General features: G+C 45.9%; 3 protein-coding genes across 8 annotated transcripts; all 3 read left to right on the top strand.

Annotated features, from left to right (window-relative positions):
* Positions 1-13,374: 13,374 nt before the first annotated feature.
* MAD2L2 (mitotic arrest deficient 2 like 2) lies at positions 13,375-30,960 on the top strand. Of its 6 annotated transcripts, none has more exons than XM_078615241.1 (10): positions 13,383-14,229; positions 14,968-15,046; positions 15,242-15,327; positions 19,523-19,641; positions 22,005-22,076; positions 22,209-22,309; positions 22,791-22,885; positions 23,758-23,831; positions 24,510-24,602; positions 28,375-30,960. In XM_078615241.1, exons 2-10 carry the CDS (start codon positions 14,973-14,975, stop codon positions 28,411-28,413), a joined length of 753 nt encoding a protein of 250 aa, XP_078471367.1. In that variant the 5' UTR covers positions 13,383-14,229; positions 14,968-14,972; the 3' UTR covers positions 28,414-30,960. The 6 variants fall into 6 exon arrangements, with proteins under 6 accessions (XP_078471365.1, XP_078471367.1, XP_078471369.1 ...); XM_078615243.1 differs by having other exon boundaries at positions 13,384-14,229; positions 15,245-15,327; XM_078615239.1 differs by lacking the exon at positions 14,968-15,046 and having other exon boundaries at positions 13,375-14,229.
* Positions 30,961-36,485: 5,525 nt separating this feature from the next.
* On the top strand, positions 36,486-46,146 carry LOC144733365 (calreticulin-like). The gene is made up of 9 exons (XM_078615238.1): positions 36,486-36,839; positions 38,294-38,395; positions 39,979-40,182; positions 41,063-41,157; positions 41,544-41,753; positions 42,309-42,422; positions 43,557-43,700; positions 44,121-44,213; positions 44,398-46,146. The coding sequence occupies exons 1-9, from the start codon at positions 36,743-36,745 to the stop codon at positions 44,605-44,607; spliced, it is 1,269 nt and encodes a 422-aa protein (XP_078471364.1). The 5' UTR covers positions 36,486-36,742; the 3' UTR covers positions 44,608-46,146.
* Positions 46,147-50,425: 4,279 nt separating this feature from the next.
* On the top strand, positions 50,426-63,219 carry LOC144733363 (glutaredoxin-1-like). Its single transcript, XM_078615236.1, has 3 exons — positions 50,426-50,913; positions 59,576-59,703; positions 61,035-63,219. The coding sequence occupies exons 1-2, from the start codon at positions 50,491-50,493 to the stop codon at positions 59,687-59,689; spliced, it is 537 nt and encodes a 178-aa protein (XP_078471362.1). The 5' UTR covers positions 50,426-50,490; the 3' UTR covers positions 59,690-59,703; positions 61,035-63,219.
* The last annotated feature ends 8,870 nt before the right edge of the window (positions 63,220-72,089 follow it).

Here is a 72,089-nt window from a genome sequence, read left to right as displayed (position 1 = left end):
CCATTTGGTAAATTGTATCCACATTTTCAATGTCAATAGAAAATGGGTTACGGAAAAGCTGTATGTCCTGTTCATGGAGATGAAGCTCTTTAAATCTAAAATGGAACTCTTTTTGCAATTTTTCCAGTGAATCCACACATGTTTTGTTTGGGAATGCAACCAATGGTTTTTCCGCTAACAGATTTTGAGTTGTGGGGAGATGGCAGAAGTTTTCCTCCGTCACTTGTTTGATGAGGAGGCCTAATTTTACTTCAAATGCTTTGACATGTGATTGCATATCACAGATGAGCTTCCCCTTTCCTTGAAGTTGCACATTGAAACTGTTGAGTAGCTCTGTTACATCTGTCAGAAAGGCAAGGTGCCATTTCCATTCTGCATCATTGAGCTCTGGTACTTCTTTGTTTTTTGAAAGCAGAAAATCTGTAATCTGTGGAAGTAAGTCATGTGGTACATAACATCTTCATAGTCAACATTTAGCTCAGACAGAAATTCCTGAAATTGTCTGTGGTTTAGTGCATGAGCTCTAATGAAGTTAACACAAGATAGCACAATTTTCATAACAGAGTCCCACTTCAGTGATTTACTACACAGCGCTTGTTGGTGGATGAGGCAGTGTATGGCTATTGGATGAGAATGGTTATGTTTGTCCATCTCTTGGTTAATGCGAGCAATTACTCCTTTCTTAGACCCCACCATGCTAGGAGCACCATCAGTTGTCACACTGGCTAGTTTAGCCCAGTTCAGCTCCAAACCATTCACAGTTTGGCAAACCTTTTCATAGATATCCTCTCCTGTAGTTGTTCCTTTGATGCTTTGCAGTGCAGCAAGCTCTTCTGTGACTTCGAAATAGTCATTCGTCCCACGAATAAAAATTAGAAGTTGTGCAGAATCACTAACATCATTGCTTTCGTCGAGTGCCAAGGAAAAATAGGAAAGTTTTTTTGCGGAGTTTTGTAAATGCTGATGCAAATTGTCTCCCATTTCTTCAATCCTCCGTGTAATTGTAGGTCCTGAAAGACTCACTGTACTAAATAAATCGGCCTTCTCTGGACACATCTCTTTGGCAACAGAAAGAAGGCATTCTTTAACAAATTCTCCCTCCACGAATGGTCTGCCAGTGCACGCTATTAGCTTGGCAACTTGAAAACTTGCTCGCAGTGATGAAATATTTAGCTGCTTCTGCTTCACAAAAGTATTTTGCTGAGTTGTTAATGTATTTTTCAGTTTTAATATTTTATCTTTTCTCACTTATCCGACCAAACAATCATATTTATCTTTATGTTGAGTTTCATAGTGTCGACGTAAATTGTATTCTTTGAACACAGACACTATATTCTGGCACTGTTCTTTGAATATCCTACACTCCGAGTCAATTTTTCTCTTTCTTGACATCATTGTTTCCTAGGGAGTCAAAATTGCTATTAGTAAAATACCAATATATATATACAGCGCTACAAAAACAATATACCAGCAATAACTTTGCCCACACAGAGACATACAGACTGCACTGCCCATCAATGCAGTCTGATTGGGGGAACTCCGCTTTTACCCCAGGCTCACACTGGTGCAGGTGCCATAAAAAAGTTAATTACACCTGCAGTTTTGTTCACAGATCGCAGTGCGATCTGCGAACTCGCATAGGAATCTGATCGCATGGGGGAGAAGACCCATGCGATCCGATTCCACTGCAGGAAAAAAGAAGGCACATGTGCCTTTTTTCTTCCGAATCTAATGCAAGTTCAGCCATACAAGCATATGGCTGAACTCGCACTGCTCAGAGATCGCAACAGTATGAACCGGGGCTTACACAACATACAACATATAACCTCATACAACTGAATAGCAATCAGAATATAAATGCACTTACTGTCATTTAAATTGGGTTTCCTACTCCTCGGCCTCCAGAGATCAGAGATCACTCTGTTATTACCCCTCTATCATTTACTCAGCGGTGCGTGTGCTGGGGATCTACATCCCCAGCACACAGGAATATCACTGGGAGTGGAGCCGAGGGGCAAGTGAGGGAGCTGAGGGAGGGAGAGCCAGTCAAGTGCAGCCAGGGGAGGGCTGGCAGCCTTAGGCCTGGGGGGCAAGTCCAGTCAATTGGCCCATTGAAGCATACACCAGCGCAGCCCAATGAGTGCCCACCACCGCAGCTCAATCAGTTATCACCAGTGCAGCCAAATCAGTGCTCGCCACCGCAGCCCAATCAGTGCCCACCACCGCAGCCCAATGAGTGCTCACCAGCGCAGCCCAATTAGTGCTCACCAGCGCAGCCCAATTAGTGCTCACAAGCGCAGCCCAATTAGTGACCATGGGCCGGATAAATGTCCTCGGCGGGCCGCATGTGGCCCGCGGGCCGTAGTTTGAGGACCCCTGCTCTAAATTAATGTTGATTCTAAATGTGGAGGGAAAAACCAGAGGACCCCGAGAAACATGCACGCAACCATGGGGGGAGAGAGAGAAAGATAGTGAAACGCAAACTCCAAATAGAGGCGTCAGAGTCGGGATCAAACCCACGATCTCCTGCATTCGATGCGACTTGCAATCCAGAGGACACTGGTTCGATCTGCTGGCGAAAACAATGGACAGGTTTCTGAAATTTCATCCCCACCCCTGCCACTGCATCATGTCAGTAAGTAGCAGTGGCAGAGCAGGTTGGGGTGGTAGTTGTAGTGCTGCTTCGTTGTTTCTCGCGTGCAGTTCGTGAGCAAACAGCAGCTTCGCGTAAACACCATTCCGCGCACTGCCTCTGATTACACAACCCCATTCCAACACAACGTTTCGTCAATTTAACACGTCGGCTTTCACGACCAATAGCATCCATAAATCTGGCTGTCCGCCTGATGATGCGAGTTGTAATTACTGGCAAAACGTCAAGACTCGAATTGTAAATGTTGTGGATCCGTTCTCCAACACACCGGTGTGCTGTACTAGTGTAGTGACATACGACATCACTGTCTGGACTGTTGTTTTGTGTTCTTGTTAATTCCCCTCTTTTCATGCGTTCTCCTTTCCCTTTTCTCCCCCCCCCTCAGAATGTGTACATATTTTATATGCGGTATTTATTATCAGTCGCCGGTTATATATTGATGTTCCTTGTTGGGAAGCACATCTTTAAAAAAATTAACAGTTGCGTTACAGCCAGAACGGCTGTGTGTTACACAGGGGGGGGGGGGGGGGGGGGGTGTAGTGACATACGACGTCACTACTGTCGGGACTGTACGAGCGTAGGGACATACGACGTCACTATTGTGTTGGCTCAATATGGGGGCTGTATGCAGGTGTCACAGGGGTCGTGTCAGGCCGTGACACTCTGCGTGAACCCAACAGGACACATGACCCCAGGGGGGAGCTTGGGGGGTCACGTGGTTGGGGGCCCAGACCTTCTCGAAGGATCGAGAAGGGGGGCGTGGCCTGGGCTGTTCAACCCCGGAATGAAGACGCCATCAACGGTCTTGGAAGTCTCCGACCTTCGTCTGTGACCAGACAGCCCATCACCGGCCCTGGTCACGCTGTGTAGTATTCCCCGAGTGTTAGTGATGTTCCAGTTGGTTGTTATGCGTTAAGTGTCGCCTCCAAGTTGAGTGTGCGTCTCAAATCGAACCCATTACACTAGTGTAGTAAACGCGAGACACTATTTGGAGGTACTCTCTCTATTTCCGGCCTTCACAGCCTTCCGGGGTAACTCCATACTGGGACAGGACAGCCAGCATGCTGCCAGACCCAAGGCTTGCAGAGTGGCAAAGATCGCGCCGCCGACGACGACCACACGACCAGTTTCATTCCCCACCGCAACAGCCTCGACTGAGTCGGAGCTCGCCTTATATACTGAACAGCGTGGCCAGGCTCCGCCCCCCCCGCACACCTCTGGATCCCCCAGATTGCTCCGTGCCTTGCCCACAGGTGCAACTCGTAGAACGCGCTGTTACCCCTAATTCTATTGTCTACTAATCTCCCAGCGGCACGCGCTCCAGTGACTCATTATACGGCACTACACTAGTAACGAATTGGCATGTTCTGTTTACGTGACAAACCTTACTAATTGGCTGTGTCGGTTGCTGGCGGGTTTAACGACACATTTGTATTTACGCAATCTAACCCATAAGGCCTATATTATGGAAAATGTTTTGTATACCGCACGGCACAGTGCTGCGTTAAAGGACCATTTCAAAAGGCATATAAGGGCTACTTCCCACGTTATGTGGCAGAGCAAGCCGATACCGCAACCGACAGAGAACGGATATATCAATCATGAGCGATTTAAAATTATAACCGCGAAAAATATATATTTTTTTACATGGTACGGTATACATAACATCATGGATTTGTGTCCAAAAACGCTCACGTGATGGCAATTATGGTGGCTCGCCTATAGACCACTCTTCACTACTCGTGCGCCTAGCGCTAACGTGACTTTATTATTTGAAAGCCAACAAAACTACCCCTGTTGTTGAGCCCGAGTGGACACGTTTCTTGTCTGTCTGTAGTGGTGGCAGTCGTTGTGGTCACGAGACCCCTCTGACTGTTGCGCAAGACGGGCACGTGTGCGCGTGCGTGTTGTGTGCGTGCGTTGTTTGTTCCAAGTGCCGATTCCACCATTTCCTTTTATGTGCGCGGTGGCAAGTTCTGGAGCCATTTCGTGTCGATGGGTGTTTTTTGTACTTGGATATTCAAGCTCCCCCTAGTTCCTCTTTCAAGATGAGACGTGTGATTTTTTTCCTTTTTCACATTTTTCATGTGCCAGCCTCTGTCGCATTATAGGCAGCACTTCTGCGGGGGAAACACAAGTCACAAGTTCTGGAAAATCTTCATTTTTTGAGATGGACTGAAATGCTTAAAATGTCTTCCTTTGATGTTGAGGCAGTGAGGAGAGACTCCCAAGTAGAAGCGCAGAAACTAAACTCAGATATTTTTTTTAACTAGATAAGGCCCACTGAGCTATATAGCTTTTTTTCAGAAGCGACCTGGCCACAAATCATAGCTCAATGAATGCTTATTATGTGGAAATGTATAGCGGCCAAATACTCTAAACACAAATGAACCCACGACTTCCTGTATACCAGGCGAGGTAGTTAACATCTCGCCACTGTGGCGCTGCTCGAGCAAGTCATGTTGCATGTCCGATTCGCTGTGGACCGAGGTATAGGCGGTTATGTGAAAAGGTCGGATATGTGAACATCTGTAGGAAATTACAGTTTCATCGTGCACAAATGCTGCACTATGTATGGGCACTCAATTGGATAAGGCGGATATGTGACGGTCGGATATGCGACACTGTCCTGTACTGTGAAAATGCAACAATATACTGTTCTACTTAAGTAAACAATACAGTACCCTAAATATATGTACCACACGTAGCCAACCGTGCTAATCGGAGGTGCGAATGTTCATATCATTCAACAACATTTAAGATTTTATTAATAGCCCATACCCTACAGCCTTCTTTATTAAATTCCTCAATGATTTCATGTTAATGTCTATGTCATCAGCAAAGCTCACACGGTAAATATCCTCCCTATTTTGTTCACGCCTCTTACCTATCCGGTCTAACATAGACATGAGCAAAAAACACAATGTCACGGACGAGTTCACGAAAACAACCGAAGATAACTCTTCGGAGGGACGTGGCAGGCAGAGCATCGTACACGCTTGAGAGCGTAGTTCATTGAAGTGACGAAACGCCTGAAGGGAAGCTCACTTGTGGATGAAATGACAACTCGACATTGAGATGACAAAAAACTCGATAGAGTCAGTTCTTCTTTAACACCATGTGTTGTTTTCATAACGATAATTGGATATAACGCGATGAATGTATGAGGGAATACGTGGATGCGAATTTGATATAACGCGATCGAGTGAACTGAACTATGTCGCGCGAGTAAGGATAAGTCGTTGTATGGCTGCCCAGGCATAGCATCACACATGGCATTGGGATGCTGCTGGATGCTTCTAGATGCTACTCATGCACCTCAGTCGTTGTTCAGGAGGCAGGGCAGATCGGAAAGAGATGCACAGAGAGAGAAAGACACAGAGAGTCGGAAATAACAGCTGACCTGACTCCCCCCCCCCTTCTCTCTCCCCCCTACTGCCGAGGCCTATATAACCTCGTGCCACGGCAGATCTCTCGCCTACTTCAGCAGTTTTATCTTGCTGTGGTTGTCCCACCTGATGACGATTGCTTGTGTTGCGATCGAAACGTCGTGATCTATTATTTTATTTCTACCTACGTGACTTTACCGAAAGAACCAAAGAGTATGGATTCCTGCAGTCACGAAAGCTTCAAATCAAGATTAAAGGAGAACATATTGTACTGGTTTGGAAATCAAGGCCAATCCTGGGAGTTGTGGGAGCAAGGCCAAAGGGCAGTTGCTGGGTGAGATAAATAAATGAAGTCGGAGACAAAAACGTGATTGGACTTTGGATGGACTTGTTCATGCCATATGTGGAATGTTCACTCCTGGCTCCGGCTCCCAGTAAACTTGGGCACTGGCCCACGACTCTTTGAGCATTGATTGGGAAACTGATTGTTGCATTGTTTGCAGTCACCGGCATCCACCCGTCGGAGGTTGGTGGTGATGAAATCGGCTCGTTCGCTGGTGCTGAGATGGATTGTCGCATTGCGAGACCGTGTGAGAGAGGTGGTGACCGGCTTGGGAGAAACCTTAAGGCTGAGTCGTGGAAGATATCATGGTTGCTAATGATAGTGGCAATAATAATGGTGTTGGCACATAAAGTTCAAAAGTAGCAATCGACCTTAGCAGTGGCGCTTGCTGGATATTATCAAACTACCACAACACCCTGGTTGGCTGTGTGGCACTTATTGGTAGAATTGGGGTTGATGGATTTCTAAGGGATGGGAGTATTTGGCATTGTCACGTGTCCCGGTTTTCTCAGGATCGTCCTCTTGTGGAGGTAGCTGCCATCCTGCGATATCTGTAGGCCTTGCCAGGACATTAAATGTCTCTGTAACGCCATGAACACACGGTGTACTTACCTGCACCAGGGGACATACGTCAGTAGGGGGTGATATGTGGGCCACCGAGGTTCCCCAGACCCCAAGAGGGGGGCTGGGGGAATATTCTAGGATCCCCTGGAACACTCTGGAAGGGAGGCGTGGTCAGGGGCGGAGAGACCCTAGGAGGTGTATAAAAGCCTGACCCCTGAACGGTCGTCCTCAAGCCGAAGACAGAAGAATGGGCTTAGAATAGGACCCTGGGACTCTCAGACCCGCTGTCCTTCTAAGGGCCGGGACTGAGATGGGATAGTGGTCGGACACTGGGTACCCCCAGACCCGACGTCCTTGTAAGGGCCGGGACTGAGTGGGCCAGTGGCCAGGACCCGAGGACCTTGGCTGGGTCGGGTCAGGATAGCCTCCCCTAGGGCCCCCCTAGCCGGAGGGCTGAGTGTAGAGTGGGCTCCAGTGTGAGGAGGCACGATAGCCCGGAGGCCATACCTCCCCAGGTAGCAGGTGTAAGGGGTCGTTGCCCTTCATAGTAGGGACCTTGCGTTGAGTTTATTTGTTAAATAAACTATTGCCTGAAGTACCGGCTTTCCCTCGTCTTTGGGCTCACTACATCTCTATTTTTGTCAAGTTGCACACCAACGCACCAAATAAATACAAGGCACACACTGTACGCGTGGTTTACCCCCCCCCCCATCCTCGTATTGTGGGTACAGTCCTTCGTCTCCGGATAAGTCCCGGCAACCCGAGCACGAGCCTGGAGTAGGTGGATTACTGGAGGATGGGAGTAATGTATACCCATCTTCTCGCCGGGAGTTGGTATGCATGTCCTATGCCGATGTTCACTCCCCGTGTGTTTGTGAGTACGCCTCAAGGTGCACATAGCCTGGCACAAGCGTCGTGGTGACGTCACCGCCACTTAGTGGCGAATGGCGGTTGCTGTTTGTCACAAAAGCGGTGACGCGGAGGAGTATGAGGTCAGCTTGCAGCGTGGATCCACGCAAGAGCGTGAAAGCAAACGGCATGTGTGGGTCGTAAATAATGAAATAAATGCTCCCATGAAACTAGGTGAAAGGTTGCCCTATATGGCATGTGCTTTGTATGCTGTTCAAATACTTTTAAAGATTTTTTTTAATAGGGTGTTAAACCCTTGGGCTCCGGTCACTGGGGGGTTGTTGAGGGTGAGGTCTGGTTTACCCCGAGTGGTTGTTATAATATGGCATCTCCCGGCTTGCCACGTTGGTTTTATTTTTGGAGGGGATATATTCGTATGTTTAAGTCTGGGGAATGCTCCAAGTTGCAAGGAGTGTTGTTGCGCAACAACAAAGGTTTTGAATCGGTAAACACCGAAGAGCCCGAGGTCAGTGCCGGATTAATCTAATGCGGGGCCTGTAGCATATGTTTGTAAGGGGCACTAAATAAAAAAAACACATACATATTAAAACACTAATTTCTAACTTGCACAGTAAAGTAATTGTATTTTTTCGTTTTGCTATACAGCCAGATAATACGACAAATCGCTAACCTTAAACACTCAGTCTTTCATAAAAGTTTAAGGCAGTATAGTACTATAGTAATAGAGCAAGTGCAGAATCAATGAACCGGAATTGATAGCTTGAAAGCATTTAGCGCGGGGCCCTTGAAAGTGCGGGGCCCTTGAAAGTGCGGGGCCCTTGAAAGTGCGGGGCCCTTGAAAGTGCGGGGCCCTTGAAGTGCGGGGCCCGTAGCATATGTAGCTACTTGTGCTATTAGGATAATCCGGCACTGCCCGAGGTGCATAATATAAATATGTGAGTTAAAGGCGCAGCCTTGCAATTGCTCGCTCGCACCGCTGCTGATAGCAGCAGGGACTCCGCTGGCGGAGAGCCCAACCCAGCCAGACGTCTTGGAAGAGGTGGAAGTGCCCACACTTTATCCCAACACACGCAGTGCACGCAGGGATTAATTTCTCACTCGATCATTTTCCGGAATGCTGCTAAGCTGGGCTTGGCGTAAGGATTATTGGTGTAAGGCACTACCACTAGAGTGCAAGGAACAACGATCCATAATAATCCTAGTACTGTCCAAAATAACATTCGGTGACCCTAAACTCTATCCACACATGTTGGTTGTTGTTGTTGCACATTACCATGCCACATCACCGCAGAAGCGTGAGGACAATATAAGACGGCATGAACGTAGCATGCCAAAGTAACCCGTGGAACGTCGGTTTTGCACTGTTCATCACTGTGTGTACCCCCCCCCCCATTTCAGGAACCTTGGTTGACATTTGAACTGCCACGATGGGAAGATCAGACCCAGCGACCGCTGGATTACAAATTGGGCAACTTTCTTCGTGTGTGTTGTGGACAGAATCCAAACCCTGTGGTGTGAAAATGGATACGGTACACGCACGGCAGATATGATATCACATACTGCCATTTATTGGATGCAACAAGTTTGGACACGTGCCGGCTGAAAGGTCATGGAATGGCAGCTGTGCCAAACTATACCGAGATATAAATGTCTCCTCGTGAGTGGTAAACTGAAATCAAGAGCTGCAGCCTTACAGGACGTGTGTTTTTTTGCGGCCGATTAAAATACAGGCAGTCCCCGAGTTACGATGGTCCGACTTACGATATTTTTTGACTTACGATGGGATCGTCGTAACGCATCTCCATCGCAAGTAGAGGACTACCTGCATATCCTCAGGGCCGGAGTGCTGTCACAGTGGTCAGCAAGAACACTGCGCTAAGACCCCGGGAACCTGAGTTCTCATTCAGTTCCTGGCCACGGCTGACATCAGGGGCGAGTGGTCGGTAAGTGAACAGACTTTGACTCACCATACTTCAGTGTGAAGTATGTTCAACCCCCCCCCCATCAATGAATGACAGTATATAATAATGAGCAAAGGTCTGTAGATGTATAAGTCCTGTATTAACATTTTACACTAAAATACTCTTTCCTCATTGATATCAAAGATTTGATTTCCCTCAATAAATGACTGACACTGGAAGTCTTACAAAACACCGTGCTTGTGATCTCATGACTTGCACCTTCAGACTGTTTTCGTGCCAACATTGGGCAACTTGCTGCCACGACTTTCAAGTTTACTGGCCGACGGAGGTTGCGGCCAAATTATTTGACAAAGAAGAGGGCACGCACATTGACAGAAATTGCACGCTGCGCTGTAAACCTGCAGCTCGCCAACGACGCATCACAGCCACAAAACACCGGGCACCAATCCACGAGATGCGTGCGTTGCCTCCGTTAAAGAGAGAGAATAACCCAGATGGTGATGGACGCGTGTGTTGCGCCCGAAACGTCGTGATTTATTTTATTTTCCACCTACGAAACTTTACCGAAAGAACCAAAGAGTATGGATTCTCGCAGTCACGAAAGCTTCAAATCAAGATTAATAACCCAGATGGTTAAGGTCACAGTGTAATCAGGCACGTGCTAAATCCTTCCTCCTTAAGGCTTCGTCACACAATGTACAGTGCTCCTGCTCGCAACTTTGTCCGATGGTAACCTCCAAAACAATGAACGCGAATAACCCCGCCACTGGGCCAAACCACTCCGCCCAAACGCAGCAAATCTTTGCACGCAACTGGCTGCTGCTGCGTTTAATCTCAAGTATATATGTGTTGCCGTGCGGTGACGTCCGGAGATGAATGATGAGGAGGTAGGAAGGGGTGGGGGGCCCACCGTACGTAGCCAACCGATGAGCACAGCCGGGCTACGTACGGTGCGAAAGAAGTCCAACGTTATTTTATCTCCGATGCTGTCCGCACAAAATCTCTGGAAAACTCTTGCGGTGGTGGTGGTATGAGGAAAGGCTGCCCGAAGGCCATCACTCAATTGTTGCAATGAAATTTTTTTGAGCTGACAACTAGGAATTCAGAAGGGGAGCTTAAGCCTTAAGAGGGGTGGGTGGGGGGGGGTCTAGCCCCCTCCAGCCCCACCAGAACTTATGAGGACACTTCCCCTCCGGCTGTCACGAAAGTCAAATGGTCAAGTCCCAGTATATTGTAACCCAACGTTGTACTATTTTAATATCTACTACGAGCAATTTGATTTATTTTGCGACGCACAAGAGATTCAGAAAAAAAAATGAAGGAATCGGAAGACTCGGGTCACCGGGTTCGTAGCGAGCACTGCAGCTAACCACAATAACCACCGCTCTTCCCCAGACATGTGGCTCACGTGGTCACCACAAAACTACCGGGCCACCTGGCATTTAGCATTGTAGGCATCGGTCCAATTTATATGGCATTTACTCCTTATATGTTGCCATATTCCGATTTGTACAGCTTGGACTGCATTACTGTACTGTATATGTAAAATTACGTGAAAATGTACCGGATTAGGAAATTCATATCTGCGTGTAATCACCCTCCCACAGTTAAACCGCCGATTAGCACGATTGGCTACGTACAGCGCGAAAGAAGTTCATACAAACCTTGTCAGGCAGGCATGGCTGACATGCTGTATCCCCTAAGGGGTCTGGGGCCATCAATTTAGTGGGCACGCAAAAATCTGTCAAAACTTGACCCCTCCCCCCCTCCCTGTATGCACGCGCACTTTTTACCAGAGGTGTGGACTCGAGTCATGTGACTTGGACTCGAGTCAGACTCGAGTCATGAATTTGATGACTTGCGACTCGACTTGGACTTGCATAACAATGACTTTGTCCCACCTATGAGATGTGGACTCGAGTCATGTGACTTGGACTCGAGTCAGACTCGAGTCATGAATTTGATGACTTGCGACTCGACTTGGACTTGCATAACAATGACTTTGTCCCACCTCTGCTTTTTACACCCCCTCCCCACCTGCGTACGTTCGCCTAACCCCCCCCCCCCCCGAATCCTATAGAACGGCCGATATTTAATCCACGCAGAAACGAGCAAGGATTAATCATATTAACGTGTTTAAGCAAACAGACAGTCCACCGCCGGCTGCATTAAAGGATTACGTTGCGTACCTTGGCCACTTATTTTGCTGAGCTGCGTGATAGCTGCAGTCAGGGGCACAAACGTGACACCTCTCCCACAGTCCCACTTCTCCCGTCAGGATTTGTTGTCTCACAGCTGAAGAAACTGAACTGTGGCTCATTTGAAGGCCAATGTAGACAAATTATTATCGAGGCTTCATCCCCCTCCCGTTCCCTATGCGTACGTACATTGTCAGTAGACCCCCCATACGCAAGCGTACGCATTTGGGTTAACCCCCCTCCCTCCTCCATGCGTACGTACTAAATGGATGGCCCCTAAACAGCGTGTGCTGCAGGGGATACAGAACGTGCTGCGATGTCGTACTGAATATTTCCATTGCTGTAAACGAGGGATGAGCATCACCCCAATGCTCATTTGAGCAATAAATACTTTGACTTTGACATGTGATTTGAGTGATGGGATCCGATTTCATCCAATGCAGAATTTGGGGCCTAGAATGAGAGCAGATAAAAATAAACAGTCCATTAACCACCCGAAGGTACAAGACGACCCTTAAAATAGCGGCTATAAGAGCCATCAATCAATGGACAGAGCATTCGTGCCTTCAGATAAACTACACGCACATACTACCGTGTGCAATTTTTCATTTTTAGCACTCGAAGGGGATTGATTCGATTGGTGGTGCTCTGGAAGTGGCACAATGGTTTGCATATACTGTACTGTTACAAGTGGTCAGCAAATTTTTGACAACATATTGAAAGTAACCAGTCTCATAAAGAACTCCTCTTATCCATGACCCTATTACCCATGACTTCCCTTTTCCTCGGGAACTGAGGTCCTCGAAAGCTTATATAACTAACATCACATTTGAGCTTGACAAATGACGATAGGTCACTTTTTACAACTTAAACTTCTGTACAGTGCCTGCGTTTTCTGGAAACGGGTCTAAGTCCGTGGGCGAGGCATTGGAACGCCACAATACCCGATTTTGGCAAACTCACCAAACTTGACATTGTACGTGTTTGTTGGGGTTTTTTTGTATTTCCTCATTTGATGACAGTGTCTGGGAACAAAACTGAGCAATTCCGTGTTCTAAGTTAAACGTGACGTTGGTACGTGTTAGTTGGCTTTTCTTTCGTATTGCCTCATCTGATGACAAAAGTGTCTTAAGAACTAAAAACTGTTGAGGAAAATGGCGAGGCCCTGTCCTCCGTTGGAGTACTGGGGAGAATTGTCCTGACTTGTCCAGGGGTCAAATTTTTTCTACGGTAGGTCCAGTGAGTTTGTAACTGGGAGGCTAAAGGTTTACGCAAGAACGTGGGGGTTTATTTAAGGGTGATTCTGAAGGGGGCATTGGGTTCTGCAGTATGCCTCAGACCCAGCTTTAGGCTTTTCTGTGTGTAACATTTGCAGTACTGCGTGTAATAATACAATAGCGACAGCTCCTCTTATCTATCATAGAGAGATTGATATCCCGGATGCTATTATCCACAGGGTCATCCGTGAATTTACTCCAGTTACCTGCACAATTGTTGTTGTTGTAGATACTCGGAATAGGGCCGTGGAGGCAACGTCTTCCACGGACAAGAGGAACTGCCGGTAATAGGGTCACGGATAAAAAGTTATCTTCAGTAAATTACCTTTTATCAGGAGAGCGTCACTGAGTGAGAATTCTCTTTTCCAGGAGGGTGCCGTTATTATGATACTTGACCTCATTGTCGTTCGTGAGTGTAAATCATTTGGAAATCATGAGTCCGAGGGAGATGTGCGCCTTGGTGTGAAGACTGAGTAAAACTGGAAGTGGTCAAGTGGCAAAGCGGTCAGAGAATGAACCGCTGAGAAGCGAGGTTTATAAATCTGGGCAGACACACGTGAGTCAACTGGGCTTTTAAGTACTGGGTACGAAGTTCATGATCTCAGCCCATTCACCAAATGACTGACTAAAAAAAACGCGTCAGATTCAATTTAGTTTTTACTTTCGTTAAATCCCAGCTGTGTGAGTAATTAAATAAAGAATCCGTTTGGCATGCGATGTATTTTTTTCTCTTCCAACAGGACGTGGGAATCTCAAAGTAAAAACCTATGGGTTTGTTAAACGACAAGCGCTAAACCGGTAACCCGTTCGTCGTGATCGATTACGGTTAAAAATAATAATCAGGAACTGGCAATCGTTTCCTGCGGAATGCCACAGGAATCAATAATGCCCCAAGTGGTCGTCGCGAACGTACAAACGGGCACGGCATGTGCGGCTCTGACGGGGCTGGCAGCAGCAGCAGCAGCCGCGGCACTTGCGCATCGAGACGACCTCGGCAAGTCTCCGAGCACGTGGTGCGTTCGTTTTTCTCGGTTCAAGTTGCAAGGCGAAGGGGGGGGGGATCAAGGTGGGAATGGCCCCACCCGCATGTCGATGTAGCCTTTGGGCTAATGTTGGCCTCACGTGTGTTGTTGTTGTATTACTGCGCTACCTGTGTTTGTTGTTGTATTACTGGGCTACCTGTTTGTTGTTGTTGTATTACTGGGCTACCTGTGTTTGTTGTTGTTGTATTACTGGGCTACCTGTGTGCTAGCGATGCAGGGCTGCTGCCCGGAACGTCGCCTGTTAGTTGCTTGTTTTTATTTATTTTATTACACGATTTTTATTAACTCACTGTCTGTTGTTGTTGTCGTATCCTCAAATCTTGTAACTCAATTTTAACCCACTTCCCAATGTGGTATCGACTGCAAACTTGGTATACTGATGACAATACTATATTCTATCATGAAACATTGTTTTAACAATATTTTTTATATGTTATGTTTCGGCTTGGGTCTAATTGTGCACGCTCAACTGACATTGCCTGTAAATCACCACGGTCCCTTACGTTATGGCAAGCTTCGGGGCCACTTCCTAGAGTCGTAGGGTCCATTTAATAAAAGCGTTTTTAAAATATTACTTATTATTTAAGGCTACAACACAGTGTTGTTGACGAATGTGGGTTGATTTTTTCTCTCTTTGGCGATGAGGCGTGGTGGTATTGTGCCAAAAGCGTTTGAAACGTGGTTATCGTGCCCTCTCGTGGCTGCCAGGCTCCATGAACACTCCACGTGTTCAACCACGTGGGCGCTCTGCCCCCATCCCTCCCGGGACAACGCCAGCTACGTCCGGGTTAACAACACACGCCATGCGCGCACTTGTTGACAATGCACTGCTGGAGGGTGGGCCCTTCACGCTGTCTTGGGGGCGATTGTTTGACCATACTTCACCAGTCCGGGCCGTATGCCGCTCTGCATTTTTAATACCACGTCGTCGTAGTGCGTTTGATTCCCCTCTAAGCAGGTGACCGTGCAGTACTGTACTCAGCAGAGTGCTGCTGCTGCTGCTCAAGCTGACCTCTTCATCATCAATCACAGACATGAGCACCTGCCAAGACGTGAATCCCACGCAGGGTAAGAACCGAAATCCATCACCACGTTCACCATCCATCACCATCGCCTCTCGCGGCGGATATAAAAACAAATGTAGTTCCTGTATGAAACAATACGAATAGGTTTGAGCCTTTCTAGCGATAAAACAGGAGGCGTTAAGACGTTCAAACACCAAATAGAAACATGTTGCAAGGAATCGAGTTGCCGCATTAACCACAAAGTACTTGTGATGAACATGCAAACAGACATTGCTCTGACAATTATATATAGACACGCATTGTCTGAAACTGATTGGCCTACACCAGAGACGGCAACCTTCTTCATGGCCTATAGTATCACCAGTGTCAGACCAGACACAGCAGCCTTCTTCACGGTCTATAGTATCACCAGTGTCAGACCAGACACAGCAGCCTTCTTCACGGTCTATAGTATCACCAGTGTCAGACCAGACACCAGCAGCCTTCTTCATGGCCTATAGTATCACCAGTGTCAGACCAGAGAGCAGCAGCCTTCTTCATGGTCTATAGTATCACCAGTGTCAGACCAGAGACCAGCAGCCTTCTTCATGGTCTATAGTATCACCAGTGTCAGACCAGACACAGCAGCCTTCTTCATGGTCTATAGTATCACCAGTGTCAGACCAGACACCAGCAGCCTTCTTCATGGTCTATAGTATCACCAGTGTCAGACCAGAGACCAGCAGCCTTCTTCATGGTCTATAGTATCACCAGTGTCAGAACAGAGACCAGCAGCCATCTTCATGGTCTATAGTATCACCAGTGTCAGACCAGAGAGCAACAGCCTTCTTCATGGTCTATAGTATCACCAGTGTCAGACCAGAGAGAACAGCAGCCTTCTTCATAGCCTATAGTATCACCAGTGTCAGATCAGAGACCAGCAGCCTTCTTCATGGTCTATAGTATCACCAGTGTCAGACCAGAGACCAGCAGCCTTCTTCATGGTCTATAGCAGGGGTCTGCAACCTTTAAGACATAAAGAGCCACTTGGACCTGTTTCCGAAGGAAAAAATAAACTGGGAGCCGCAAAACCATTGCAACATTTAAAACAAATATAACACTGCATATATTGTTTCTTACCTTATTGCTATATATATAGGATCGTGCAGTCAGCTGTCAATCTGAATAAAAAAAGGACTTTTTCACTTAACAATGTAAAATATATTTTTGCAAATTAATAGCTAAATTACCTGGTTAATGGGATTTTTGCTCCTGAACCTCAGTGCACAGTGTCTGCACATCAGGGCTGTAAGACGTCACCTTCATTTTCACACAGGCTTGCAAGCTGTCATCTGTGAGGCGTGATCGATGTTTGTTTTTAATATAGTTCATGTTGGAGAAGACCTGCTCACATACATATGTGGAGCCGAAGATCGACAGGACTCCAAATGCATACTTTTTCATGTTTATATAAGTGTTGGGGATGGCATTCCATGTTTCGAATACAAGTTTGTCCTGTTTGGGAAGGTTTTCAATATCACTCCATTTATGATTCTGAGCCAGAATGGCCTTCTGACGGGCAACATCCTCAAGAGTAGCGGTCAAGCATTTGAACTTGGACACCCATATATCTTTGTCGGCTATATCAGCCAGTTCCATCTCAAGATCAGGTTGACTTACACCTGCAAATGCAGTCATATTCAATAGGGATGGATCGATCGCCAGGGGAGTGACAGGGAAGGATAATGTCGTTTTTTCCTCTCTGAACTCACAGAATCGTTTCCCAAACGAACTTTGCATTGTGGTGATTGCAGACTTGAAATATTCCAAATTTATCGTATCATGACTTTGTTTGAACTCTCTCAAAGAGGGAAAGTGAGACAGTGTACCTCTCTGTAAATCTTTGACAAACACTGTCAACTTGCGCTCGAATGCCAAAACCTCCTCCAGCATGTGCAGGGCTGTGCCTCCTTTCCCCTGAAGGGTTGTATTTAGCGTGTTTAGATGTGCTGTCATGTCTACCATAAAATGTAATTTTTCCAGCCACTCTGGCTGTTCCAGCTCAGCAAAGGTGAGCTCTTTGCTGCCCAGGAAGGTTTTTACTTCTTCCAAACATGTGACAAAGCAACGGCAACGTTATTGCCTGTCACCGGGCGGGCAGTGTGGAGCGGAGCGGCGACCTGTCAGCAGCGGCAACGCCAGAGCAGGTGTCACAGTGCGCCTCCTCCCCTCGCTAGCATCCGCCCCGGAGCCGCGGTCAAGGTTCAAAAGAGCCGCATGCGGCTCCGGAGCCGCAGGTTGCCGACCCCTGGTCTATAGTATCACCAGTGTCAGACCAGAGAGAACAGCAGCCTTCTTCATAGCCTATAGTATCACCAGTGTCAGATCAGAGACCAGCAGCCTTCTTCATGGTCTATAGTATCACCAGTGTCAGACCAGAGACCAGCAGCCTTCTTCATGGTCTATAGTGTCACCAGTGTCAGAACAGAGACCAGCAGCCTTCTTCATGGTCTATAGTATCACCAGTGTCAGATCAGAGAACAGCAGCCTTCTTCATGGTCTATAGTATCACCAGTGTCAGACCAGAGACCAGCAGCCATCTTCATGGCCTATAGTATCACCAGTGTCAGACCAGAGACCAGCAGCCTTCTTCATGGCCTATAGTATCACCAGTGTCAGACCAGAGACCAGCAGCCTTCTTCATGGCCTATAGTATCACCAGTGTCAGATCAGAGAACAACACCAAAAGGCGGACAGCACAAGGACAATGCCACTATGAGGGCATTTATCGCTCGGCGTGAGCAGCTGCAAAATGGGACCTTTTTGCCAGTATCAAAGTATGAAAGAACAAGAATAGGTTTAATAATAGTTTTTGTACCCTTTTATCTGGCACAAAACTTGACACCTTTTTACAAGGGATCATGTTTGCATTAACCACAATACCTGTGGTCAAAATGCAAAAAAAAAACAGCACTGATAATGTATGCATTGTCCTTGAAATTGATTGGTCCACACCAGAGACAGCTTTTCTTAGAGCCCAGTCTCATACGGTGTTCGACCAGATGACGCCAAAAGGCGCACAACTCAAAGACAACGCACCATCAGCGTATTGAGAGCTCGGGTAATAATTTACATCATGAGACCTCCTTTGCCAGTAGCAAAATATAATAATAGGTTTATAATAATAGGTTTTAAAAAACTATTATATTTTGCTACTGGCAAAGGAGGTCTCATGATGAAATAAGAAAATAGGTGTTACGCATTCTGGCAATAAAACAGGTGTTAAGATGTTTAAACACCAAATAGAAAAACTTTTGCAAGGAATTATCGGAGCATTGTTTTTGTTTACATGTTCACCACAAGTACGTGTGGTTAATGCGAACTGGTCACAGCCATAGGAATGTGGAATGTTGCACCCCACTGGATAAATGGTCAAAATTTGACTCTTGATAAAAAAAAATGTCCACCCTCATCATGTTCTGTCGTTGCATCTTTATCATCACACTCGAGTGCATTGTATGCATAATAGCCATCAGTCAAGATTAATTAACTGCTAGATGAAAGCTTCTTGGAGTTGTAATCCATCTGAAGCCTGCGCACAAACTCATTGCATCGCTCCATCTCCGCGTAAGACGCCCTCTGGGGGCCTGGATCTCGCCAGTAAACATGGAACGTTGGGCCAACGTTGATCCAACGTTCCATGTTTGTGTTATTGACACATGTTGAGTTTGTTTATTTAGATTGTTACTGTTTGTATGTATGTTGAATTTCTTTTGCACTGTACGCCGCCAACTGCGCTAATCAGCGGTGCGGGGGAAGGACAACAAATGAAACACAAAAAGCAGTTCCAAAGAAATGAGTTTGTCAATCGAGATGATGATTTAAAAGTGCGTAGCTCCAGTGGCTTCCTAATATCGGATGGAAGAGCGTTCCAGACGGCCGCGGAAGCGCATCCGAAAGCGCGCGATGCGGTGACCATCTTTGTTCGATGGTGAGCCAGAAGCTGCTGTGAGGATGACCGGAGTTCGTGTGATGATGGTTTATGCTCCTTGACGAGATCAGCAAGGTATTGTGGTTCATTCGTGGCAAGCACTTTGTGTGTAACGAGCGTGAGCTTGTGATGAGTGGTGCTGGTCACCCACCCCCTCGTGTGCCACAGTGCTGGGCTCTTCATAGGCGCTACTGGCGAGCAGAACGTGGCCCCCAACAGTCTTGTTAAGGCTACACACGGGGGATCTCTTTGTCTTTTCTCCTTCCAGTGGCTGCAGACATCCTCTGCGAGTTCCTGGAAGTTGCCGTCCACATGATCCTCTATGTGCGGCAACTTTACCCGCTTGGCATCTTTGAGAAACGCAGGAAGTACAACGTGCCCGTGCAGGTACAATGCCAACAATCCGTTATTGTAACCTCAGAATGTTTTTTTTTTTAATACTTGTTTATATAATTAATTTATTATTGTGTTTACCCCCTCTTCCTGTAATTGTTCCCTTTTGTAAAATGAGATGATGCATAATAGAGATCTTTTTGTGGGTTAGATCGCGTAAATATAAATGTGTCGTTAAACCTGCCACCACCCGACACAGCCAATTATTAAGGGTTGTCACGTAAACAAAGAAGACCCAATTAGTTACTAGTTGAGCACACCGGTGTGTTGGTGAGTAAACCCACAACACTTACAATTAAGATAATGCAGCTGGGAGAATGAGAGTGCTTCCTGATGGGAATACCTCCGTCTCACCTTCTCTTCGCTCACATTCACGTCACCTTCACTGACATTTCGCTGAGCCAGGGTCACTCTTTTGCAAATTAGACTATCTTGGTCCCTTCGAGTTTCCCACACCTGGTTAAACACAAAAAATATATACACTTGAAATTTCGATGTAAAGCTTTCGTGACTGCAGGGATTCATATTCTTGGTTCTTTTGGTACGTGACTTTACCGAAAGATTCTTTGGTTCTTTTGGTAAAGTCACGTATATAGATAAAATAATAATACATTATTATTTTATAAAATAATAATAATAATAATAAATTATTATTTTATCTTTATACGTGACTTTACCGAAAAAACCAAAGAATAATTCCTGCAGTCACGAAAGCTCCAAAATTAAGATTTTACCGAAAGAACCAAGAATATACACTTGAAACTTTCGTTTTCCTCATCTTCCTCACCGTCCCTTAGCTTAGTGTCCCCACAGAGTATGAGAATCATAGATAAGTAAAAAAATGCCATATAAATTATTGTCCTAAATTGTATAAAGTTTTTTTTATGCGTGTTTATAAATGTACGTAATTGTTGTAATCGCGATAAGTCAAGAAATATGTGCAGTCTGTGCTGTCTGGTTGCCTGGGTGAAAAGTGATGGAGCCATGTCTGAACCCAGTCCTGGTCAGCTGGTTCAAACACACAATAGCAAACAGATTTATAATTACTGTAACTTACTTAGCCCTCTGATGGGTATTAGGGCTGTACCGTGCCTTGTTCGGAATGATGTCCGACGTTTCGGGCCATGTGCTGGGAACTCCTTTAGGGAATGGAAACATCAGACATGCCAAACCACACACAGTACACAAGACAGCACAAACACATCACTGATTTATATTAATAAAAGTGTTTTAGAAATGTATAAGTGTTAACTTCCTTCCAAAAAAACATTTTACTCATGAACAGATTATCAATGTAAACGGTACGCACCTTTTTAAAAATCTTTTTGAAATTGATTCAATCTGGATGTGGTGGACACATTTGAATTTACAACAGTGAATACGTTCCAGAATGTTATCAAATGACAGTTATAATTGATCACGCGTGAGCAATTTACCAAAAACGCACCCCGCTCAAATCGCTGGAAGCTAAGCAGCAGAGTTGAACCTGGATAGTACAGTGGTACCCCGGAGATCGAACTTAATTCGTTCCAGAAAGCCATTCGAACACCAATTTGTTCAAACACCGAATTAATTTTCCCCATAAGAATAAATGTAAATTACATTAATTGGTTCCAGACACAAGAAATCTCTCATTATAAAGCATTTTTACACGAAGTTTACAGTAATTACATCCATAAAAGCATACAAAAAAACAAGAAACAATAAATAAATGGAATAAATGAATAAATATATGGAATAAATTAAATAAATGAACATTGAACTTCACTTTACCTGTAGTAAGGAGAGTTGATGGCTTGAATGGAAGGTGGTGAGGAGGAGGAGGTGGTAAAACCTTTGTCTGGGCAGGCGTCATGCACGCTGCCATACGTGTCTCGGCCATACAGGTCCTTTTAAGTCGCGATTGGCCGTTCGACCTCCGAATTTCGTTCGGTTTCCGGGGCAAAAAATGTTCGGAAATATCGTTCGAACACCGATTTGTTCGAGTTCTGGTGCGTTCGATCTCCGAGGTTCTACTGTACTTGAATGGGAGGACCACCATACGCATTCGTGACCGACAGCAGAGGGCAGTGCAGAACATCCGTTGTCCCATCGGCACGCTGCCCACCTTCACTAATCCGCACCGACCAGCACGGTGAAGTGTGGCCCATTAACCTCTGCGTGACCCACACGGCATGGGTAGGCACTCATCCAGCAGTGCATTAACTAAAGGCCTCGGATTCTTTTGCTTCCTGACCCACACCGGGCGGGCACAGCGCGCCGGCACGGCTCAAAAGGAGGTTTGAGTTGCTTCCGTGTGAATCACATTTGCAGTGCGGAATGTATAAAGTTTCAACAGTTGTTTTGTTTGTTTGCAGATGTCTTGCCACCCAGAGGTGAACAAATACATCGAGGATACTTTGCACTGCATTCGGCCTCTGTTGGAACAGGTGTGTTTTGGAGTGTGTTGTTACACACCACAGTTACAGATTGACATTATATGGTACTACACATGCACTTGCTTACCTGCCCTAAGTGCGTTTACATTGTGGGGTTTCATCATTGCCTTTCCGCAACGACAGAATGCCGTGGAGCAGTTTGTGGTGGCCATTGTGAACAAGGAGAATAAGCCGGTGGAGCGGTTTGTCTTCGAGATATCGCCACCCAACGTTGCGTCGCACAGGTAACCGTCACGATCATTGTCGTTGGCCATGATCAATCCACTGCTACGTAAAGGCCACTTCCAAGCCATCACCATCCCTTGCAGTCCTGTGATCTATCAATCCACCTAGAATCTGCACACGAGCTGTAACAGCTTGAAATGTATACGGATTGTAACGTTGCTAAGTAAACAACTATGAAACAACAAATACTGTATTCTTGTTGAAAATTATTTACCTAGGCCGGTGTGCCCAAGTCTTTCTGACCTTGAGTTTGCCAATTATCTTCAGTTTTTTTTAATCATGATCAGGCATCCTGCTTTAAGAAAGTCCCTGCACATAAATAGGAAATTGTCCATGCTGGAAAAAACCCTGTGAGCTTACCTGTTGAAGATAACCGTGATTTGGTCATGCGTGCACATAACAGATCGCACGCATAAAGGATGCACACCTCATGGTTGGAGCTCACTCGGTAAGCCTGCACTGTTCTTGCCCCATTGGCAGCTTAGATGAGATGCTGGCCGGGCTTGAGAGAGCTCTACGAGCCTTCCTGCTCAAGATCAGCGTGGCCGACTCCATCCTCGAGGAGAACCCTGCAGGTGCTCTTCCACCGAGTGTCACCATTATACCTTCGACTTTAGCCCTTTGCCCGGCTGTTTAGCACATCGCATTACGCAGCTGCGCGGTAACATGTTGCGTTGCGGTGGTAAGATGTTAACTACCTCGCCCGGTATACATGAGGGTCGCGGGTTCGATCCCGACCCTGACGCCTGTTGTATATTTGGAGTTTGCGTGTTTCTCTGCCCCCGTGGTCGTGTGGATTTTTCTCAAGATCCTCCAGTTTTTCCCTCCACATTTATAATAAACTTGCTTTTAGAGTCTTTGACTGCTATAAATGTCCACGTGATAAGCCACTTCGTTGAACTATCATTTCTAGCCAGGTCGCCTCTGAAAAAGAGCTACATAGCTCGGTGGGCCTTAACTGGCGAACTATTTATTTATTTATTTAGGTCTTCATCAGAGCCACATTGTCCCATGATATTCCAGTGACCCTTTTAATCATTGGTGATCTTGTCTTTGAGGGTCAAGAATATGCAAATAAAGCATTTGTTTGCATCAGCTGTTGTGCATACCGTAATCCAGCTGGGAGGTGGAGCGGTGGCGCAGTGGTTCGTGTACTGCGCTAGGAACCCGGCGACCTGCATTCGATTCACGGCCACGATTCAGCATCAGTGGAGATTGATACCTGAACCAGTCCTGGGTCTGTCTTACCCTCCCTTCACCAAGCTCTACTGGGTAGAGTTGTGTAGCATAATGGAAAGGGGATTTTATTTTTGTTGGATATGATCGATGTTTAGTTCAGCATAAGAGGAGAGATGGATAAACATCTATTGTATATCAATAGTCAAATGATGATACACATTTTCAATAACATGTGTCTGTTTTGTGTGCGATTGTATTGTTTTTATAGATTGTTCTTTCACAATATTTGTGCACACATTGGAGAACGCCATCGCGAGCACAGAGGTTGTTCAAATGCAAAAGGTAATTCTTTGCACTTTCATAAACCCCCCCCCCCCGACCTTACAGAGTGGCAGGTCAAGAGGCGTTTAGGAACAGGAAATTGAAACCACGCAGACGAACACTTTTTTACATTTTTTTTGTCAATACGTCCATCGTCAACATCAGCGCGCCGCATTATTAAATGATCGGTACGTACAGATAGGGTCACCAAACGAGTGGGACTCTTCTTAAGTCGGCGTCAATTGTTTGGCTCTTGTGAGATTTAAAATATTGCGTGTCAGGATAAGCGATATTAAATTACACTTGCTGATTTCTGATTGCAATCAAAAATGGTTTTGTGATAAACTACACCACTGTGATGGAAATCACGTGTATGAAAACAGTGGCACAAACACATTAATCTGCTAATTGAGAATAGACATGGATTGATATATATAAGCAGAACTCCATTCTGTGTCTCCACATATACAAATACAATTTTAAAGATGTAGTCTATCAGCCAGACCATCAGCAGATTCAGGCTTGTTAAACAAATATTGCAGGATTACCAGATTTTATTGGGACTCGTATGCCATATAAAGTATGGTACCTCAATTCGATGCAAAAGGCAATAATACAGTGAAGCTCATTGTGTTTTGCCGTAGAGCATTGACTCATCTGTTGTGTTATTTCTGTGGATGTACTTTGGCGTCTTGGAAGAGCTTTCCGTTGGTCCAAGCTGATGAAGAAGAGATAGCGATGTCTTCAGCAAGAATGGTCCCTTTGAAGACCATGTCTTCAGCCATATTTAAAGTAAGCATGGATTGGAATTCCGAACACACAGAACAGATGTGTTGTTTTGACAAGATGATATGCAACTCGCCTTTTCTCCGTACCTATCGTGAGATGCTACTCTTTAGCTATGATGATGTGTGCGAGTGTTAATGTTCGTAACCGGTCAATTTTGTATGGCTGCTTTGAGTGAAATTCTAATTTGTTTTAATCATAAAATTTGTGTGCGTTTAGTACATTGCTTATTTGACCGTCAGGTTCGCACTGACCAATTCACCCTTTCCCGTTCCAAAACGTCTGCAAGTTGCAGGGTTGGTGCCCTGTTCACCACTGAATCTAGGAACGTGCAAGCATTTAGAGGCACAGCGCCATTGTTTTTATACTCTCCGCAAAGATCCGTAGCGACATGACTCTATGATAGCTGGCATGGCCTTGTGGGAGCCTTGGTACGTCTTTGGGGTGGAAAACGCACCGATAAATTTATTGTATTTGTTTTTCTTCCGATTCGTTTGCAATGACGTACACTGATGGATAACGTACATGTACAGTGAGGGAAAAAAGTATTTGATCCCCTGCTGATTTTGTACGTTTGCCCACTGACAAAGAAATGATCAGTCTATAATTTAATGGTAGGTTTATTTGAACAGTGAGAGACAGAATAACAACAACAAAATCCAGAAAAAACGCATGTCAAAAATGTTATAAATTGATTTGCATTTTAATGAGGGAAATAAGTATTTGACCCCCTCTCAATCAGAAAGATTTCTGGCTCCCAAGTGTCTTTTATACAGGTAACGAGCTGAGATTAGGAGCATACTCTTAAAGGGAGTGCTCCTAATCTCAGCTTGTTATCTGTATAAAAGACACCTGTTCACAGAAGCAATCAATCAGATTCCAAACTCTCCACCATGGCCAAGACCAAAGAGCTCTCCAAGGATGTCAGGGACAAGATTGTAGACCTACACAAGGCTGGAATGGGCTACAAGACCATCGCCAAGCAGCTTTGTGAGAAGGTGACAACAGTTGGTGCGATTATTCGCAAATGGAAGAAACACAAAAGAACTGTCAATCTTTCTCGGCCTGGGGCTCCATGCAAGATCTCACCTCGTGGAGTTGCAATGATCATGAGAACGGTGAGAAATCAGCCCAGAACTACACGGGAGGATCTTGTCAATGATCTCAAGGCAGCTGGGACCATAGTCACCAAGAAAACAGTTGGTAACACACTACGCCGTGAAGGACTGAAATCCTGCAGCGCCCGCAAGGTCCCCCTGCTCAAGAAAGCACATATACATGCCCGTCTGAAGTTTGCCAATGAACATCTGAATGATTCAGAGGACAACTGGGTGAAAGTGTTGTGGTCAGATGAGACCAAAATGGAGCTCTTTTGCATCAACTCAACTCGCCGTGTTTGGAGGAGGAGGAGGAATGCTGCCTATGACCCCAAGAACACCATCCCCACCGTCAAACATGGAGGTGGAAACATGCTTTGGGGGTGTTCTTCTGCTAAGGGGACAGGAAAACTTCACCGCATCAAAGGGACGATGGACGGGGCCATGTACCGTCAAATATTGGGTGAGAACCTCCTTCCCTCAGCCAGGGCATTGAAAATGGGTCGTGGATGGGTATTCCAGCATGACAATGACCCAAAACACACGGCCAAGGCAACAAAGGAGTGGCTCAAGAAGAAGCACATTAAGGTCCTGGAGTGGCCTAGCCAGTCTCCAGACCTTAATCCCATAGAAAATCTGTGGAGGGATCTGAAGGTTCGAGTTGCCAAACGTCAGCCTCGAAACCTTAATGACTTGGAGAAGATCTGCAAAGAGGAGTGGGACAAAATCCCTCCTGAGATGTGTGAAAACCTGGTGGCCAACTACAAGAAACGTCTGACCTCTGTGATTGCCAACAAGGGTTTTGCCACCAAGTACTAAGTCATGTTTTGCAGAGGGGTCAAATACTTATTTCCCTCATTAAAATGCAAATCAATTTATAACATTTTTGACATGCGTTTTTCTGGATTTTGTTGTTGTTATTCTGTCTCTCACTGTTCAAATAAACCTACCATTAAAATTATAGACTGATCATTTCTTTGTCAGTGGGCAAACGTACAAAATGAGCAGGGGATCAAATACTTTTTTCCCTCACTGTACGTCATTGGAATGAAATCAGAAGAAAAACTGGGAAAGAGTTAACCGCCCACCAACCAGTCCCGGAAAATTACAGTGACAGTTTGAGGCAGGCCCCGCACAACAAATGTATGTCTGTTTATTTTTTTACATGGCTGCACAACAAATATCCTTTACGCAGAAACCCATTAAGGACTTTTTTTCAGAGTTATAAAGTAATTCAATGTAAGCTGTTGCCCATTTATTATTCTCAGTTTTAAATTTCTATTAGAAGTGTTGCTTTTATAAAGCTTCTTGAATTATACTGTAAACCACATAGTAATGTACATAACTCTATACAGTAAAACTTTGGATTGCGAGCATAATTCGTTCCGGAAACGTGTTTGTAATCCAAAGCACTCGTATATCAGTTGTGATCACGTGACGCTCGGCAGACAAAGCATATACACGTACTACTCGTATTGCAAGACCTCGCTCGTTTATCAAATTAATATTTATTTAAAAAATTTGCTCGTCTTGCAAAACACTCGCAGACCAAGTTACTCGCAATCCAAGGTTTTACTGTAGTAATTTATCTGTAATCACTTAGTTATAAGTTATATTGTTTAAAACCGTTTTTGATTTGTTTTTGTCCAATAATCTATATGTGCGTGGTGTAAATGTAATTTTCTTCTCTCGCCGTTTCATATATCCGTTTTTATCTCGAACCCCAGTGAGTTGGATATGTGATGGTGCGCTATGTTCTGTGGCTGAAACCACCAAACTCTTTGCACTGAGAAATATTTGATTCAGAGTGGAGTTTTCAAGTAGGTTGCCATAGTTCATGAATACATAAGCACCCTGAAGCACTAAATAACTGCTCCACGCATGGATTGCATTCCTGCAAATAAACGACCACTTACTACGCATGCTTGGGAAACAATGACATTTGACCATTTACATTTTAATTAAGTTATTGCATTTTGTGTTATGATTCAGCAACGTTCATCTCGCAGCACAGAGCAAAGATAACACGTGCACGGTCTTTTTTGTCAATCCACTGCTGGATGAGGGCCTTGCCACACTATGCAAGTCATAGGGGCTCTACTCTTCGGTTTTTTCGGTAAAGTCACGTAGGTAAAAAACTAAATAAACATGCGTCTCAGAAATAGCTCTCTTCATACGCTATAGTAATTTTGCTGGAGCAGCCACCCGATGACAGAGGCTTGTGTTGCCTTCGAAACGTCGTGGTTTGTTTTAATTTTAATTTATTTTATTTAGTTTTTTACCTACGTGACTTTACCGAAAAAACCAAAGAGTATGGATCCTTGCAGTCATGAAAACTTCAAATCTAGAATCATCGGGGCTATTTGACTATAAGTCACACAAGTCCTTGCGGTTTTGTCAAGGTAGGAGCATACAAGTACCGGACAACAGTATTGCTGCACTGATCTCTGTTGTCTAACATGCAACCAAAAATTGTTATGGCTATAACACCTGCCATGCATGGTGGTCACTCAACCAAAGCACTTATCCAGGCTAAACAATGCGTAGCTTTCGAGATATGATGAGTTCAGGTGCATTATGGATGAGTAAGTAATGAGGCAAGGTAACAAAGTAACACATATCTTAGATAATGCATATGTTTGGATTTTAACATTGTGGAATTTTTGTTTGTGTGGCTGCAGATGCAAATGTATGTGGAGGAGAGTTCAACCAAGACTTAATAAGAACAATAATACATTTTTATATAGCATTGCTCATACAAAATTACATCTCACAGTGTGGTACAGTACGTCCTCGGCTTACGCGGTAGATGCGTTCCTGAAAAGTGCCGTGTTAAGTGAAAAATGCGTTTCACCAAAACATAAATAATGTAACGATAAAGTTTGCCGAGATTCGATGTACGACTGAACGCACACAGTGAGATGGTGGGACAAATAATGGAGCGTATGCCGCCGCCACGTTACTGTCTCATTCCGCGTACGGAATCAGTCTGCTCTGCTGCACAGTTTAAGAAAGTAGTTCGTCATCGACCGCACAGACTGCGTTCTAACGGGTGCGTTGTACGTTGTAACTTTATAAAAAAAAAATCAGATGGGGAGCCAATGAAGGGAATTCAGGACCTCGTCATAATTTTGGACTGATTTAATCTGTTCAATAACAAAATTCGGGAGACCATATGAAAGAGAACGGCAGTAAAACAGCTTGGAGGGTACAACGGCATGAATGGATGTTTCAGCAGCCGCGTGAGTTAGAGATGTACTATAAAGATGAAAGAACATTTACAGGAAAGGCAAGATTGGCGAGTAAAAGACAGCTCCAAATCCAAAATGTGTAATTCCTTGACAACAATCAAGTCAGAGTTGAATAAATAAAGCTTGTGGTAGAAATGTCAATGTACCTTTTGTTAACGATGAGGATACCGGTTTTCCATGCTACAGTAATCCCTCGCCAACCACGAGGATTAGTCTTCCTGAAAACCCTTGCGGTTGGTAAATTTGCGGTTGGTAAAGGCCTATGGGAAAAAGGGGGTTAGGGGAACCACGGCCACGGTCAGACTCATCATAGCTTAAGTTGCCCGTTTATTAACTAAAGGCCGAATAAAATACGGTACATTACACAACAGAATAAAATATAAAGAAACATTACATTAACTTTACATACCTTTAATTTTAACGATGACGAGATGATAGGGGAAGGGCTCAGCCCACCGTCTTCCTCCAGGCCACAGATGCAAAGAGGAGTTGATGTTTCCCAGTGGGAGAAAGTAGATAAGGAAAAGTCGAGGACCAAGAGTAGAACACGAGAGATTAAGAATATGGACCTTTTATAGAAATATAAAGCAATGTTGATCATAAAGATTAGAGAACCAAGCGAGAAAAGCTTCAGAGGCTCCCAGACGGCTGTGTAGGCACTCGAGGAGAATAAAGCGGTCAAGTGTGTCGAAGGCAGCCGATAAATCCAGGAGAACCAAACAAGGGAGCCAGAAGATGATTCGGGAACACGCAATAGAGCAGTGTTAGTTGAATGATTTGCCCGTAAACCAGAATGCAGTGGATCATAAAAGTTCTATTTGATAAGGTGGTTAAATAAATGGATAAGCATGACATGTTCAAAGAATCTTAGATATACTCTTTGATTCTTTCGGTAAAGTCACGTAAGCCAAAGGCTTTTCCCACCTGATGATGGATGCTTGTGTTGCGCCTGAAACGTCGTGATTTATTTTATTTTCTACCTACGTGACTTTACCGAAAGAACCAAAGAATATAGATTCCTGCAGTCACGAAAGCTTCGAATCAATCTTAGATATGAAAGGGAAATTAGAAATGGGATGAAGATGTACTAAATTGTGGTAGAGTGAGTTTTTTTTCTTTCAGAATCGGGGTAACAGTTGCCATCTTTATTTAATTTAGGACAAGATGAGAAGAAATGTATTGATTTGGGTTATTTATAGAGCAAGGAACAATAAATGGGGACATTAAAGGACCCAGTCGGGAAGTGTTTTTTTTAGGTCACGAATTATCAAACCTATCACCCTTTCATCAACAAGTGAAGGGAGCTCCATGGAGGACAGGGAGGACGAGGGAGACCTTCAGTCAAAGATGGAACAATAGACGCTCTAATATCCTGCATTATATTTAAAACATATTTCCAAATCAATTTTCTCACAAAGGGCTGCAGATGACAATGAACTCCTGATGACTTTGACCATGTGCTCCAACCCTCGCTGCCTATAGGAATTGCCTTCCCTCTGGACTAAGCTGTCTGTATCGTCATGAATTCTGTGCACTGTAAAGTTGAGAGAACATGCAGTAATGTGGCTCTTTGCTGACTGCTGGCAAGCTGGTCCATGAGGACGACGTGGCTTTGTGGTCGGTGTTAAGTTATGGTAATGTCAAGCGGATCAAAGTATCGTTCGTGACTTGACTCTGGAATAGCTTTGGAACGCAAAATGAATGGCAGGCAAAGCTCATACTAATGCTAGGCTGGTAGGTCTTTTGTATTGCACGACATTGACACGTTTATTAATGAACAACCATTGTTTTTACCTAATGCTGCACAATGTTTGCATGCATGTGGGCACGCATGGGTGTGAAAGATATAATTGATAGAAGTTTGAACACAAAACCAACAATGTATTTGTTTCATATATTTTTTACAATACAGTGCGTGTAGTTGGTAAATACGAAGGTATAAAGAGCGTCGCAATGTTTTTTTAGCAATATTGTATGCTGTTGATTTCTATACAAATAAAATGCTGTGGAGATGGAGTGATGAGATCGACTTATTTGCAGGAGAGGGGGATGGATTGTGGGATCGCAGGACTGCGTGGGATGACGCCAGCATTGGGAAACTTTCATCCAGCATTGGACAAAACGTGAATGATGATGAACATATACTGCTGTCACATTGGAACAAATTCTCAATCGTTGATGTGGGAATAGCTGAGGTTTCCCTCTTTTAAAACGACTTACTGTGCCTTAAACACTTTCCTATGAAGTCAAATTACTGTCTCAACCATTCCATATTGTTAAGGCAACTGAGGTGGCCAAATTATAGGTGAGTATAATGAGCCAACACCACCGAGATATCCTGGGTTTGAATCGAGACAGCCACCAGCGATTTCACTGTTCTCAAGCACTTTAGTCAATTGAATATCTCAGGCAATGCCCGTACACAAAATTCATTACGCTTTGTTTTGCACTTAATTTAGTTACATTCCATCTCTGAAGATGAAATATACCGGGTTGACTGCGATGTCAGTCTTACAGCAGTGTGGGATGGTGCGGACCCGTAATGCGTAACGGATAAAAAGCAACTTCATTTTTTTCAATAAGTCTGAAAATCTGTTGCACTGTTGTGTGAGATTTCAATGGCTTCTCCTTATCTCACGTGACGATAGCATATTTATTTATTTAGAAGAACAAAATAAATCCAACTCGCGCTGACCAGCTCCGTACTTTCCAACAACCCAGAGTGATGGCTGATCCAGAGCAACATTGTGTAATTAGCCTGTGATGTCCACAGTATAAAATAGATTTCCACTTTATTGGTATATTTGCTATGCATGTGACTCGATCGATGCTTATTCCTAGGCACACGATATGTGCATCTAATATTCTACTTGAGAATAGATTTGTGTACATAATATGCAAATTATGTTACATTTAGGCTCATGGAGCAAACAACTGTACTAAGGAAACACAAAACTCATGTCAATAAGATAAAAACAATCAAACTGTACACGAGAGAATCAGTTTCTGAATTGTAACCCTGACAGGTAATTGATTTTATGGTTATACATTTTATATTACAAAACACGTAATATATTCACACATGTATTGCGCCAAATGTGTACTCCGTTTCGAGTGCCAATATGTATTAAAATATAAATTATTCGCATATCGGAGCTGCTTTATTTATGAATCGTGCTTCTGAAGAACATTTTATGCAAATGTTGAGTCAACAATGGCTTTCCGTGGAAACCTTGAAATAGCACGTGCTTTGAGTGTATTGTGGTGGAGTGATGGCTATTTTGGCAAACTTCATGGCCACGGGGGCGATGGCTAGTTGCGGCAACAAAACACCGTGCATGTCGTGCAATTTGACCTCGATGTCATCCGCCCTCCCGTTCATAAAGGCCGTGCGTGCAGCGTTGCATAAACCTCGCCAACCAATAACAAGTGACCAGCTCAGAAGGCAGATGGAAGGGGCATTCAGTGAGTGACAAGTGGAGAGTGGTTTTTTTTTACAAGGGGGATAGAGCAAGATACGTGTCGTTCATGGGCGCTGTGTTGAACTTCTTTCGCACCGTACGTAGCCAACTGTGTTAATCGGAGGTGCTAAATAGGGTGGTAAAAACGGGGGGCTGGGGGGTCTTCGAATCGGTGACATGCTACGTTTCCACTGCCGTTGGAAAGCATACCGGAGTTGTCCTGTATAGATGAGGGCCCTTTCAAATAGGGGCACATTGAATGGGAGACATTGGAGTTCTTGAATAGAGGGTGTTAATGCGTCATTAATTACATGGAGTAGATGTATAAGCGCCTGGGGGTGTACTTTAAAAGGGGGGGGGGCAGTCCTATCGTTCGTTTTTATATTTGTGTAGTGGTAATGATGGAGACCCAGTCTTCACTTGGAGGCAACACGTCTATTTATACAATAACGATAGCAATACAGGGTCCCTGACACAAAGGGGTAACGGCCCCTTCCACCCGATACCTGGGGAGGTACAGCCTCCGGCCTATCGTGCTCTCTACCACTGGGACCACTCTATATCTCATCCCTCCGGCTCGGGGCCCTAGGGGAAGCTACCTGACCCGACCCAGCCATGGTCTTCAGGTTCCGGCCACTGTCCCACACGGTCCCGGCCCTTAGAAGGACATCGGGTCCGGGGGTTCCCAGGGTCCTATTCTAGGCTGGCTCTTCGGGTCTTCAGCTTGACAACTGGCAAACCCGTTCAGAGGTCCGGCTTATATACGGTGGCCAGGGTCACTCCGCCCCTGGCCATGCCTACTCTCTAGAACCTTCTTGAGGGACCGGGACTATTGTGTCATCCCCCAGTCCCCACTGGGGGCCTGGGGTGTGTACCTCTGGTTCCCAACCGCCCTCTGGGTTCCTAGCTTAACGGCATTGCCTGGTACAGACCGGACTCGCTATTGCCCCGTATTGGCCCATGGCTGGTGCTACACCAGGGCAGTAGTGGTGACGGCGTGTTACATTACAATGACCACTACATTTGTATTGTTGCTGTAACTTGCTGACCCGCCCCGACTGGACATCTGTGAAAAATTGTTTCATAGCTCATTCCTCCAGTCTAAATATGGATTCTGATATATGGTTGTTAGTTTATCTGGTGTATGTGTAGCGTCAGTGAGTCAGAGACGAGGTTTGTACACACGATCTCGCCTGCACACTCTAGTCACTAGCCTATCATTTGGGTCACTAGCCATCTAACATCAACGGCGTTGACCGAGATAGCTAACAGGCTATCTAGCAGCGCAATATCGAGCCAAGACTGCAGCGACGACGGCAACGAGACAGCAACGACGAGACGATCCAAACCCCAAAACCGGCAGCCTCAAGCTCCCGCTCTTGGCCCCTTTTATGCTACCAGCACGGCCTGGCTCCACCCTGGCCGCGCCTCCATTCTCGAACCCACTAGCAGGTTCCAGGGGCTTCCAGATAGGGCCCTCCTTGACCCTTGCCCCAGTTCCTCCGCCCTGCCGACACACCCGTGTATATGCTCACCGGCGTGTGTACTGTTTGTCCACCACGGTTGCCGCTGGTCACCAGCCGGCACTATTACACTACATGTGGAATGAAATCCCCTTGATGAGATATCATACTTAATGAGAGTTTTCCGCGAACGATGTGCGTATGATAGGTAAGGCGTTCTGCATGGGGGAAAACAGTGAACACGTAGCAATAGGGTCGCGGATAACGGGGGATTTCTTGTGAACCCTACAAATAAGAGAAGTTGCAGATAACAGGAGTTTTGGGTTATAGGTCTGCTAAACTGAGGTATGTTCGGGACAATGTCCTACTTGATTAGGGTGGTAGAACGTTTATTGTGTGAGGAAACGTTACTGAAGTTCAGAACCACATTATTTATACTGGCAGAATCCGATGAGCTAAAAGTAGTTTTTTCACAGACGTCCGTAGGGGCGGGTAAGAAAGTTACAATACAAAAACCCGATAGTGCACAGTACAAGGTAAACAAATCACCCAAACGCATACAAATAACACTAAACAATCATACCCAGGCAAAGCCCACTAAGGTATTAACACTTTTTTTCAGAAGCGACAGTGGCTACTACATACCTGTCAACCCATACGGTTTACCTGTATTCTTGCACAGGGAAATTGGGTTTTCAGGTGTATATGGCATACATCTGTTTCAATCCGGGCAAAAGCACGTTCCTTCGGAGTGGGCAGGTAGGAACTTGGTTGGACAGCGCATTCGTGCGATCCGTGTTGGATACCGTAGTCGTGTTGGAGGTTGTAGTATGCACGACAGACAGACAGATAATCCCTGGTGGGCAGTGTGGAACCTGCAGTTCCTATTTGAAAAAAAGGTTTGTCTATTTGTTTGTTTCTCCCTTGTGATGGGACTCTGTAGGATGAACATTGAGATTTATAAGGGCACGGGGTAACCAATAAGGTCTGAATTAGTCTATAAGGTAGGGCACAGGCACGAAAGTACAGGGGGTAATCAAATCACCCAAACGCATACGAACAAAACTAAACCATTCCCACCCTACCCAGGCAAAGCCCCCTGAGGTATTTAACTTATCAGAAGCGACCACAAATGAACGGGGGGTGGAGGGGGGGGTGGAGGGGGGGGTGGAGGGGGGGTGGAGGGGGGGATGGAGGGGTGGAGGGGGGGGTGGAGGAGGGGTGGAGGGGGGGGTGGAGGAGGGGTGGAGGGGGGGGGTGGAGGAGGGGTGGAGGGGGGGGGTGGAGGAGGGGTGGAGGGGGGGTGGAGGAGGGGTGGAGGGGGGGTGGAGGAGGGGTGGAGGGGGGGTGGAGGAGGGGTGGGTGACTCACGCAGCGAGGGGAGTGGTTGACCCCCCCCCCCACCGAGAGGTTGCGGCGAGACGCGTGCTGAGAGCCCATTGGCTGCTTTTAGTCATAGTGGTATCGTCAGCGGCGTGTTCCTCTTTAGTTGTATTCAAACCATTATACACCTCAATGAAGATAAGAGTACAATTTTAAATAGTTACATGTGCACACCGTTGTTACATTGCAGTACTGTGCATTATAATACAATGATGGAGCGATAGAACCAGTTTCGCGCATAGGCGCCGAATCGATTAGATGTGCTGGATTGTGAATCCTTCATACACCAAGTTGGATTGATTCATCATTGTAGGTGTTGAATTAAAGTGCCCTACACTTTAATGTAAGATAGAAGCCGCGATTGAATGTCTACGGAACCTCACAATACTGTAGCACATTTGAAATTGCACCGACGGCTTACATTGTTACACACGAGGTTACGTTCATTGTATTACAGTTTTTGTATTGTACGCTCTGCAAATAATAAAACATTGTTCTGTGCTTCAGTTAACATTATTTTATAAACATACCTAGGCTTAATGAACCTGAAATGTGCAGTATTCATTACATCTGAAATATGTAGTGCCGTTGCCAGTTTTACACCACAGCTATGAAATAGCCGTCACGTAACCTCGCTCATTTTAATAACGCAACTTGTAAACGAAGGTAAATGAAAACGAACGGCCACTTGTTCGATCTACTGCTGGATGAGGGCCTCTCCACGCGGCGTCGGTGACCCGAGTTGATCATCCCGCGGTGGAGTGTGTGGGGAATAACCTCACACTCACATATTGTTCAGAGGCCTAATGTCGGTTCCTGGCCAACATCAGTGGCTCGTGCGCATACAAATCATCGAGTAACTTAGATTAAGAATGTAACATTCATTTCCCTCGCATCAGCTCGTTTAAACCGAAGCCTGAGAAACGTGAACGAGCAAACAGCTGATAGCGGGTCACGTGATGAATCGCGGGCGGGGGGGGGGCGGCTCCATGCAAATGTTAGCGCGTGACGTCACGACAGGCGTGGCTTAGCGTGAGGAGCCGCGATGACGTCATTACGTAAAGTCGCCGCAGCGTTCTAACCGCTGGGATCGGGGGCGGGGCTTATGAATATTACGGCGACGTGGTGACGTCATCACGTCCCGGCGATCGGATGTGGGGGGGACGTGGGGGGTTTGTGGGGGGGGGGAGAGTCGGGCGGATGTGGGGCGGGGCCTCATTGCCAAATTAGGCGCGTGACGTCACCGCAACGGTCACGCGGGAGCGGGGGGGAGAACCCGCCGGTCGTGGTGAGCGTTGATTGGTCTTCGGCTATCGGCGGCAGCCAATGAGAAGGCGCCATCTGTGCAGGCTGCCTGCAGTTGTCGAACAGCCGGGGCCGTGCGGGTTGTTTCGAGTCGGCTCGCTGCGAATTCGAGTAAAGTGCGATATAAACTAGTGGATTGTAATTGCTCGACGGTTTAAAGTTTGACATTTGTCGACGTTTAGAACCATGCATTACGCGATAGTTGCCGTGACCGCGCTGCTGCTGGCGGCGAGCGCCCTGGCCGAGCCCGCCGTGTACTTCAAGGAGCTCTTTGACGATGGAGGTGGGTGTGGGGTTGAGGAGAGGGCATTTCATGATGTCCGGGAATTAAGTTGAACCGATGTGTAATAATTGTGATTGGCAATTTACCGTTGCGTGAACAAACCGTGTGAGGTGTGCCAGTCGTCGTGTTTTATTCTGGGGTGATGTGTCGAGTTTTGGGGGATGAGCCATAGTGGATGTTGTAAAAGGGCCTAATCGTGCGTGGATTTTGACACCAAATTTTCCAACGTTTTCCCATTAAAACAATTGATTTTTTTAGGGGGTGGGTGGAGGGTATTTAATGAGAATGCTAATGTGTCGACGTTTGTGAGCAAACGCGTAATTGATCGATTGAGGGTTTTTTTGGCATCAAAAATCTTAAAGAGGCCCCATGAACGACGTGATTTTTTAAAAGTAAAATTTCTCCGACGTGACCCGCTCACGGACACTGCTGGTGGATGGGCAGCGGCTACGTGCTCAAGAACAAGAAAATTGTAGATGTTGCACCTATCCCTGCGCAGAGATTTTGGTATTAAAATGCCCCCCCCTCCACGTCTTTTTTTGTTACACTCAAATTGACAATTAGCACGAGATGTGTGTACAGCTAAATAGCTCTCGTCACTTGTGGCCCAGATAAAGTGAATGCCGGTTACGGAGTAAAGTCAGCCATTTAATTAACCACTAAATCCTCTCCTTCCCCCCACACCCCCATAGCCATTTTAGCGACAGTTACTCTTGTGACGTCATCGTCGTGCAAACTGTGGCCCCGGAATTAGTTTGGGTGATGTGAGCCCCATATGTCCCTTTTTCTAATGTTGTGTTTGCGGGTTTTATCCTGCAATAGTGCTGTGATGGATGCCCGCCATGCAGCAAGCAACTACTGGTTGTAATAGGGGCTGCGGTGGGAGGGGGGCAGCAGACGGACTGCACCTAAATCGAGACTGGCACTTTTAACAAATGCCTCCGGGTCTGCCCCCCCCCCCAACCTTCACCAACCCACCGCACTGATCAGCGTGGTGAAGTATGTTCACGTAATCCCCGTGACCGACACGGGTGTGGGGAAGCCCTCATACAGCAGGGAATTGACGAAAGAGATGTGCGGGTACTTGTACAAAGGGGTATTTTGACTCCGCTATTGAATCTCAACATACGCCCCCTAGTGGCATGACTGCAGATGAAATAAAAGTTCACATGAATGCTCCTTCAAGCGAGTAATTCGAACTCTAATAGGCTTACCATAATTTATCGCCTAATGGCGATACATCGCCTAGTGGGTTCTTATCCAAATATCGTGCATGCCTCGAACCGAATTTCTGCTCACTTCCCATGCCGTGCCTATGCACACACACGCCATATTAACGATGTAGACACCCGTGGTGAACCGGGCCCAAAGTTGTATCTGTTGTGCAGTCTTGTTTAGAAAAAAATAAATCTGACCCCTCCCCCGCAATGTTATTGTTTTCTGTTTCTTTGCAGATGCATGGCAAGACCGGTGGGTGGTATCGAAACACAAGTCCGACTATGGCAAGTTTGTGCTCTCTGCCGGCAAATTCTACGGCGACGCCGAGAAGGATAAAGGTGAGATGGTGTTTGTACGCATGGTTGATGTGTTAATGATTTGCTTGAGAAGGCCTCTGACCTTTCCCCCCACCCCGATGAAATAATAAAATAAACAATACCTGAGGAACTAGTTTTATGGCCCCTACCTCTCTGGCTTCCTGGTAGTTCTTCCATATTCGGATTTCGCCGTTGAATTGCAATGGTGGCATTTACGCCCTTGATTTTAAGCACGTTCGTTCGTCTGTACCTTTTCAGCAGTGATCGGCACCATGTGAAATGTAGCATTGTGTAACGTACATATTATATGAGAGATTATGTACTAACACTTGATTAATCAGAAGACTCTATGTGTAGAACACTTGACCTCAATTTAAAAACTTGAAGCGCTTGCTATTTGTTATTTGGCATTAGCAAAAAGATAATCAAATATGTGTTCGCCCCCTCGGCATATTGAGGTTTTTTAATCCTTGTATCAAATTTTCAGCTCTCGTTAATAGATTACACACTTAAATAGGTGCCCTTTAAACAAGAGCTTACAACTGGACCAATTCATTGGTGGCAATGAACCACATTATCCTCATGTGGGGGTGTATGTCCAGTTTTACTGAAATAGGAGCTCCAAATACCAACTTAGTTTGCTTGAAAATATATAGATAATTAAAGTCTAAATAATTTATATAATTTGTCACTCCTGTCTGGAAATGAAAGCTGGTTCCTACGAGTGAAGTTAACTTTGGCCCTGTGACATGGCAGTGAATTTGATGAAGACAAGCAGTAAACATTGAACAACGTGGATGTTCAATTATGACTACTGATTCCAGTGCACAAATAACATCAACATGTAATTGAGTAATTGGTGGAGCTTATGGGTGTAGAACATTATTTAGAAAATTAAAAGCTTAGAAATTAAGCGCTATTTAACAAATATATTTTTGATGCAATACGATTCTTTATTACCTGTTAATAATCGTTCTTTTTACCTTAAATTATAGTGCTGCCTTCTGTATGCTCCTTTAGGCAAGTCCGTGGTTTGCATAAGCATTACAAGCACTTTTGCAGATTCAAATTTACTGTTTACATAGTTGGGCAAGGTTGTTGTGTCAGGCCAGCTTTGTAGATTAGTTATACTTGGCTCGGGGGCTTCTTACGGAAGGTTAGCTTCTATTGTGATGAGTTAAACAGAGCAATTTCAGCGGCCGTTTAATTATTATAACCCATTTTCAACTTCGGTTGTTGTGACTTGTGGGTACAGTTATTGGGATGAATTTAGAATTTTTTTAAAAATCCAGAATATCAATTAAAACTGCAGTGGCATTTTTGTGCTGGCTTACAATTGCTGCAATTTATTTTGCCACCCACCTGAAGTTAATACCACAGGTGGGATTTTCCTGGTAGGATGGGGATGGTTTCGTTTTATTCGTATGTGTTTGGGTGGTTTGTTTACCTTGTACATTGCAGTCCTATCATGTTTTTGTATTGTTTGTTGTAATGTTCTTATCTGCCCTGACTGGACATCTGTGAAAAAGAGATTATAATAGCTCATCGGATTCCTCCCAGTATAAATACATATTCTGATTATAAGTTGCTCCCCCATGTTGCAGGCCTGCAAACGAGTCAAGATGCCCGGTTCTACGCACTCTCCGCCGGCTTCGACAGCTTCAGCAACGAGGACAAGACCCTGGTGATCCAGTTCACCGTGAAGCATGAGCAGAATATTGACTGCGGCGGTGGCTACATCAAGCTCTTCCCCAAGGACATGAACCAGGAGGAGATGCACGGCGACTCACAATACTTCATCATGTTCGGTGGGTCACCGCTGCTTGATTTAAGACTCGACGTGCAGTTTTTCTTTTTAATATTCAGCTACCGCGGTAAATTTTCACATGATGATAAGCCACTTTGCGCTTTCGTTTGTGGCCGGGTCGCTTCTGAAGAAGAGCTGCATAGTTTAGTGGGCCTTGCCTAGTATGATATATATTTTTTTAAGTTTGTCACAATCGTTGCGGTGAGCTTAGTGTGAGCACCCATACTATTACACCGTGGCTCTACCAGCCCCAGTTCATCTGAACATCTGGAATTTCATTTTCTCCATGGGTTAATTTGAAAACAAACTAGACTCAAATCCCAACGTTGTTTTGTTGAGTTCCTAATTTACCAACATTTAATGTTTTGGCAGAAATGTGTTCGACAATGTATGTGTGTCTGTGTCTAAATATATAGTATTTTTGTCATTCAAATTCTGGAATAAGGCCTTACCACTTCTTTGTGTCATGGGGGTTATTTGACCATACTTCATTCTGGTCAGTATGGGTTGATGGCTGGAAGTGTAGAACCACAGGACAATGATACATTTACTGCACTTCTCCCTACTGCCTACCACGTAGTCCCTTCCTGTGCATGGAGGTCACCCATCTGATAAGATTGTGTACATTCTAGGTGATTTGGTAATGGGCTGTTTCTACCATTAGGTGGCAGAAAATAGCCACTTTTACATTAGGTGAGGAACAGAGTCTTGGGTAATGGCAATGTTTATGAATGTCTTCTATAAGTGATCTTAAAAGCACCCTGATAAAATTAACCGCAAGTCGTCATTGTATTAGAGTACGTGTTTTCCGTTAATGCTTGGATTAAATGAATGATGGGGCTCAGGATTAATTTGTGTCCATCTTGTTGTCTTGTCTCCAGGGCCAGACATTTGCGGGCCAGGAACCAAGAAGGTTCACGTCATCTTTAACTACAAGGGCAAGAACCACCTCATAAACAAGGACATCCGCTGCAAGGTGAGCAAACAAGAGCAAAACCGTTAACACGTGCTGTTAACGGAGTCCATGGAGACGGCATCTCTTCTACAATGGAGATGTCGGGTAAATTTAAATAGCTGGTTTATGGAGGATAATTTACAAAGAAAATAATGTTTAAGAAAAAGCGATTTTAAAATTGTGATGTGGAATATTCTAATACAGCAATTTAGATAATTCAAAACATTGAATTACACTGGTGTTGCTGAAATAATATCTTGTTTCACTAGTCGGATACAAAAATAAGTGACTACATTCTATTGTACCTAAAATTTGTCGATGGAATTTGGGGAGCAGTGTGATATGCTCAGTGCGCTGCGAGGTGGGTCTTCACTCTTGGTCTGGGTTCTCTGTGCTTTGTCTGGCAGGATGACGAGTACACCCACCTGTACACGCTGATCGTGAGGCCAGACCAGACCTATGAGGTCAAGATCGACAACAAGAAGGTTGAGTCTGGCAGCCTGGAGGAAGACTGGGACATCCTGCCGGCCAAGAAGATCAAGGACCCCGAGGCACACAAGCCCGAGGACTGGGAGGACCAGTCCAAGATTGACGACCCCACCGATGTCAAACCAGAGGTACGTGCGGCGAGAGCCGTTTTTGAAGGAAGATAAAATGGGCATTTGTTTACTGGAGATGATCAATAAATTGCCACTTGCATTTGGCTACTGTATACACTTCTTGTGCTGTGACCACTTTCCCTTGAGCACTCTTGAGTCCAGCACTTACATTAAAACGAGCCTGTGGCGTCGCTCATCTGTTTGCAGCCACAAGCTGTTGGTGGATGTCTCATTCCTGTCGCAGTGACAAGTATTGAAACATTTATTTAATTTATATATTTTTTCTACGTGACTTTATCGAAAGAACCAAAGAGTAATTCCTGCAGTCACGAAAGCCCCAAATCAAGTGAAAAGTATGTTCATATAAAGCCTATTTGGCCATAAAATTATGGAACCATTACATTATGCAAATGTAATTAAGCATCGTATTGCATATAACAGTGACTAACAACCATGATTTCTGTGGTACAATTAATTTCGGACAGCAAAATGTAATGAGCCATTAAGAACTGTGGCTGCTTGTCAGATTCGGTCATCATTAGCCAATTGTAAAGTCTCTTTCTGCCCACCAAGGATTGGGAAAAGCCAGAGCACATTCCTGACCCCGATGCCAAGAAGCCGGAAGATTGGGATGAAGAGATGGACGGAGAGTGGGAGCCACCCATGGTGGAGAATCCCGAGTACAAGGTGAGTGCTGCTCGTGTTAAAGGTCATAGACGTGGCTCTGTAGCCAATTAAAAAAAAAGCTTATTGCATTGATTTTTGTCAATGGCTGGCTAAGGATCCTTGTCTGACGTTTGAAATCGTTTGGCAAATAAGATGACTACAAAGCAGCTTGGTATTGACCGAGTGCATACATTGTGCTTGTAGGAAAGATTGTTACTATTATCTTGATGTGTAAATAGATAATACGGTGCCTGCATTTGCAATTGATCCGAGTTGCTAGACGGTTAGCACAGGAAACCCGTACGTAACACTGGACGAATGTAAAATGTCTCCTTTTTATCTGTTTGAAAAGTTCGATGTCAACAACGGTACTTTTTGCACCTGGATTTACAGGCAGGGAATGTTTGCGAGAATTACCATCCCGTTTTGAATTGTACTTTCACAATTAATTGGCCAATAGCTATGCTTTAAAATTGTCCATAAATTAATTTGTACCTGCTGGCTGGTGACTTGTCGTTGCCAACCATTGCCAGTTAATTAGTTCATGGTAAAGGTCAGCAGCGTCACCGGTAGGCCATTAACCTACTCAATGGTGATCTTACCAAAGAGTGAGTACAAATGGCTGAAAGTCAATTAGTTCCCTTGACACACCAGTGCATTTGACACACCAGTGCATTAGCGCTGGTGTGTAATTGGCCATTGCACCTAATTTGTCCACCTTGAGAGAAAGCTGTACACGAGTTGTTATGAATGATAAGTGCGATGGAGGTGGTATAAACCAGAGTAGCTCAGCTGTTCCTCGATGTTAAGAATGAACAAAACGTCTGTCGTGCAGGACATGCTTTCTCCGAGGCTTTTCCATGGCACAGTGAATTTGTGGTCTCATGGGAATTGGGGATGGTGATGGCATGGGATGGCCTTGCTTTAGCACATGGATCATGGCTGATCATGTGTGTGAACATTTAATTTAGTCAGCTGATGGGGATGGTATTCATGGTGAATGGTCATTACAAACAATGTTGTAAAAGTGTTGTGAAGTTGGTCCTCGTAGGATGATGCATTTGGTGTGTAAATGAAAGTGATGATGATTGCTCAGGCTGCTTCTCTCGGCCGTACGCCTGATGTTGATGACTGCATGTTTGGACTCGCTCACAGGGAGAGTGGAAACCCCGCCAAATTGACAACCCTAAGTACAAGGGAGTGTGGGTGCACCCTGAGATTGACAACCCAGAGTACGCAGCCGACTCCAACATCTACCTCTCGGAGAATATCGGGGTCATCGGTCTGGATCTCTGGCAGGTGAGCGTGCTCGTGTAGTATTACATATTTCAGATTATTAGATGCTGCCGCTAAGTAAGACGCACGCCATCGGACACTTCTGTCCGAGTTTCCCATAATTTGTAGAAAGTGTTGGGCTGATTTGAATGAGTGCTGCATATTGACACCTTACAACAATGCATTTTATATTCAGGATTATTTTAAGAGCACTGATTTAAGACTGATTTTAAGGTTTTGGTCCCCACGAAGTAGGCACATGGGCCCCTACTTTCTTGCGTCGTGTGTGGTGCCCAAACATGCCTAATTTGGTCACCGCTCCTGAAAACACTACGCTAATGAAGTGAGTTTTTGTTCATGTAGCTCTGCCTCCCATGCAATCACTTGGTATGCCCTCCTTGGTTTGTGGTGGTGCTTAATTCGTGATTTTTTTTTCATTCACAGGTGAAATCTGGAACGATATTCGACAGCTTCCTCATCACCGACGATGAGAAGTATGCCGAGACCATTGGTGAGGAGACGTGGGGAGTCACCAAGGTGAGAGGATTCTTGGCTGCACCAAGAGGGCAAGGCTTGGTTCTGCGACAGACAGACACGCGTGCACACATTGTGAAGGGACTTGCGTATAAAATAGATCGGTCGCTCGTACGTCTTTGCATGTTCGATCGACGGTGTCGGGACGTTCAACGCTCAACCTCAAATGTGTCTTCTCCCACAACAGGAAGGTGAGAAGAAGATGAAGGAGGCGCAGGATGAAGAGGAGAGAAAGAAACGTGACGAGGAGATGAAAAATCATCCTGAGCCAGAAGACAAAGACGACGGCGGTGATGACGATGACGACGATGATGATGCAGACAAGGCGAAGGACGACTTTGATGAGCCTGAAGATGACGATGATGAAGATGACCCCAAACTTAAAGACGAGTTGTAAATACGGCTTGTATTTCCCCCCCCCCCCCACATTCAAATTGAGGATGAATTGATGCTGCAGTGTTTGGGTTTGAGTAAGTGTAATTTTATTGCCTGTGCGCATTTAATACTATTGCATCCAGATATTGTCCAGGTGATTTGGGTTTGTTTTTATTGCTCAGCTAGGATGTGCCATGCATTACCTTGGTACAACATCACATTTTTACCTGACATTGATTATTGGCATCATTTGATCTTTTTGAGGCTAGCATCACACAAGGTATCGATACTTGATGATATGGCGACATTGTGGACCCTGTCGTTTTTTTGAACGAAGGCAAACCAAACAAGTGTAAGATGGGGCAGGCCGGGGGGGGGGGGGTGGAAGATGCGTAATACATTGAAAACTATAATTTAACTTTAAGCTTGTTTGATTTGCCCTTCGTCATAGCCATTCGCATTGACACCCGCACGGTGGTCGTGATAATTGGAAGTCTTGGTGCGGCCCGCGCAGCATCTGTTACCTGTGGGTCCTCGGCATCAACTTGACAAGCAGAGGGGGCGAGAAAGCAGTGCCTTGCCTGCACCGGAAGCTCCATTCCTTTTGAGGTTTAGGGCACTCGGCACAACCAACGCACTCGCTCGCTCGGTTTCCTGCGATAACTTATTAACGACGGGGAACACAGGCTGGGTTGCCGCGTGTACGCCCACGTCAGGTTGGTCTTCACGTCCACTTGTCTTGGTGCGCACAAGTGCACGAGAAACTTGCCGTGCGCTGTTTGTCCTTAATATCGTTTCATGTGCGTCTGGAGTGCTGCGCTTTTGTTCCGTGCTGTTGTGACCATTGGTGCATAGCTGTGGGTGGCTACTGTGTAATGCACGCTGTGGAGCGGAGTTCAAATTAAATTTGTTCTCGCCATTCGCTCGCGTCGCTTGCAGTAGCGTGCTGCGCTGTTTTCAATGGTGCAACGACATCATCATGTTGGCGGTATAGTGTGTGCTCACCTAGCCCAACGGTTCATAGAGGGAAAATGGGGGGTATGGGTTTTGAGTTGGTAAGGATGGGTTTCTACTGAATCAAATAGTGCTGTTTTCTCAACTGCGGAAACTGATGCCCTTGCCATTCTAACCAAGGTGGGGGGAGGTTGAGGGGATTCTACTTTTTCTTTCCATTTAATTTTTAATTTTTTTAAACGTGCAAGCACCGTCCTGCAAATTTTTTTTTAAAGTTACTTTATGTTGGGGAAGCAAAGTTATCAGTCGCAGGTGTTTATTACCATAGGCTTCAGCTGTAAATACATGCCACAGGAATTTAAACCCGTCCTGTGCAACATTGTTTTGTATGTTTATTACAATTGGAATTAAACATGTCGTCTGTCCCGTCAAAGCCCTTTCCCATCAAATTCATGCCGTTCTGTTTGAGTCTCGTTTGCATCTCCACAAATGTGGTAACGGGAACACCTTGAAAATCCTGTGTAAAACTTCGCCTTACTGACCGATGAAGCATAATTTGTTTTAAAATAAATGCAATAGTCTACTGGGAGCTATTGTCTTGGTTTGAGCTCATCCTGGCCTTCGTCACTCGTGAACTGGCGTGTGAGAAACGTTCGAGGTGACCCCGATGGATCTCCACTAAACTCGTGGGGACCCCCCTTTATATTGTTCATGCAAAGCGATTTATAGAATTCTGGCCAGGGTGGGAGCGGTGGTGCAGTTGGTTGACCCGCGTTCGATTCCTGGTCACGGCTTGCACCCGTGACGAGTGGTATGTGAACTGGTCCTGACCCCCCCCCCCCCCACCTGCGGTGCCTCGACGTTAACTACCTCAACTGGTATACAGACGGTCGTAGGTTCCATCCTGACCCTGGTATCTATATTTGGAGTTTGCATGTCTCCCCGTGGTCATGTGGATTTTTTTTCCAAGTCCTCTGGGATTTCCCCTCCATATTTAGAAGCATGCGTTTCGGCTGCTATAAATGTCCAGTTGAGCTATAATTTGTGGCCAGGTAGCTTCTAAGAAAGCTATATAGCTCAGTGGGCCTTGGTAAAATAAAAACTGGTTTCAAATAGTTTTAACATTGCACTGGCCAGTGTGATTTTGAAGTTTGGTCAAACGCCCCATGACTGCTCCATCCAGCAGTGGATTGCCAAAAGGTAAATGTATAATTTAATTATGTCAAATGCGCAGTCTTGCATCACTCACCAACACATTTTTCTACATACCAAAAGTCAACGGTCATTTATAGTTTTGATGGGAGGTTAATTTTAAGTGGAAGTCACTGGGGTAGCCTGGATGTGAATATGCTCCTCTTAGCAACCATTTGTCAGGCCGGGGGTTCCCAGGGTCTCACGACTGGGCCACAGAGTCCCGGCTTTTACAAGGGCAGCGGGGCTAGGGGTCCCAGGGTACTAGCTAGCTGGTCTTCTTGCTTCTGTCTTGGACTGGCCCCGGACCCTTCCTGGGGTCCGGCTTTTATACCCAGCATCGGTGTGTCAGCCCCTAGCCCCGCCTACCTTCCAGAGAGTTCTAGAGGGGGGCTCTGGGGGATCCCAGGACACCCCGTAGCCCCCTCCTACTGGGAGGGTTCCCAGGGGATCCGAGAACACCCCGCAGCTCCCTCCTGCTTTGGGGCTAGGGATATAGCAACTGCCCCTGCTGGACCCTGACTGCCCCTGCAGGTAAGTGTACACAGCCCATTGACATCACTACACTCGTGATGGAATGGCAGGCAAAGGACGGAAATCACCGAAGAGGTCGACAATCACTCAGATGAACATGTCCCGTGGAAGTATTCATATTGTGGCATCCCATTACTGTGAAAGATGGCCACAACATAGAGAGTGCATCCTGCAGTGGATATACAATGTTCCAGGGACGTGCAGTCAGGGGAGGCAGAGCCTCAACTGTCATACTCCAATGAAAATAGCTGTTACGAAATGTACAAAAAAGAATAATCAAATAAAATAAATATTAAGATTTTTCCACTGATCTGTGTTCTAAATGTAATTTCTGTACGATTCCAATCATATTTGTAGTAAAAATCGCCTAATTTTCGGAGCTCCGTTGCAAATACAGAAAGAGATGAGAGGTGAGGCAGCGACGAGCTCAGCCTCCCCTCTGATTGCGCAACCCCTCAGTAACTGGATGGGGCGCGGGCAATAAGCGCGTGCCTGTTACTATCTCAGTATGTCACCAATGTAATGTTTGTAGACCCCTTCATTTCATGTCCTCGCCTTCCATACTCCAGGTAACTTATTTCACGTATGTGTATAAAGATATTTAGGCTCTCTGGTCTCGTCATGAAACTGCAATGAAAAAGCACCAGGGGAGGCAGCTGTCAGATCTGCCTCACAGGGGGACGTGTCTAACACGCCCCCCTCCGTGAGGCCATGCCCCCTCAGTGTGTGAATCTGGCTCTGACACAAGCCAGTGCCTCCCCAGCCATTGACTTCACCGCACGTCGCTGCGCTGTTCATGGTTATACGTGTTGAGGTGTAGAATCACGCGGACTCGGAGTTTCTTGTAAGGGCTTACGCCGGTTTATTAACACTGTTAATAATCACACTAACTCACACCAGAGGTAGGTGCACACGACACTCGGCCCTTCCCCTGGACCTTGGCTCTACTCTTGTCCCTAGCCTCGGCTATTCCCTTGGGCTCTCTCACCCGAGTCAGGACGGGGGTTGAGCCAACTCTGTCCGACCGAGTGAGAGCAGCACTCCACTTCTCCCTAGCCGGCTCTCACGGACTTTCTCGAGCCTTACCCTCGGCTATCTCGACGGCTCTTCCCAATCGTCAAACCCGGACGGGGGTTCAGCCAACTCCGTCCGGTCACGAGCGGGAGAGACCTGCCTCAGCCCGGGCTCCCACAACGACCCCGCTCACGTCACGGGGCCCCCCTTAAGTAACCCTTTACAATCCCCGTCACATGACGTCAACCCACTACCCCATGACGTCATCAGGCTACTGCTCAACACATGTGCAGAGGGTACTTCTTTTATTTCTCACACCGGGCACAATACAGGCCAACACTTATTCTTCTCCTCACTCTGAGTACAACAATTAGATATTAACGTCTCTACTGGCTACACACAGCCGATCACTCGGCGTGGTCCCACCGCCCTCACTCGGCTACGCCGCTGGCTGGCGGCGTGTCGATTATGGCGATGGAAACCCCGCAGGAGATCTTCCACGTGGCCGGATGACGGAGAGAGATGTCGGCGAGCAGCGACTCAGCCAGGACCCAAGACTCCACACACGAGCCCCGAGGCCCGGGTCCGCTCCCCCTTCTATCCCCCCAGGCGTGGCTAGGCCCCGCCTCCGGCCACGCCCTCTCGTGGAACCTTCGAGCAGGTTCCCGGAGCATCTCGGCTAACCCCACCTGTTACCTTTGCCCCAGATACCTCTCCTTCTCCGATTGGTTGTTACTTTAACCGTGCCCGTACCCGTGATTCCCTTTCCCGGCCAGCAGGTGTCACCATGTCATTACACATGAACTCCAAAATTCCATCTTTCTACTACCCGTCGAGGCATATATACGACCAATCCCAACCGCTGCAGCCAATCAGAACGCGGCATTGTTTGTGTTATCGGCGATATCAGTCTCATAAGTAGTGTCAGTGTTGTTACCAGTGTTGGTGTCATCAGTATAGTATATCTCATCAGCTGTGTTGTTGTCATTACCAGTGTTCGTGTGAGCGTCAGCAGCAGTTTTCGGTATGATCAGCAGTATTAGTAGAAGCCAATCGTGTTATGGTCATCAGCAGTGTCACTGTCATCAGAGGTGGGTAGTACCAATGTCAGCTGTGTATCTAATCGATGGGTTTGGTTGTGAAGATTGCTCAACGAATCGGTAAGCTCACCACAATTGGCGCAATAAACATTTCTACACGTGACGACTAGTTTGCTTGTGTCGGGTGGTGGAGGGCTTACAATGGCAGATTTGGTCAGATCGTTACGTGTCCCAACTCATGAATCAATAGCGGAGCAAGGGATCGGTAAATGGGTTTGAAAACGTACGTACAGTGTCCATGTCAAATACCGCACGTTTATTAACCATAGAAATACCGCAGCGGTCGGTAAAGACCCCTGCTGCCTCGCTCGCAAGAGTCGAGCCATTATATGCCCAGTGTCACGGTTTCAAAATATACCAAATTAGAAAAAAAGTAACAACAACCCACAAATGACTCAATTGGGATTACACATGGCAATAACCATCGCTTCCCTAACTGCGAACATTTTGCAGGACCCTCCCGATAAAAGTCAACGGGCCGTAGCAGCAGACACTAACAACACAGAGCTATCGTTGGGGTGGGCAGGAGCCCAGCCAGAAGCCAGCCAGCAAAACTCGAAGCATGCGTGGCTCGCTTATAAAAGTAATGTACTCGAATTGTAAATGTTGTGGGTTTACTCTTCAACACATCGATGTGCTGAACTAGTAACGAATTGGCACATTTTGCTAACATCACAAACCATATTCATTGGTTGTGTCGGGTGGTGGCGGGTTTAACGACACATTGATATTCACGCCCTGTAACCCAAAAAACACCTATATTATAGACCCCTACCGTCTGTTATACGCTGCACGGGGGGTTTTTGTGTATAGGTGCTGCTACTCGCAGCACTTGCCCCTACAGTCTGTTACAGGCTACACGGGGGATCTTTGTGTCGCGAGAGAGAGAGAGACCTCTAGCGGACGTCTTCACCCCCCTCCCACCACCACCCCCTCCCCCCCCACCACCCCCTCCCCCCCCACCACCACCCCCCTCCCACCACCCCCCTCCCCCCCACCACCACCCCCCTCCAACCACCACCCTCACCACCACCACCCCCACCCCCGTCTCGCTTGGCAATCACTCAAACCGGAGATGCGCACCGCTCGCTCGCTCAGCCGTGGGCTGGGCCATGGCCCCCCCACCCCTCCTACATGAAGAGGGCGGCACAGCCGCGCCCAGCCGCGACACCACCACCGTCTTCAGCTGCCCGCGTCTCTTGCTGCACCCCCCGCTGCTGCTGCTGCTTCCGCTGTTGCTTTTCATCGCCGCCACCGCCGCCGCCGTCATCTTGTTGTCCGCGTCCCGACCGATCGATCGCGACATCGTCGTCTCCGCCGGCGGCGGCATGGCGCAGCTGTACGTGACGAGCAAGGTGCGAGCGGGCAAGGTGGTGGTGTTCGTGAAGCGCGGCTGCCCCTTCTGCACCGCGGCCGAGGCGGCGCTGTCCAAGTACCGCTTCCGCAGCGGCGCGCTGGAGGTGCACGACATCGGCGGCGAGCAGGCGGTGGCGCAGATTCAGGATTTCTTCCTTCGCACCACCGGGGAGAGAACGGTAAACGCGCGCACGTGTCGCCGTCGGCGTCATCATCACGAGGATCGTCGTCCTCGTCGTGATGATGATGATGATGTGTCAGGCGGTAGTCGTGATGATGATGATGTGTCAGTCGGCTGTGTCACCCACGTCGGTATTGGGTCTCGTGGGCGGTGGGGTTGACGGCTGCAGTGTCGGTGTCGTCGGCTGTGTCGAATGTCATCGGCAGCGTCCGTGTCACCGGTGGTGTTTAGTGTCCGTGTCGGTGTCAATCGCCAGTGTTGTTCGTCATCGGCATCGTCCGTGTCACGATTCGTTGTCGCTGTCATCAGCAGCGTGTCGGTGTCCTCGACCGCGTTTGGTGGCATCAGCAGCGCCGGCAATGGCAGCGGCATCTGGGTGATTTGTAATTGTCGGAGTTTCGTTTCCCAAACTGCTCGGCTGGTTCGGAGTGGACATTGTCACCCTAAGGCATCACCACTCGAGTAGCGACCACGCCTAGCCATTACGCAATCCCTTATATTCCTTATAGTATCGTTGTCGACTACTTTGTCTGTATATAACCTCGTCTCAGTGGTTCATCTTAAACCTGGGGTGTGAGATTCCCTTTCTGGGGGTGCGAGACGTGGCCAGATTTAATTCAGAAGGTAAAATAATCGGAAACACAAATTAAGCACGGGCACGTAAGCGCACCGACTTTGTTTCATGAAACCCTGTGTGTGTTTATTAACATTGTACATTTACGATTGAGAACCAATGGGGGGTGCAAGGCTGCAGTAAAGGTGAAGAACTCACTGCCTTAGCCTCTGACCAGGTGTACACAAATTAGATCCATGTACTTTAGCATTCTTTGTTTGAGTGGTTCTCGTTAAAGAAATTACGGCGTTTTGTGGATGCCGTTTAAGTAAATTATCCGAACAGCGTTCTTGATTTATTCCAGCTGCAGTTAGGCACTGAGTGATGACTTCATCAGATTATTATTATCAGCAGCAGCAGTGTTAATCAGGGCTGTCATTATCAGTAGCATCATCATCACGTATGCACCACCATGCAAAACAGGTGTTATAGGCTTTGCTGTGGTTGGCAACAGACGGCGGTGCACAACAACAAGGGGAGGCCTGTCATCCAGCAGTGGATTGACAAAGGGGTGTAAATGTACATCGTCATTCTCTACATCGCGTGCTGCTCCAAATTCTTAACATCATCAGGAGCGTCGTCAGCAAGCATGGCATGTTGCGTTTTTCGGATGATCATCGTTCAGGGCATTGTCATCATCCTCAGAAGCAGCTGCAACATGAGGTTTTATCGCGATTATCCATTGTCATTAGCTCTGTTGGATATCACCAGTAACCTTATCTGTGTGCATCATTATCCACGTCAGCGTTTCCATTGGCATGGCGTGCTCTCAATGGAAGTGTAATTTCCTCCTTCCTTCTGGATAATTGCATTGTCACCGGAAAATCACCACCTCAAACTCAGTCATTCAACTAAAAACTAAACATTTTTATTTTATTTTACAAGGTAAGGCCTACTAAGCGATATAGCTTCAGAAGCGACCTGGATATCACAAGTGATAGCTGAACGGGGAGTGGCTTCTCACGTGAAATTGTATAACAGCCAAATACTCTGAACGCGTGTCGATTCTAAATGTGGAGAGAGAAACCGGAGTACCGGGAGAAAAATCCAAGCGACCACGTGCGCACAGACACGCAAACTCCAAATATACAGCAGGCGTCAGGGTCGGGATCGGGATCGAACCCACGACCTCCTGTATACCAGGCGAGGTAGTTAACATCTCGCCACTGTTGCGCCATTAAACATCTCAATCATGACACGTCTGCAGACCTGTACCATCCAGAACATGTAGATTTCTCAAATCCATTGATTGACACAGGGGCTTATGTTTTCCATACTTAACGTAGTCTGTATCTTTAACAGTGTAAGCTTATCTTGTGTACGGCAGCCGTCTTGGCCAGATTGAGGGCCTCTGCACTCCCTCGGGATTTTCGGCACATTTCACCAGGCGGGGGGAGCATAGACGGAACATAGTAGGGTACAACAATGGATGCTGTTTCACTCTTCCCTTGCCGATAACGTTGCCCCGGTAGCCGCCTGCAACACGTGGTTTAATTAAAATGAATTATCCGTACAATTGGTTCAAAGAAGTTAGGAAGAAGTGTACATGTCGATCGCCTGAGCTTTGACCATTTCACTTCTGCTTCCTCGCCAACTCTAGCCCTCCCCCCGAATCCCCATTCCCTTATCTTCACGTTAAGATAACAGTGTTGACTGGGTGGAGCGGGTGGCACAGAGCAATACTTTACAATCCTGCCTGACAATTTCGATTCCTGCTCACGGCCAACATGGGTGGCGAGTGATAATTATCTGAACTTGATCTGTCACCCCCCCCCACGCCCTCTTCCACCGACCAGAACTAGCCAGCGTGGTGAAGTATGGTCAAGCATCCCCCATGAATCAACGTGGCCTTCATCCAGCAGTGGATTGAAGGGGCTGTAAATCATTTTCGTGAATGTCTACTCGTCATATTTGTCTTTGATTTGGAATACTATCTCACGGAATGTTATCGGCGCGGAGTTTTCATGTCACTGCCTTCACTTCGATCGCGGCCGAACGCTCGTGCAATTTCCTGTTGCTGTGTCGCATCCCACCATGCACAACCCGTTTGTCACTCCACTGCTGGATGGAGGGTCACTCCCACACCGCGCAAGTCATGGGCGGTTGGATTTGTCCATACGCCTGGTGTCATTGACCGTGGTATATGCAATGGATTATAGGGTATCAATCGGTCAGTCAGTCTTTATTTTACGTGACAATATCGGTGCAGCGAGGGCATCGGGCAACAACAGGAATGAGACGAGAAACTCGGCGGCTGTCACCGACTTGAGCGAAAGTAAAATTGCAAAATAAATTGCAAAAGGTGCGCAAACGAATCGAATGAGAAAATTAAACCGTACATCCAAAAAAAAGCACATGAAAAGTCAAGTTTTGCTTCAATTCATATGATTTTATGGCAAGTCTGATGTAGATGTGGCTTGCACACACCACGGATACAGTGTTGTGTAACATGACTGTGATGTTACATGAGGGGGGAAATGATGGCGTTGTTTTTTTAAAAGAAAGACTGCACCACTGGCTGCCCATGACCTTTGCTGAATGGTTCGTATTCGTAACACAAACGGGCCACCCGCTTCGCTGCCAGCAGAGAAACATGAAGCCACGTATTGGGTTTACTCGCTGAATCATCAGCTTTGTAACCACAAACGCTCATTTAATGGACATTTCCAGCCGTTGTGTCGTTTCTATCTCCCGACTGGCTAACTCGTGGGCACTGTACTGTACTACAAACAAACTTCCACTTGTGTGTGTATGTCTATATATGGGTGCTCCTCTGACGACACCAACCCACACTGACCAGCGTGGTGAAGTATGGTCATAACCTCAAACTGTAACACGTGACTCAATTGAATAAGTTGCCCAACTCAACTTATGTATATTACTGAAACTCTCACTGGTTACTTTGTGTTAGAGGCGTTTGCCTGGTTTGTTTTACAACGGCAAGCATTGCGTGTGTATGTGTGTGCTCAGTGACACTCTAGCAACCTTTATTTCCCGGTAGTCATGTCCATAAGAAACATAGCAACATACTTGTTCATATGGAGATAACAGAATGTTTATTGGCACACAATCCGCTTTTTGTTTGTGGTATACTGGAGGTCGTGGGTCTGATCTCGACCCTGAAGCCCGTATATTTTACGTTTGCGTGTTCTCCCCGTGAATTTTTCTCCCGGGTCCTCCGGTTATTCCATCTACATTTAGAAACATGCGTTCAGAGTATTCGGCTGGTGTCCATTTCCACGCGATAATCAGCTTCGTTGAGCTGTCATTTGTGGCCAGGACGCTGCTGAAAAAGAGCAATATAGCTCAGTGGGCCTTACCTGGTAAAATAAAAAAATATATAGTTTTAGTGTACTCACGACCCATCTATGACGAATTCACCAACAACTCAACACTTTCGCTTGTAACACTGCCCTACTTTATGGATGTTGAACCTCTTTCCCGCCGTACGTAGCCAACCGTGCTAATCGGAGGTTCGTGGGAAGGACAAACCAATTACTCACTCACCCACTCATTGACTCGCTCACTCGCTCACCCACCTACTTACCCACCCACGCAATGTATGTACGTATGTTGAACTTATTTCGCACCGTACGTAGTAGCCAACCGTGCTAATCAAATGTTCGGGGGAAGGACCACAAACAAACTAAACGCAAAAACGGTTCTTAAATAAATTAGTTTTAAATGTATCGTGGTTCATTTGTGGCAAGTACTTTGTGTGTAATGTGTGCGACCTTTATAATGTATTTGTTCGACAACATATTAGCCACCTAGTTTGAATGTACTCTAACCAGAATCAAAGTACCATTATAATATCCAAGGCAAATTTATGCACTATTAGCAAAGGACCATTTCCTGAAACGTCGTCTATTTTATGTTTTTCCTTCTAAGGCCACAGTGTCATTGTTGAATGGGTCCCCTGGTGTAGTAGGCAGTCACTTGACTAGGTGCATTCGTGGGACATGACATTTATGGGAATGAGCATTTGGTCAGTTTTATTGACCTAGGTCAAGGGTTGCAAATCGCACTCCGTTCAAATTGAACGCTGTACACTCAGTCGCATAACGAGCGTGGGGCAGGCAGGGGGTGCCTTGCCCCCCCCCCGCCGGCGCCAAAGCTACGAGTTGGGGCCCCCTTGATAACCTCAAGATATATCATGGAACCTTTTTGCCAATATCAAAATATGAAAAAATTAGAAAAAAACAAGAATTAGATTTCCCCTTTCTGGCAACAAAACAGGTGTTAAGATGTTCAAACACCAAATGGATACATTTAGCAAGGAATCAAGTCTGCATTAACCACACGTACTCGTAATATGTTTTAACAACAGATATGCTTTCAACAACAGTGTAAAAAACCAAAAACTTATTTAAAACGGCGGTTTCATTTTTTTTAATGAAAATGTTTTACATGGAACTCCCGCTTCTGGGATATTTATTTCACTGGATACGCGTCAAGTACATTGCAAAGAGGCACTACTACGGAGCTGTAGTCGCCGCATTTTGTGAAGACGGAGCGCCCCTACAGCGTTACATGTTCGAGACCGTGAGTGTAACGATGATGTGATTAGGCAAGAGAAGCCGCGATAGATGACACTATGAAACACAATTTTTGTTCCTGGGTACTAAGTGTTATTTTTTAAATTGCTTATGCCTAAAAAGTACAGAAAATGGCTATTTTTCCCAACAAACTTTGCTTTTGTGACCAGCACTTTATGTGAAGGAATGACAATTGCACACGTTTTCTCATTGAAAATAGGTAAATTTCTAAAATCACTGTCCTGGTCACAAAAGCAAAGTTTGTGGGAAATAATAGCCATTTTTCTGTACTTTGGAGGCATAAGCAATTAGGAAATAACACTTACTACCCAGGAATATTTTTTTTGTTACACAGTGTAATAACCTTGGTGTGACTTTACGAGACAAAACAAATATTAGGGCCCCACCTGATCGACTTCCGCACCTCCTGAGCTGATAATGTCGTTGCTACGCCACTGTACACTTCCCTGTTCCCTTACTGTCACAAGACTCTGTTCGACAATAATTACGCGAGTATCCATACAAGTTTTTGGGTTCCATCGCGGTGGAAACCCAAAAACCTATTTTGGAATAATATTGGTCGCGACAGCCTCCGTGTTCAAATAATTTCGCGAGTACATTCCGAAACGGTCAGACGCACATGGTGAAGAACGATCGACAGACGAAGCTGCTTTTGCATTCACAGACTGACGCAATGAAGTTGTATAAAAACCCACATGTACCGTATAGTGGTGAGGCCAGAGGGATTGGTGGCACCACGCAACTCCACAAATAGCGACAGATCAGATTCTACATGGGCGCGTCACATTCTTGTCTGCCACTTGGAGGTGCTGTGTGGACCTGTCACGTTAAACGAACCGGCTTGTGGACTCTGGGACGGGGACAATCGTGTGACGCAGGCCAGGCAACAGGTTAGTGTAGAATGAATGCGCGCACCCTCCCTTGGTAAATTATGGAATGTTTAAATTACGTTTAAGATATTTTGTGGTTTTACTTTTGTTCCGTTACGTGATTACTACGTGGGTTGGTGCAACGTTTGTATTTTTTTTTACATTGGATCTCATAAATTGAGTGGGAGGTAAATACTTCTTGTTAAACGCAGCACTCTGTTGGCCTGTTAACACTATAATATTTCTAAACAGGTTGCAACATCGTCTCGTTCAATTGAAACCAAAAAATATCTTCCACGGGCTTACTCATTCACTCGGAAAGAATTCGCCAGTCTTCTGGCGTTTCTTGTCAAGAAACAACTGGCACTGCTTAACAAACACATTCCTGCGGAGGGAGCTGGTAGGAACGTTGGGTTGCTCGGTCAGTGGCCAGGGTCAACAGCGGCGTGGTGTATTCCACAAATATGGCCGACTGTGATGGCGGGCACAGGCCGGCGTGAGTAAGTTAAATATTGAGTTTTATAAGGGCACCACGGGGTGACCAGCCCCTCCCCACCCCCCACCTAGCCCCACCCTCTCCACCCAGCCCCTCCCCACCCAGCCGTCCCATTTTTGGATGCACGACGGACGGACACAATAATCCCCTGTGGGCTGGTGGAACCAGGTGGTTCCTACCAGTAAAAATTACGCGGTTCAGTTATTTTGAGATCCAGTACAGCGTTGGAGCATGACTCAGGAGCCTAGTGCATAGAATGTTGCTTGCTCTACCCTGTGAGTGCATAGCGTCTGCTCGTGCTCACGTTACGGTTGGGCTGTTTGCGGGTGTGCGCTCGTGTGAGCATTGATGCATGGGGCTCTGTGTCAAGAGCACTCGGGAGATAAAGTGCTTCTTGCCCTGCACTGTTGAACAAAGTGTCGGTGGAATGTTTGCAATTCCTTCAAAGTTAAAGTTGACTTCGTGGCGTTGGAACTGTTGAGTCTCGGTGATCTAGAATGGGTGCTTTTTACACGCTTTTATTTCACTCACTCTGTCTGTTGTTGTTCTTGTCGTCGTTGTTGTATCCTCAAATCTTGTAACTCTATTTTAACCCACTTCCCAATGTGGTATCGACTGCAAACTTGGTATACTTATGTCATACTGATGACAATACTATATTCTATCATAAAAAAACATATTTTTAAACATCCTTTTTATATGTTATGTTTCGGCTGGGTCTAATTGTCCACGGTCAACTGAAGTTGGCTGAAATTGCCATTTCATAAAAGCGTGTTTTAAAAAAAGTTTTAAACTTTTATTATTATTATTAATATGATTGTTTAATTGCAGTGGCTAACTACCCAGTATCCATAGCAACAATATTGGGTATTTTTTGCAATGTGGTTGGAACCGTTGGCCCGACGTTCCATGTTTACGGTTTTTCCCCTCCGCATTGAGAATCAACGTCACGCGTTTGGAGTATTTGGCCACTGCTATACATTTCCACACGATGAGCCACTTCGCTGAGCTATAAAAAAAATTTAGTTTCAGTTTAGTACTGGCTCTGTTAAGTGTGCCACTTTGGAGTGTTATAGTACACCGTTTTACACAGCAAGACTTACTCAATGGGTTGTTGCTGCTTCAAATGAGATCAAGTTCAAGTTCATTTATTAGGTATGGCCCTGTGAGCCATTCGGCTCTTGAATCGGGTGCAACCGCAACAAAAAACAAAAACATGAACAAAAAACATCTTAAAGTGAATATGTGACTAAGTGCAAACAGAAAATCCAAGAAAAGACAGCAAAATATTGCAGAAAAAAAATCACTGTACACCAACGCTGTGTGCAAAAATCCCAGTGGGATGCAAGTCAAACAACCAACAACAACCACAAGACAGCTTAGATTAAGGCCATCAGTCTAACTCTGTACTACAACAAACAAACATGGCTAAACCAATACACTTTTCGAAATCACCAAAATAAAGCCATGAAAGCAATGGAACAGCTACATTTGGGCAGGATTACCCCACAGGCCCTCCTTTAGGCCTCTCCATGCCACGGTGTGCACTGGTGTAACCCAGTGGATGAATTGGATTTCTGATTGCAAGGGGTGGGGGCAGGTGTTTCAAGTTGAGAAGGTTAATCGGGATTAACCCACTGGCACTCCTGTAGGCCTCTCTATTCCACGGTGAAGTAACATCTCTGAGCTACGGTGGCGTGGCCGTCAAGAACACTTTGTCTTTGAATTTCGTACCGTACGTAGCCAACCGTGCTAATTGGAGGTGCGGGGGGAAAGGACAACAATCTAAACACAAAAAACAGTTCCAAAGAAATTAGTTTTCAATCTAGATTTAAAAGTGTATAACTCCAGCGGCTTCCTAATGTCAGAAGAGCGTTCCAGACGGCCGCAGAAGCGCATCTGAAAGTGCGCGATGCGGCGACCTCTTTGTTCGAGAGCGAGCCAAAAGCCACTGCGAGAGAAAATGTTTAATGACTTCATAATGTTTTTTTTTGCAATGTCATACAGTACATACACAGGCTCTTCTCTCCTGTTTGCCTTAGGGCCCCTCGTAACCTTAATCCGGCCCTGGCCGCAATGCGTCGCATCTGACCAACCCTGGAATGAACGCCTGTGCCCCGCAGGTGCCGCGCGTGTACATCGGGGAGAAGTGCATCGGCGGCGGCTCGGACACGGAGGCGTTGGAGCGCAGCGGCCTGCTGGAGGGCATGCTGCAGGAAATAGGCGTCCTGCAATGAAGGGCGCAGCACGGGTGTGTGAGCAGCACGTGTGGGAGCAAGCACGGGTGGGAGCAGCACGGGTGTGTGAGCAGCACGGGTGTGTGAGCAGCACGGGTGTGTGAGCAGCACGGGTGTGTGAGCAGCACGGGTGTGTGAGCAGCACGGGTGTGTGAGCAGCACGGGTGTGTGAGCAGCACGGGTGTGTGAGCAGCACGGGTGTGTGAGCAGCACGGGTGTGTGAGCAGCACGGGTGTGTGAGCAGCACGGGTGTGTGAGCAGCACGGGTGTGTGAGCAGCACGGGTGTGTGAGCAGCACGGGTGTGTGAGCAGCACGGGTGTGTGAGCAGCACGGGTGTGTGAGCAGCACGTGTGGGAGCAAGCACGGGTGGGAGCAGCACGGGTGTGTGAGCAGCACGGGTGTGTGAGCAGCACGGGTGTGTGAGCAGCACGGGTGTGTGAGCAGCACGGGTGTGTGAGCAGCACGGGTGGGAGCAAGCACGGGTGCTGTGCTCGCGCAACACGGGTCCTGTCACGCCAGGTGGCAGCAACGTGCGGTGACAGCACGGAGGTGTTGTCATCACCACCGTGGTGTAAAATTGCAGCGCAGTGAAACGCCCCTTAGCCACATTAATGTGCGGAGTGGTATCGTGTGGAGGGGTGCCTTTGGCAGATAATGTTATCCATGCCTGTGTCCAGGCAAATAACTCGTGGTAGTCCCCGCAATTATTGGTGATTAGATAATCGGTTGGATTATCGCCGTTTTTGGTAGAGGGGGGTTGGGATTTTTCCATCGATAAACACAGAAACATGGATTAATTGTCCACCTGAATTATTTTATCAAAAAAAAAAAGTTATGATTTTAGCGCTGTGAAACCACTTCCAGTTTACCCCTTAGCTGCATATCCACGTTTATTTTGAAGAATGCATCCCAGAATAATGGGCAGTGTCCATCGATTGATTGGGGACTCTGATAAATGGGAGTAGCAGATAAGAGGGCAGCAAGCAAATACAATAGTTCAACTTCTGTTACATCTTGGGGAAACCTCGTAGCCTTATTTCCAGGTGGCAAAGCATTTGATTGAGTCCGTATGGCAGCGGTCTGTTGGCGAACTAATTTTGATAACTGTTTTGTCGTTTGTGCCTTTTGTGTTCGTGCCATTTCTTAATTTGTTTACAAATTTTTTTTATTTTGCTTGGTAGTTGTAGGGGTTTTCATTTTCTAGGTTTGTGTGTGTGTTGGCCTTTTTTCTCACCATACATAGCCAACCGCGCACATGGGATTTCCTCCTTGTACAGTTTTGTGGGATGCTGTTGGCAGATGCTAAAAAATTTTATGTATTATTATTACATGCCCTCTGTCCAGGGGTCTTGGACGTTCGCTGCGGATGTTTGAGTCTACCAGCATCCGCTGCTGTCGCCCTGAGAAGGTGGTGGAACGGAAGAGAGGAGCTACAACTTTGGAAACTTGGGAAACACCGCGCGTTCACTCCCGTTGTGCCTCTTACTACGTGTGCCTCTTACTACGTGGGACTCCTGCTACTCGCGCGCGGCTGTGCTGCTGTACGGCTCTCCGGTGCGTTTTCTCGTCATACCGGGTGTTGTTTCGCCACGACGTCCGACGTTCCACCGCATGTGCCTAGGTGGGAGCTTGCAACGTGCGGAGCGAGATGTCCCAACGTTGCCCAGCACTGTGGAGCGAAACGTCGGACGATATGCTGAATGACTTGTGAGCAACAACTCCGAACACAACATCGGAGGCCCCTTGCAATTATTTTGGCGCGCAAGCTCAAATTAGTTGGGAGGTTGAAACCGCGGTAGTTTTGTCGGATTTACACAACGTAGTGTCTCACAAGAAAATTCCTGGCATAATAACAGTGATTCAGTTTTCAAATGAAAGTCACTTTTTTCACTCGCGAAACATGCAACAGGTCATACGAGTAAAATCAATTGTTATCTGTTCTTGCAAATTGTACAAACGTTTTTGCGTTCGGCTTAAACACAATTTGACACTACGGGCGGGACATCTGAGACGCGACAGACGAGACGGTGCGAGTGAGACAACGGTGCGAGTGAGACAACGGGGCAAGTGAGATGGCACAACAAATGATAGACATGACAAAATGGCCGCAACCAAGGCAGACGGTGCAAATGAGAGGGTACGAAAGAAACAATGTTTTTATCCAACTTTGTTTTAAACCGCGATGGTGTGACTCATGACAAAATCGCCCCTGTGATTGAAATGAAAACAAAATATCCCATGAATTACTGGGGTATGAGTCATTGTATCCCTGAAGAATTGCGGTTTGTTTCTGCTTTCTACCACTGCCTTCATACATTGCCTTAGAGCAGAGGAACTCCTGCTTCTGGCCTTGGCTGCCCAAAACAAAACGGATGCTAACCGGTGCAAAAGAGGTGGTAACAGGCAAGGGTTGGATGGTGTGGAAGGGGACGGGTGGAGTTTGCAGGAACTAAATTTCAGTGAAAGAATAAAAAAACATCGGGGAGTCGTAAAGCACAACCCGCGAAAACACTCAGTTTCCCTTGTTCTGCTTGGTCGTAGTAGATGATGCATTCCAAGAACGGTGCGCACAAAGCGAAACCGCACGAGACAGCCGCCTGCCGGGTGGCGCGTACGATAGACGCACGCTGTCCTACGTCCGACCGCACAGCCGCATCTGAGTAAATTAAAACCGCAAAATGTAGCGAATTGTGGGTAGAAATAGGTTAGCCGCGCATAATACAACGTAACATCGCGCAAAACGAACCCACGTAGAGCAATGCGCGTGTCGTCAACCCTCCTGCACTCCAATTAATAAGGTTGTCACGCGGTTACCGCATCATTGGGCGTGCAAGGCACTTGGCGAGCATCTGGTGATGGGTGGGTTTGAACAAATTATCTTTTCTTCAATCTAAAAAGGTTATCTCAACAGTTGTATCTGACTACGTGTGTCAACGTGAATTTTATTATTTTAATTGGCCCTGTTCACGTCATTTCAAATTGTCTTACATGAAAAAAGATGTTGCTTTTGAAAATAAAAAAGGTAGCTTCATCATTATTGAATGTTTACATTTAACATCCGGTACTTCAATGAATTAACGCGTTGGGTATTTTTTTGTCTTGTTATTTTTTTTAATGCGGTGTGATTGGATTGTTAGTGTTAAGCCCAATGTGTGTCCAATGATGCAGGGAATTAAATTACACATTATTTAAAGTTCAGATGTACCATGTGCACTGTCATCATTATCGTCATCAGCCATGATCAGTCAATTGCTGGATGAAGACCTCACCCAAACCGTCGCTATCTCTCGTGATCCTACGTTGTAATGTTCCATAACAGCACCCATATATAAGCCGATTTCATTGCTCCATCTCTTCTATGGACGTACCCTTAGACGCTTTCCTTTTCTGCCGGCCATGATCATTCTCCTTCCAGAGACCTCAACTTCCAAGACTCCTAGTATGTATTGCACTGTATTGACCAATAACTGCATGTATGCAATGTTTAAGCAACAAATTCTGCATAAAGGAATTATAGGACGAACAGAAATGGTCTGTCGCATCAATTGCTGCTGTGATGTAAATCGTCGATTGTTTAACGGAACCTCCAACGTGGTCCAAATGTCTTGTGATACCAAATTAATTGACCCCCAAATTTTGTGTCACGTTTGCATATTCGATTTAAAGCTTTCGTGACTGCAGGGATTCATCTTCTTGGTTCTTTCGGTAAAGTCACGTAGAAGGAAAATAATAAAATAATAAAAATAAAACATAATAAAATAATTCTCACGACGTTTCGGCCACAACGCAAGCAGCCGTCTTCAGGTGGAGAACAGGTCTGTCAGACTGTCTACTTGACAGACCTGTTCTCCACCTGAAGACGGCTGCTTGCGTTGTGGCCGAAACGTCGTGAGAATTATTTTATTATGTTTTATTTTTATTATTTTATTATTTTCCTTCTACGTGACTTTACCGAAAGAACCAAGAAGAGGGGTTTGCATATTCATTTATGTTTTAAAATGTCTGTTTTAAATAAATCTTTGTTTTAAAAAATAAAATAAAGTTTTATATCATTAATTTGGGGGTCACAAGACATCTGGACCACCATGTACCGCACTCGTAACAAGGGCGTAGCTTTTGTTTCCCGTTGCATCGTAAAGTTCTCCGATGTATTTTCTGCTCCTATCACATGTTGTTCGGCACGAAATCTGAAGCTGCCAGCACGTGGAGCGAAACGTCGGACACCACGGCAAACAAAAATACGCGCGCGAATAAGCCCCCCCCCCCCCCCCCCCGAATAAAAACTATTGACGATCACGCGCTCTGTGTGACGAATTCAAGGTTGTTGCCACGACGTTCCTGTGGGTAAACCCTGCCCAGGTTGTTGCCACGATGTGGCCACAATCTGGGCAGGGTTTACCCATAGGAACCGCTTTAGGGTCCCTCCATTCCACGGCGTACACTGATGTAACCCAGTGGATGAATTGGATTTCTGATGGGAAGATAATGATTCAAGCAGCGGTGATGGAATCCAGCGAGATCCAACTCTACTCTGAATCCCAGTCTCTAACGGCACAGGCTTAATAAATAATATGTTTAGAGTGCGCCTGCCTCCCGTGCGGTACATCGAAAAGACGCCAAAGCTAAGCGGCATTGGAGATAAATTGCTCGGTCGCGAAGTGATTGCAGGTCACATACGACGTTCAACATCAATACCGTATCAACACTACACAAGCAGTGAAGGAGCAAGTGTATTTGTGATGATCCAGAATCTTATGGCTACAGTTGCCACCTGTCCTGGGTTTCCCCAGGACATCCTCTTTATTAGGTTGCCATTTTGTGACATCTAAAGTCTCCCCACATTTAAAGTCCATGTTTTGTCACTCGCATAATAACGCCACATCGCCGCGCAAGACGATGCACTTACATTTACTGCAGTTCCCACCTCGTCCCGTGTTGTGAGATCATCTTCCCGTGATATCTGCGGTGGTTTTTTATTAATATATGCCTCAATGGTGGCAACCATACATATGTCTACTCCGATTATTTTTTTTCGTCCCACTTTTTATTCCGCTGCAATTCGAAGTAAACGCTGCGTTGGCTGGGAAGAAAATCGAGCAACGGGCGTTCAAACCAAAAGCACCGTCGTTAAGAGAGGTGACTGCCGATTAAGCACGTCTAAGCTTAAAAGCAAATTGTGAATTAGACTGTGGCGCACATTAACGTGTTTCATAACCTAAATAAGCGTGCTTACAGGTTTGACAACAGTCGGTTGTGGTTTGTATTACGGCAGCTGGCATTTTAAGATTGATTTATTTTAATTTGACCAGGTAAGGCCCCACTGAGCTATGTAGCTCTTTTTCAGAAGCGACCTGGCCACAAACGATAGCTCAACGAAGTGGCTTATCATCATGTGGGAATGTATAGCAGCCAAATACTCTAAAGTGGTGCATTGGTCGGGGAGTGGTGGTGTCGTGGTTATCGCGCTGCGGTATGAACCTGACCACAATTTCGATTAGCTGCCACCAAACAACTGACGTGACTGATATGGAATGGGGCAGACTTCATCCAGCAGTGAATTAACATTATTCGCTGCATGTATGGCATAGTGTAGTTAAAACTTGAAACTAATTTGCGTCTGACAGAGGGCACGTTTATACGAGCTACCGTTTTAAAATGTTTGGGATTGCATAGCAGCACTTCCATTGTAGTGTGAATGGCTACGGAATAGGCTGCATGTGCATCTCGCGTTGCTAGGGAACGGTATACCCGAGTTCGATTCCTGCTCACGGCCAACACCAGTGACGATTATCTGAACCAGTCGTGGGCATCCTCTAGGTCGACTCAGCCTTAAATGTCACCACTCGGGAGACAAAGGCGGCCGGGCGTGGTGTTGGCCACACACCCCCTTCATAGGTGCTCACGAACAGCACTTGCCCCAACAATCTTTGTTGTTGTTGCTGCCAAAAGAGTTTGTGAGCCCAGAGTTGACATTTCACGTTGTTGGCAGCATCAATTAATATGGTTGCAATTTATTTGTGTGGCTAATCATAGGCAATTGGGTAACAGCCACTTGAAATGAGCGAGGTTATCAAGTAATTCAGTCCGACTGGGCCATGTATTAAAATACGTTGGTACAACTCAAGATTTAATCTCGATTTGAAACTCAAGATTTGCCACCCTCCGTGGGACCGATTTCTGCACTGGTTCACCACGGCAGTACCCACACAACGACGACGTCTCACACCTGCAAGCGGTAATCGTCTCTTGGTGACTCGACACACGACTCGCCGGCAATTAGCACGTGAGCAATTAGCGTCTGGCAAGGGGTGATTTTTCTGTAGATAGGCATCAAGCACCTGGCTCCATCAGCCGTTACCGTGGCAACGAGGTCAAGAGAGTGGCTGGTTTGTCACTCGCACTCAATTTTGACTCCAAAGGGGATGTCCCAAATCGTCTTTTTTTGTCGTTCCTATTTTTTTATGCTCACAAGAGAATCAATCACTCGTGATGGGGTGTGGAAAGTGTCTCGGGCAATCACGTCTTGTTGTTGTTGTATATTACCAGTAAAGCAGCCATTGCACTCCTGCAACGAACGCTCTCTCTGACCACGTGGGCATTCTTGCAACGAGGGACGTCGTGTTCAATGGGATTTTTGCGGGTTTTTGGGCTCAAGTAATCATGTGATTATTGTGAATTAACCACCGCTTACAGGAGTTAACCTGTATGTGTGCAGAGTACAGCACAAATATATATACAAAACATAGTGGTGGTTCTGCATACATTTGAGAACCCACATATATGCATTAGAAAAACCAAGCTTGCTTAATTGGAACACTTTAAAATATGCACTGTTGACAGTTGCACAGATGGTGGCACAATTAAACTTAATAAATCACTGTTTTAATTCACCGTCGTTTGCCTGCTCAACTCGAGATTGAATGCGTGGGAGGTGCAGGATGAATAACACGATCATGATGATGATGAATGAACGTCTTCATATGGACAATGAGATTGTCTATTCAAGATTTTCAGGACACCCCTGGAAATCCGAATGTCACATGTAAAATGTGAACTGAGTATATCGATAATTTGGATTTTTGAAAAAAACGATATCCTTGGAAAGGTTGCTGCTGTGTTGTAATGAAATGGCGAGCACACTGGACTTGCAAACCAGAGGTCCCCGGCTCGATTTTTCGGCACGGCAGTTGAAGCGGTGGTGCGCCAAAAGTCGATTGGCTGGTCGCTGTGTGGTGAGGTAAGATGTAAGGGCACTCCCGCCTCTTACACGATGAAGGGTAATATCCGCACATTTATGGATGGATTTTAATTAAACAATTTCCCCGTAAAAGTCACCCATCTGAAAACAATTACATACATTTGCATGGATGTGATTCACATGAATGTCAATCTGCCTTATAATTACAAGTACGCATGTATCTCAGCTTTAATGAATTGATATCAATTATGCAATTTTTGTATTTAAAGATGAGATCAGAACATTGTGAATTTCGTGCTAAATAAGTTGCCTGTACGAGACGATCCTGAATGAACTGTGATGTCTTGCTTTGAAGCCAATGACAATTTACAAGTCTTTTAATCCACCGCTCGATGATCTCTTCCACGCCTTGTCGGCCATGGGGGTTGTCTGACCATAATTCACCACGCTGCTTAGTGCGTGTCCGTGGGTGGGATGCAGGACTGGTTCGGATATCGCTCGCTACTGATGTTGGCCGTAGCCGAGAAACGAACCCGGGATAGCGCAGTGCGCATGCCACTGCACAATCGCTCCACCCCAAATGTAAACTAGAATATATAGCCTCCTCGTAAATACCCCCCATGTGTCAACTATATTATCTAAGTGTATAGAACACATCACCTACAACATGGAGGTAGAAATGTTGGTGTTAATGAATTATTTGATCTTCATAAACATTCTGGGTAATACTCTTTGGTTCTTTCGGTAAAGTCACGTATAAAGAGAAAATAATAAATTAAATACTAGCATACGACGTTTCGATTGCAACACAAGCAATCATCATCAGGTATAAATGAAATAGAAACACAAATCTAGTATATTTAGAAATGTAATGTAATACAACAGAGAGTCGGATAACATAACAGTCAACACCCTACCTGGTTGATTACGTTCTTCCTGAGAATGCTAAATTTGAGAGAGAGATAAAACACAGAACCAGAGACATATAGACAGACATATAAGTATAGACAGATATCACAGAGATACATAGAGAGTGTTGTATATGTTGTAATTATGAAATTTTGATAAAAATTATACAAATTAATGGAAATCCAAAAAATGTGCAAATCGCATAAATTATGTTAATGTTTGTAATTATATGCATAAATTATGATAATCACGGAGATAATCGTATTAATTTATGCGAATGCTTGCGATTAAGTTAATGTGTGCAGTTATGATAATTAGGCTCAGCTTCGTTATCCAGAGGTGTATCAATCGGAATAAACGATTATCATTGATTAGACATTTACTGATTATCTTAGTGTTTTTATGTTATGTTAGGTCACCAATTTCATATCTCATCGCAGGCTACAGTTCTTACGAATAAGACAGTTTTGCATGGATTTGGAAAGAAACACTCGCGATACTTCTGTGTTAACAATTTTATTCTAAACAAACATGTGATACTCTTAACATGCAAAGGCAAAGGTATACGTCAATAGGTTCCTTGGTGAGATTATGCAATTAACTAAACTGAAGGCTAACACTCTTCTAACAATCGTAATTTCTACTTTTCCACCAGACATCTCATTAGTTCCCCATGTATCGAGCATCACCGGCGACCGGCCGAGTTTTAAACAGGCATACAACGATATTCATGTGACGGCAATAAAAGCACTTATTGTACCCCGAAGGCGAAGCATACGTCAATCGATTCGTTGGCAAGATTATATCTGTTAACGGAATGTTTGAGACAATGGTGGGTGAGGGCGTGTGTGTTGGTGGGAGAGCGAATCTGGCTCTGTTTTAATTAATTCTTCAGCGAGACTCTATGGCAAAGAAACAGGTTTGACACGATATTCACTATGTGCTTCCTTGAGTCTGTGAGTGGGGGTAGTGATACGACCGATCCGAAGATTCCTCTGTCCGTGCGGGTTGCAGCCGAGACTTTCTCCGCTGCGAGGTGAGCGGCGGCGCTTGGCGGCGCTCTTTCGGAAGGCTTTGACTCTCTTTCTCCACTGCTGGACAATTGTTGGGTCGGCATGATGCTCGCCTTCGGCGGTGGTCGATGATATCGTCGTCGCTGCTGGACATCTTGTCTGTTCTCACTGGGTGTTGGTCGATGTGTGTATCAAACACATGGCGCATTCGATGGCGCTTTCTCTCTCTTGGTGGCAGCTCCAGGCTTCTCCACTGCTGGACGATTGTTGAGTCGGTACGATGCTCGCCTTCGGCGGTGTGCGACAATATCGTCGTCGCTGCTGGACGTCTTGTCTGTTCTCACTGGGTGTTGGTCGGTGTGTGTATCAAACACACGGCGCATGCGTTGGCGCTGTCCTCCTCCTCACAGCCGTTCGATGTAATATTTGACTTAAAACTTTCGTGGCTGCATGAATTCATATTCTTGGTTCTTTCGGTAAAGCCACGTAGATAGAAAATAAAAAAAATAAAATACAATAAAAATAATGAAATTGAAAATAAAAGCAAAAAAACCCACGACGTTTCCATCGCAACACAAGCGGTCTTCATCGATCGCGAGCGCTTACACTCGAGTTATCGACACGTAACTGAATATTGCTATGTGTGCCCATCTCTGGCACGCAGAAGTCGACGCCGGCCCAGTGGCTCCCGGTGCTCACCCCGCATGGCTCCGCCACAAACAGCGGCCGTCCGGGAGTACCAAAATCCCTGCACCCTCCGATACATCGGGACGTAAACCCAGTGCCGCCTGTTCGCTTACAATCACGCCCACCCCCCCTTCTGGATCGCAGCAGCAGCGGCCTCACTCCACGCCACAAAGGGGCCGTCCATAAATGACGGCACGCACCTAGAGGGGGGGGGGGGCTGAGAAATGTGACGTCACATCAAATGCGCAACTTTAAATATAAACACGTTCTACTTAATTACAAACTTTTTAATAAATGTTTTCTCCTACAGCATCAGAGTGCAGCGCCACATTAAATACGCACTACAATGACAATAGTTTAAAGCGATTTGAAGCATGTTTTATTTTAAAAATGGAAATATTGTTTGGGGGGGGGGAAGAGCTTTGTGACGTCATATTTGAGGGGGGGTCTGACTTTTTGTGACGCCGTGTGACGAGGGGAGGGGGGGTCAAAAATCGTCCAAAATCGCGTAACGTCATTTATGGACGACCCCAAACACAAGCGAAGGCGAGAGAAGGAAGCGAGAGTCTGGTCTGTGGCCGACGTCAAAAAATCAACATCTCGTACAGGACCCTACCGTCGAACCTCGAGGTTTCAACCTCCCACGCCGCCAGTGGTCGACAATCAACCGAATCAAGGACCGGGCCACGTGGCCGATGCGGTCTCCCCGATGCCACAAATGGCGCCATCAAAGATTCGGTGGCCTGCGAGTACGGCCACCCAATCCCAAACATTCGACCGCATCGTAAACAGCCGATGGCTTCACTCCTTCAACGGAGGCACGGGCGAGATCCACTCTGCGTCCGAACAGACAATTGAGTGGATAATATCTAACGTTGCATGTTTAATCTGCTGCTATGAATCCATACGATAGAAGTAGAAGATAGAAACACCGCGTACAAACAGTATAGGATTAGTATGGAATATATTGGGTCATTAAACGATAACCTTAGCCGTTTTCAGAATATATTAACAGGTTCCGAACGTCAAGGACCGGTAAATCGACTCATGATTGCATGCATTAGTTGGGCTCATTTTTTGTAAAAAATAAATAAGGAAGATTGAATCGAATTGGCGACCTCGCCTGTCCAGGCACTCACATGTCCAGGCACCCACCCGTTTAAGAACTCAACCGTCCTGGCACTCATCCGTTCAGCCTCTCACCTGTCCAGGCTCTCACCCGTTCTAGCTAACACACAGGGATATTTATACACCATGGGACCTCCTTTGGCAGTACCAAAATATGAGAATAGGTTTTCCCCTTTTTTCTGGCAACAAAACAGGTGTTAAGATGTTAAAACACTAAACTGAAACCTTTAACAACGAATCATGTCTGCATTAACCACAATACTTGTGGTCAGAATGCAAACAAAAAAATACTGATAATATATACATTGTCTTTGAAAGTGATTGGTCCACACCAGAGACAGCTTTCTTTCGAGTCTAGTCTCAAACGGTGTTAGACCAGAGGACGCCAATCAGTTTCAAAGACAATGAAGAAACAGAGCTGTCGGAAAGACAGTGCTGTCTTTCCGACAGCTCTGTTTCTTCACCTGAGGACGGCTGCTTGTGTTGTGGCTGAAACGTCGCGAGAATTAAATTTTATTGTTTTATTATTATTTTATTATTTCCCTTCTACGTGAATTTACCGAAAGAACCAAGAAGATGAATCCCTGCAGTCACGAAAGCTTTAAATCGAAATTCATCAGAGTATGTTTTTTGTTTGCATTTTGACCCCAAGTATTGTGGCTAATGCAGACATGATTCCTTGTGTAGTGGGTTCAATTGAGGCGCACACTCAACTTGGAGGCAACACTATTTATTAACGCATAGCAACCAACGTGAACATTTTATACAGGCTGGTGACCACCGTTCCTAATCTCACTAACACTCGGGGAGTACCACACAGCGTGACCAGGGCAGGTGGCGGGTTGCCTGGTCACGAACGACGATCGGATACTCGAGGACCGTTGATGGCGTCTTTATCCCGGGGTTGAACAGCCCAACTCTCTGTTTACGCCCCGCGTATAACTCCCGTGGCGTGGCCGGCTCCGCCCCAGGCCACGCCCCCCCTTCTCGATCCTTCGGGATGGTACGGGCCCCCAAACCACGTGACCCCCAAGCTCCCCCCTGGGGCCCCTAACCCCCCTTTGTCCGGTCACGTGTCCTGTTGGGTTCAGGCAGAGTGTCACGGCCTGACGCGACCATCCGTGATACCCGCCTACAGCACCCACACACCGAGCCAACACAGTAGTGACGTCATATGGTCCCTACGCTCGTACAGTCCCGACAGTAGTGACGTCGTATGTCACTACACTTGTAAAAGGTTTCAGTTTGGTGTTTTAAACATCTTAACACCTGTTTTGTTGCCAGAAAAAAAGGGGAAAACCTATTCTCATATTTTTTTACGTTTGATTTCCCAACAATATATTTTATCAACTTATTTGACGTATCCTCAATTACCGACACCCTATTAAATAAGGTACTTAACATATCCTAAATTATTCAGAACATATGGAATCATCAAACCAACGGGTAACACATTCCTGCGGA

The sequence above is a fragment of the Lampetra planeri genome, chromosome 46, assembly GCF_965212315.1.
Source record: "Lampetra planeri chromosome 46, kcLamPlan1.2.h2, whole genome shotgun sequence".
Taxonomy (NCBI): Eukaryota; Metazoa; Chordata; class Hyperoartia; order Petromyzontiformes; family Petromyzontidae; genus Lampetra; species Lampetra planeri.
The sequence above is the reverse complement of the archived record's forward strand: the minus strand, read 5'-3'. Positions and strand labels throughout refer to the sequence as shown.

Coding starts and splice junctions, on each gene's coding strand:
- LOC144733363 (XM_078615236.1), top strand. CDS start 50,491: ATGGCCCCCCCACCCCTCCTACATGAAGAGGGCGGCACAGCCGCGCCC. Junction 50,914..59,575: donor GCACCACCGGGGAGAGAACG/GTAAACGCGCGC, acceptor TGTGCCCCGCAG/GTGCCGCGCGTGTACATCGG.
- LOC144733365 (XM_078615238.1), top strand. CDS start 36,743: ATGCATTACGCGATAGTTGCCGTGACCGCGCTGCTGCTGGCGGCGAGC. Junction 36,840..38,293: donor GGAGCTCTTTGACGATGGAG/GTGGGTGTGGGG, acceptor GTTTCTTTGCAG/ATGCATGGCAAGACCGGTGG. Junction 40,183..41,062: donor ACAATACTTCATCATGTTCG/GTGGGTCACCGC, acceptor TCTTGTCTCCAG/GGCCAGACATTTGCGGGCCA.
- MAD2L2 (XM_078615239.1), top strand. CDS start 14,084: ATGCCACAGGAATCAATAATGCCCCAAGTGGTCGTCGCGAACGTACAA. Junction 22,310..22,790: donor CCCAACGTTGCGTCGCACAG/GTAACCGTCACG, acceptor CCCCATTGGCAG/CTTAGATGAGATGCTGGCCG. Junction 23,832..24,509: donor AGGTTGTTCAAATGCAAAAG/GTAATTCTTTGC, acceptor GCGTCTTGGAAG/AGCTTTCCGTTGGTCCAAGC.